Source organism: Anomalospiza imberbis, chromosome 5, assembly GCF_031753505.1.
Source record: "Anomalospiza imberbis isolate Cuckoo-Finch-1a 21T00152 chromosome 5, ASM3175350v1, whole genome shotgun sequence".
Taxonomy (NCBI): domain Eukaryota; kingdom Metazoa; phylum Chordata; class Aves; order Passeriformes; family Viduidae; genus Anomalospiza; species Anomalospiza imberbis.
The window spans coordinates 43,302,312-43,374,400 of NC_089685.1; the positions used below are offsets into that span (position 1 = coordinate 43,302,312).

Below are 72,089 nucleotides of genomic sequence, written 5' to 3' on the forward strand. Positions count from 1 at the left end.
TGCCCCCCTGAACTGTTATGCTAGCTCAGTCTTTGGGGACGGCCGAGGAGCAGAGTTTCAGAAGCCAGGAGAGAGAGGCTCAGTTTCCATGTGTTTATTTTCAGGGGAGAAGGAGGAAAAAGAGACCAAACAATGGCGGAGTGGGTTTTTATCTAGGTTCTGGGGGGTTGGGGCCATCTGGCCTCTGGCCAATAGGTTCCCTCTAGGGTTTAAGGGTCATTCTAACATTCCTATCTGTGGGGGTCTGCTGCAGGGTGATACCATTCCTTATAGAACTGCAGTAGCTACTTATCCAGTACTAGGCAAAGATGCTGAAAGAAAACTATTATCATATATTATTTTACATCACCTTTGTTCCCAGATACAGTTAAACATGATGAAGTCTTGTAATGCATGGGTTTTAGTATCATTACACAATTAATCACCAGTTGGGTGCCTTTTTACCCCTCTTACCCCTGCCTCCTAAGTGTCTGCTCACAGCAGAGGTTGGTTCCATTTTCCAGAAGCTGAGGAAGGCTGTGGTGGGAGAGCAGAGGACCTGCTGACCAGCAATATGTCATGTAATATCATGGAGGGGCACATGGGAAAGCTCTCTGTTCAGAATGAATGAGAAAGGTTATTTAGGGGAAATAACAGAAAAAAAAAAAAGATGATAACAACAAACATGCTTCAATCACTCACTACTAGAACTGTCCCTACATGTCTTACTCCTCCTCATCCTCTGTAGAGGCCCTGTAGCTTCTTTTGTTTTTGTGGAGGAATGAACAAGTGACTGATTCAATTAAATAAGTTGGATGTAATAACAGATTACAGCCATATTATACTCATATAATAGACACACAAACATAGAAAGACTGATTTAAGAGGCTATAGACTGTCTTAACTATGGCATCCCGCACCAGTTGAAAACTTTGTCATTTGGCATTAATAATAATCTTTCACCCTAGTATTTTTTTATGCAGTTCATACACAAGTAGGTGAATCTGTATATCTGTCTACATTTAAAATAGCTACAGATACATTTTTTCCCACATCACATTGAAAACATTTTACCTATTCACTTTTCTCTGCCTTTGGCAATTCCAAGTTCACAAGACAATTTATTTCTTACCTCAGACCCATTCATTCTCTTTCCAGGAAGCTGTCAAGAACCTTCCAATTTACTCTTACTACTTTTTTTTTTTTCCCTTATTTCACTGTTCTGTTGACATAGTCCTATGCTCATAAACCAGGGTGAAGTGCTGTATGCACAGCACATCCAACACCACTACAGAGCTAAAGGCAAAATGGGGGGGGTGGGCTTCCTCCAGCCCAGAAGCTGTTTTACCCTATCCCCTGCTACAAGTCAATTGCCTGCCACAAATCCTTCTCTTCACCGAATTTTGGTGTAAAGTTCAGGCCAAATCCATCCGAAAAACAGTGATTTCTAGAATAATATAAAACTAAGAAATCTACCATTTTTCTAAATTATAGGTATACTAGGAAGATGTGAGGAATAAAATGTAGAGGGCTCCTACAATTATCTAAAAATCTACTAAAGTCTTTCTGGGCTTGCCACAGCACACAGGCTGTGAGTCACAACTCCCAAGGCTTCTACTTAACAACTAAAAGGGAGAAATTATCAATAACATTTTTCTCAGTGAGTGATTAAGACTGCTTTTAACAATGCAGTCATGCATGCTATGTACTAAAAGGGATGATTCATTAGTTACTTGGAAGAGGAGCATCTTCTTTTCTCAGTTCAGAAGCCAGAGAGAAGAGCCAGTGCCCCATGAACAGGGCTGACTAGCATGTAGAAAGAGAGGAAATACTAGCTGCTTTTGTCCCTGTCTCCACATCTGCAGAGCTCTTCACTCTAGAGCAAGAAATAAACCAGGGAATTTTGTATTCAGAAGTGGCATTGTTTTACTCATGCTTTGCATGAGTTTGACACCAGAGCTGCTGGCAGCTACCGGCAACTCCCTCCTCTGCCCTGCAGTCACAGGTTCCTGCCCCCAGCCCAAAGCATGATCTTCATGGCCCACTGAGCAGGCCAAACAGACGTACCAACTGCTCTGAACACCACTTTCTGACGTTGCTTTGGCACATACATGAGAAATTAGTTCATCCTGATTTTTGTGGCAATTGCCTCTGCTGAAATAAAATGAACATTTACATGCAGAACTGGCAAAGAGGACAATGACAATAATAGATTTTTTTAAATTCAACTCTATTGTTGCTGAAATTAATTTTAAACCAACTCCTCCTTTTCCATCATCTTAAGTTTGCTAATCTTCCTTTGAAGATGAGGTCATGCATACAGTAACAAATACGTCGCTCCCAAGCCTTGTTAGGTTGGGGTAGCTCCACATTGTAAGGCATTCTTTGCAACACCCTGGTGGTGCAATACAGTAGTGTGATGACATCTGAAAGGTAATGCTGGGTTGTCTTACAGTCTTCTTCCTATGAGGAGAAATGATGTTGCCAAAGACTGTATGCAAAACATTTCCAACAAGCAGTAATTGACATTGTTGTATTTTAATCACAACAGGTGTTTAATTTATGGGCAAGTACAAAGCTTTTTTTTTTTTTTTCCCTTCTCCTGATAAGACTGATCAAAATTCTAACATAAAAGACCTAAATTTCTTTGCCCTTTTCTTGGGGTCTGAATATCAGATACAAGCATAACTTGTGTGCTTCTTACTGCAGACTTGTAATAATCATCTAGACACACTGTACTCAGAAAACTGGCAGCGATTCCAAATTGGTGTATGTGACAGACCTGTGGCACCAGCTTAGAGATGATCAGTATCTGCAATGCTAGTATACACACAGTGCCCTTGCATCCAAAACAATCACACTATTCCTAAGTACACCTGTATCCTGGATTTTATCAATCACATTGAAACTCTGCTTCACTCATCCCTGGGCTAAGTCTTTGCCTAAATGTTTCTCTTTCTGGTTTTGCTTAGCGGAGATGCAGCCTCCACATGCCAGGGCAACCCTGACTCACATGAAGAGGTTAGCAGATCTAAGGGGTGGAGAGGAAATCCCTGTCAGTACTTCCCTTCCCAAACACACTTGAACAATATCTTGCCCTGAGCGTGGCCTATCCTCAACTCTCCTGTATGCATTAGTATTTATTACCATCCTTTTGTTATCTGAAGCCTTTTTTATTTCACCTTGACAAGTGCAGAGTATACTTCCCATAGTACTGGGAATAGAAAAAGGGTTCTCTCTAAGTGCCTGTCTAGCTGAGTTCCTGATAAAAAGACCTCAGGGATTTTGGTTACATTATTCATTATGTAAGAGTGCTTAAAGCCTTGGCTGCATAAATTCCATGTAATTCAATTCCAAACATACAACTTTAAAGAAATATTTTACTCCTGAAATATAAAGTGCTTTGGGGGAAAAAAGGGGGGGTTGGTTGGGTTTTTTTTTTTTTCAATTCAAAAAGATGGTATTTTTGATCTAAAACAGGGATCATTTTTGTGGTTTTGAAGGCCAAAAACTGTCTCTTGAAAGCCAAATAATTGACTTGAAACATGGACAGAGTTCTTTTCATTAAGTAGTGGAATACATTGACCAAAAGAAGGATCTTCTATTAAAAAAAATCTCATCTTCTGTCAAAAAGTTTAAATCTCCTGAATAAATGCACAGCACATACTGGACACCAAATGACATCATCTTCACTATATATATATATATATATGTATATAACCACTGAAGAGCAATGTATTCCATATAAAAACAGAGCATTATCAATTCCATATGTGAGGTGTTATGTAACTTGAATTATTTTTTCTTTCACCATTACGCTTCAGCTTTCACCAGAAACTTCAAAGACAAATAAAAGATTAGTCATTTAACTGGTGATATATAATACTCCCATTTGTCATCTCTGGCAAGGTTCTGCTTTTAAACTTAAGTTAAAGCAATTAATTTGTGTCCTAGGAGACATAAGAACCTAAACTTCATTGCAGCAGATCTCTGATAATGCTGAACATAGAGCAAGGTCAGACCTTGGGAAGGAAAACTGAGCACAGTGTTGAATGACTGCTACGATTATTTTTTTTCTGTAACTCCTGAAATCTTGTATGCTGCTTTTCTGACACTTTCTTGGAAATAGCTGCTTCATTTTAGCTAAAACATTTCCTGCCTTCTCCCCTCAGCAACCCACAAAAAACAGCCAGAGGCATTTATTTAGCATTGAAAACATCTGAACAACATATTCACATTTCAGAAAGTATGGGAGAATTGAAAAAAGTATAATTTAGTGGAAAGAGCTGGGTCATTTTTTCCTAGGAGCTATTACCCGTGCTCTGCATAATGGAAATGTTGCTATTTTTTTTTATCAGTAACTCATTGCCTTGTCACACTGCCACTCTCTATAATGGTTAATATATAACTCACCAATGTGTCAGTTTTTCCCTAAAGTGTTACTTCAGGCAGTGCAGGGGAATTCCCTTTGATATCTGTGCCAGACCTAAGGTACACTGGCAGCTGTAGTTATACAAAAGGGGGACTTCAGCTGCAAGGACAGCTTGGGAACGTCTGTCTCCCATCCCTGCCTTGCCTCCAGCTGCTTCTTCACACTCATCCTTCTCTGCAACTGTTTTTGGGTTTGTGCTGTAAATCAGGTCACTGAGCTGATCCAAATTACAAATAGGCTTTTTGTTTACAGAGTTGTTCTTAATAGAGGTTGTTTTCTTACCAGAATGATTCCAGAAATTGCAGTGCTGGTGCAACTGAGGAGGCAAAGTCCTGGGACAGAGAGGAGAGAAAAGCAGTTGGGATAGAAGACACTGGGGAGGAAGCATGCTTGCGTTCAAGGAACTGCTGGCTCAGATGGTGTCTCTTCCATTAATAAGGGTAAAATGCAGTCAGGAGGCTTTTTTCATAAACCATTAACAAACAGCAAGTTCATACAAAAGGATCATGCACTTGTTCTAAAAAAAGACTAAAATTAAACAGTAAAACAGCTCCATATGTGACTTTTGCAGGAAAAGTAGCTATATACATAGGTGTTAGAGAATGTGTGTGGGCATATGTACACTCACATGCACGTACATACACACACAAATGCATACTCACACACATGTACACACACAAAAAATCTCTAAATTTCAAAGAAATGCAAAATACATCTCACTTGTTTTTGACAGTCTTCAAAAGCATGCAGCTCTGATCCCCTGGATGGCTGGTTCGCGAAAGCAACAACCAGGGAAGCCTATAGAGGGAGCAGGCAGTCTTCTTTTCCTCAGCAAGAGGAGTTTACAACCTTAAGTGATGACCCCGAGAGAAAGGAAAGAGAGAGGAGGAAAATGTCTTAAGAAGCAGAGCCCTAAGCAAGGGCCAGAGCAGTTGCCCTGCAAACATGAGGAGCAGCACCAGAGCTGCCTCTTAGGGCATGGGCAAGAGAGCTGCAGGTTCATACCGTCTTCCTTCTCCCTCTTGTGTTCACACTTTGTGCCCTACAGGGAGTCAGGAATTTCATAGTGTTTCCCCGGTCTCTCTGTCTCAGCATTTCAAAAGCTTCTCTGCACATTGCAGGATGGAGATTTGCTTGCCTGGAAGTTGAGCAGAATTTCATCTTCCAACACCTAGAGCCAAAGTAATAGAGCAGTAATAGAAGAAATGGAAAGATGCAATTAGAAAAGCCTGGCATTTCCTGTTGAACAAAAAGAAAAACTGAAAAAAGGCTAACCATGTCAAGGACAACATAAGAGAAGCAGTATTAAGCAGAGCCAATTGAGAAGACAGAATATACAGAAATGTCATAGTTAGTTATTGTCAGTAGAGGCTATGTGACTAAACTGAACATTACATGTATTTGAATTCACATGTGCACGCACAAAAACGTTTAAGTCTTTAAGCCATGATACCAAAGGACTAGCAGCTAAAAACACCTGTTCAGGGCTTGACCGAGCAGTACATTCATTCTTAAATTTAAAATAACAATCAGAAATAAAAAAAAAACAGACCACAATATATGGCAAACACACATGCATTATTTACCATGTTGCACCTGTAAGTTTTTCTTGTAGAAAGACTGGCCACCAGAGTGTATCAGATAACTTATATTTTGGTAAAAGCCAAAGGACGGGTATAAAGTATGCAATATTTATACATAAAAAATTGTACTAAGAGCTTTCGCTCCCATGCACTTAGGTCTAATAATACTTTAGTGTGTTTCTCCTGGGGAACAAGAGCAGGTATGAGCACTGCAACATAAATAGTTAAGCACAATCCTGCAGCAGTAAAAGAGAAAAGGAGAACACTATGCCCTTCAATTCCAAGGCAATGCAGCATGAGAAATAAAATAAAATAAAAGGATACCATTAATTTTCCTCATAATATGGTTCATAGTTTGACTTTTAATACAGGTTCACTGCTCACTGCTGCTTTCTTTTTTGCTTTTTTTCCCCCCCATCATTAGAGAAAGGCCATTTGAGGAATATACTCTGCACAGTGGTGTGATTCAGCAACTTTCTGGAAAACAAAAACATGGCTCTCTTTTTGGTGTACTAATGAAACACAACCGGTACTAATTTTCATTGAATTGAGCCTAACTGAAAGCAGGCAATGTACCATGTTAGCTAAAGCTCAGTGGTCTTAGATCATAATACTATTTTTCATGGGTTTTTACTCATTATGTGCTGAACATAACCTGCTGCTAAAACAGGCCAATGATAACAAATATATTACTGTGCAAGCTGTTGTGTTACCAAGAATTGCTCAGCAAAGACATTTGCCTTTTTGTCTAAATTCTAGATAGCTTCTGTCCATACCAGCATGTGAGACCATTGTTTCTGAACATCTCCTAAGGGCATGTCCACAGACAGGCTGTCCAGCAGTTCCACAAAGGCAGAGTGCCCTGTCACAAGCTTGCCATGTCAACATTTTTTCCATGAGGACACTAAATGCTACTCGGACACACAATATAATTTTACATATTTGGTATTCTTTACCAGCAGTGCTCCAAGTCTGGGAAAATGAATCAAGATCAAAAGGAGGGAGAAAATCCCCCAGTCACACACAGAGTAGTCAATAGAATTTAGGAAGCCTTATACTTCATGGGTGTGTTTCCATTAAAAATATTTTAATAAAGACATCATTGCCTATCTAGTCTGATAGAGAAGTCCTGTCTCCAGGCAGGCATGATGTGATAGCCAGCCATGGCAAGCAGCAAGTGCCTGAGCTGGGGTGTGCTGCATGTCCTAACTTAGGGCACATGCTGCCTTTTCTCCAAGCAACATGTGGAGTGACAGGCAGCATGTGTCCCAAGTACCACCAGGATCATTCCTGCCTCAAGCCACAGAAGAGCTGCCATGGAGCTCTGCAGCCCACTGTGAGTGCAACTGGTGAGAAGCAGGTCCCACACCCTCAGTGAACCCACCTGAAGATGAAAAGTGCTGCATGAGTGCCCACTCTTATTGTTCCTGGCAGAGCTGCATGGGGACATTGGCACCCAGGACCTGTGGGCTTGGCTAACTACCAACCAGCACAGAGCCTCTACTCTTAGAAAAACCAAGCAATATTCCCCAAACATATTGTCATTTGCAAAAGAAAGAGTCATTTTGAAAATGAAGTCCTCCAGTGACTAAGTGGCCAGGGTGTTGCTGGCATTAAAGAGCTGGCAGAATTTCTACCATAAATATTTCTATCAGGCTATTGTATATCAGCTGTAAAAACTTGCTCTGTGTTGATATTTGGAAAACAAGACCTAGCAAGATAATCCTTTTATAAACACATTATCCTCTTTGAGTAATCTACAGGTATGTAAATCAAGAAATCTGCAAGTGTAGGCCACACTGACACCTTTGCTGATTCTTCTTTGCTGATGCTATGGCCATCAGGGAAAGTGAGCACTGGCCATTCCAAAGTTCTTGGTCTGGGACTTTCCTTTTTCCTCCAGATGCCCTCAATGGTTCAAATAAAAATGCTGTGGAGACATAAGGTAGAGCAGACAAGCTGCTGTCAGCAAGGAAGCGTGGAGAAGAGCTCACCCAGGAGAAAAATCCATCTCCTGAGAAGGCACATACAGTAAGATATGGATCACCTTTGCACACAGGTGAAGAACAGCTACTGTTGGAAAGTTCCTGAATCCTGCCTAGCCATACATGTCTCCTTCCAGATCTGGAGTAAGCCAACTTTTCCAGATAAGTGAAAGAAAAATTGCACTTATTTCTATCTCAAAGGAAATTTCTGCTATTGCTTCCAAATTAAACCAGCCTCTTGGTCATAAAGCCGTAACACTGCACTGGCCACACAGTTCTCTTGTTTTAAAAGGTTTCCTGTGGATTCTTGCACATCTGACATACACTTTGGTGGAAAACATGTCAAATAGCCCTTCTGAATGGAGATTTCCAGATGTGCACAGAATATGCCCAGGAGAAATAAGTGGTTACATGCACCAGGAATGGAAAACTCAATACCCAACAAACAGTAGTAATTTTTCATGTATTAATGATAAAGTATTCAGGATTTATAGTTAGAAATACTCTTTTCATTGATTTCATTATTAGAAGTCTGTTATATCTAAGCATTTTTAAATGCGGAATCTCATTTCCAAATACCCTTAGGGAACAACAGCCACAAGAACAAAATTGGAAACATTAGTGAAGACAAAACTAGAATAACTAAACTCAACGCTATACAAGGGAAATGCAGTGTTAAAATATATGAGGTAAAATTGTTTTCTAACTATCCCAATGTTAAACATAATTTTGTCCATGGAATGAACAAGGGCAGAAATTTGTGACATGCTCTGACAGTATTAAACATGACTGTGGTTTATGCATGTTATGTGCTAGATCAGTGTATTTTCTCAGTATAGTTAAGGCCAAAGAAGTTTAATAAGATATTTTTAATTAATTTATAATTTAAAAGTCTTTTAAAAAATGCTTTTACCCCTCCCTTCCTTTGGGACCATGATTCCAGGAAGTCCTGAGAAAACAGATTTTATTTTTCAGTACTGCTTACACAGGAAACCTGGAGGGATATCTCAAGTGAGAGATTCTTCATTAAGTATGGAAAAGCCACTGCTATCACACCTATCACATTGGTGGCAAAAGCAGCAGGAGGTGACAGATATCTACCAATCTGTACTGGGGCAACACCTCAGATACTTTGTAGTACCTGTAGTTTTCTGAGGTTGGTAGGACAAGTGTTTCAGAGCACACATACTACCATGGCCTGGGTTAGAGACAGGCTTCCCTTATCACTCCTGAACAAGTCTTCATGAAAGAGACATTCTCACATCACCTGTGCATAGTGCATGCACATGTGCCGGCTGGACAATGACAGTTCCTTATCACAATGTTGTTGAAAAGTGCATTCCCTTTCTTTTTTTTCAGGAGCAAAAATAGAAACCACATATTTCCAAAACCAGAACTGTGTCATAATAGTCAACACAGGACAAGAGGGAAAGGGGGTTGTTGTGGTCTGCAATATCTGCTCAGATTAGTAACCCTCCCGTCCTCCCCCTCTTCCAGCCCCAAACATGTGGCTGTCATAAACTAAGGCAACATTGTCAAATACATTCACCAAGTATTCTGATAAAAAGAATCATTCAAATAAAAAAAAATATGGTGATGAAAATACTCTGTTTAGAGCATTGCTTCATATTGTTGAATAGCTCATTTGCTATTCCTGGGTATTAGAGTTGAGCTCAATGCTTTTGTAGTAGATATTTTTAAATAAAGGTTAAAGAACATGTTTGTCCTATGTTACATACTTGAAATGTCTGTGAGATAAACAAGCACCCACTTCTTAGGGCACTGCCTAAGGTAGGATAGGTAGGTCTTGAAACAAGCAGACAGGCCAAATACATATGGGTTTCACAGATCATTCTCCAGCAAAAATCTGCACTTATGAGCTGACTCCTTATCTCCATTTCAATCAAATGAGCTTATTGTTAAAGTTTTACAAAGCAACCCAGCAGCAAGGTGAAAGATGAAGAGATTATTGAATAATAGATAAGAATATTTTTAGTCAGCTCAGATGTATTCATGTATCTGAAAAAGCACCAGGAAAAAAGCCCTCAGAAAGGTGCTGGCTGAATTCCAGCAAAAGCAACCTGACTGTCAGGGTCCTGCAAAGGCTGGGGTCTTCCCGTGAGAGATGACAAAACAGAGCAGCTGGGGAGGCTCCAGGAAAGCCAAGAGAGTCCCAGCCTCAGGCACTGGGTAACTCTGTGGGCTTGGGGACATAGGCCTATGGTGGTCCTAGCCTGGGGCACTCACAACTGAGCAGAGCTTCGGGCAGCTGGAGAGTGCCTCTGCTGAAGCATCACTGGGGCAGACACCAACAGCCCCAGGGGGCTGACATGGGATCCTGTGCTGTAGGCAGTGTGGGGGAAGCCCCAAAGGGCTAGGCAAGGGTAGTCAGAAATGGGGGTGACCTCAGAGCCCTGATATAGTTATGCAGAGATGCAACATTAGTACTAAAAAAGTTGTTCATATTTCTGGTCCTGCAATTGATTAAATTTTGCTTCTTTTTCACTCATAGCTTTACAAGCCAACAATCCTGCCTTTAAATTTGCAGCAGCTGGAACTGTAAACATATTCCAAGGTCATTCTTCCCATCAGGTTTCCTACAACATATTTAAATGCAGGGGCAACAAAGCATTTATAATGATCTGGAAAGCACCTTCCCTGTGCACAAAAGAAGAAAACCACCAAATTGTTTTATTTCAGACCTGTTCTACTTCTTACCCTGCATCTATTACCCAGTGAGAACCATTGTTCCATTATTATGGTCTGAAGAGACAAAGAGTTTTAAAAAGAACTTTTCACTTTGTGAGCCAGCCCTCTCCCTGTTGTCTTTCCCTTTTAATGAAGATCACAGTGTAGTTGACATCTTTGATCCTGAGAGCCTCTGAAGAAGTGAAGGTATAATGATGTTATTCACTTAAAAGCTAGGGAGATACTGACTGATACGATATTTAGAACATCATTCATTAAAAAACATTTCTGAAAGGAACTGGTTCATGTGTCCCTGGAAACACTAACACAAGATGTGCCAGGCTAAATCAGACTTGGTATTTAGTCTGGAATCAAAGTACTTGAACATAGTCCATCCTCCCACAACACTGACTACAGAGCACAAACCCTTTCTTACTTTGTGTACAACTATGAGACTATGCAGTAGTGGGCTAGAGAGTCTCTTAAGAGGCAGGTATAAACAGGGAATACTTATCTCAGTGGTATTTAAGAAGCATAGCTCCTCACAACATAAAGGTATGACAGCCCTCAAAATACTGTACCATGTGAAAAGAACCAAACTTTTGTCTTTTGGACTAGGGACAGTCAAAAACCTGCAGCACCATGGAGCACATTGCTGCTTACTCTACCTTGATTTTTTGACAGAACATTCTTTATAAACTCCTTGCTCCCTTAAGTAGACTGCTGTAGGCACCTGAGTTAACATGTTCAAAATTATCTTGGATGTGTCTAAATTATACATTGGGTCCTATAGAGAAAGAACAGATACAAAGTGGGAGTTAAAGCTACAGCATTGGCACAGCATTTTGAACCTCTGTCCAGAAAGGCATTTCAGCACACATGGAGCTGTAAGGCTCTGAATAGGCTTGGCAACTGCTTTAGCTTAATAATGGTGAAGCATGTTGTGAGCTCCCTTCTGGATTGGAAATTGTCTCTGAAGGGTTTTATAAAATGCAGTAGAGCCTCAGGAAGCAGGAAACAACATTTATTCAATTTCTCTCCTCTCAACCTGAATGCATTGGAACTAGGATATTTTGGCATAAAACTCAGACATATTTAAGCAAATGTCAGAGGCCATCAAAGGCTCAGCAAAGTCAGTTTTGGTGGGTATGGGCATGTACAGAGAGAGTCCTTTCTCAAAGCCTCACAGGCCCAAGTGACAGAAGTCAGGATGAACACCAGCAACATGGAACAAGGAGCCATGTCATCTTTCTGTGAGGACTTGGACAAGCTATTGTACCACTGCAGAGTGCAGGGCTCAGAAGAGTGCTGCAAGCAGCACAGCTTCTTAAGAAAATAGCAGTAAATAAATCTGTGTGCAATGCTCCCCTGGTGACAAACCAGTTCAAAAGAAACCCACAATAAGCACCTTCAGGAGAAGAACACCATGCAAGAGCCCATCTGTGCACACTCACAAACACACAGACACCAGCATATTTATCCAAAATAATCTCACTTAGCATCTCACTTCAGATCTTGTGGATCACATGGAGGCACAGGGTCATCTACATACAGATCACTGCTTTTGCAGCCCTTTGGATCCACCATTTGCATCTTCTGCTTCCCAGCTCCCTCAACGTGAAGTTTCAGACAAAAACTTTTCATACTGAAAAGTCTCCCTGCCTGCAGACTGCAACTTTTGGAAATGGCTGTGTCAGCTGATATTCACCCCCTGTAATGACACCATTTGATATTTGAAGCTGTGCTTTCATTTCTGAAGAATAATGCACATGCCTCAACTCCCTTCTCAGATGTGTCATCCCACTGGTATTCCTTTCTTCTTTAAGCTACAGTTTGGTTTTCTTTTAAGTGAACATGATTACCAATAAAGCATTCCCCACTTTCTCCCACTCCCACAATTTCTCCCAGATCATCTGTTGTACTGTGCCATCATAAATATTTGTGTGGCTGTATGGTTAACCAGATCAAGGAACTTATCCAGATGAAAAACAGCCCCTGGGAAAAAATGTGCAATTTTTGCAATATAGTTCCCCACAAAGTCATACAAATGCTTATGCTGCAGTTGTAAGAAGGTTTCCATAAGAATAGGGATGACTGACTGAGAAAAGGGAAGAGGAACAATCTGGTTTTTAAGCAGTTTTTCTGGCCTTAATGTGGTGCCATGGATTGGCATTTGCTTTCACCAGCATTTGTCCACAGAAAGCACATAAAAATTCCTGCTTTGGGGAGTAAACATACAGAGCTATTGAAAATTCCTTCTGAATGCCCAGGGAAAAGTTCTTTGCACAGGAATATCTAACTCTTGTCAGCCTGGGTGCCCAAGTCCATAAAGTCCAAAACAGTGTTCTTCCATTTGAAGAAGAGCTTTCTCCCACCAGTGACAAGTAAAAGGAAGTAAAAGGATCCTTTGGAGTCAACTGTTAGCACTTCAGAGGCAAACAGCCTATTTCTTTTGCTTACTCAGGATTTAAGTACTGGTGAGACAGAACGCTGCCTTGTTACCTATTCCACAGCCCTGTGGTGTAAATGGGAGAGAAAAATACGGAAGCATTACCATTGGATTGCATTTTATCAAATAGCCTTTTGAAAATAGCTCACCTCCCCATTTAAGTTAGTTTTTAACAAACTAAGCCTAAAACTAGAGACAGAAAGTCCTGACAGCAATTTCCCCAGTTTCACTTCTCTTTTGCCTTGTTTTCTTTCTTCACAATAAAGTGACAGTTCCACTGCTGATATTTCTCAGGACCTGTGTGATAATCTTTTGTGAGACACTTGAAAATTGCAGTTAGATGCAAGCTTGCTGGTGAATAAAGCTGCACAGAAGGCAAAAATATTGCCTCCTCCACCTAAAATAAAAGAGAGTCAAGCATTACTGTTTTCTCCCCACTAGTCTGTGGTATGAGATAGCTGGGATACAAAACCAGCTGATGCCATGAGTGGGAGGACTGACTACAAAGAGAACTCTTATTGTTTCCAGTAACTGTACAATTAACTTAATTTGTGGCTATCTTTTCACCAGGGTCTTAACATATTGAGACTAAGGATAGTGTCTAAGTTACCATTACAATTTCCCGGAGAGATTACAAATCAGTGATCCTCCCTGAAATTGTATACCATTGCTTACCCTTCACCAACCCAAAACACAGGGGCTGTGTGTTACCATAGGCTAGGGGACTTCCTCCACACAGTATCTGTGCCACGGCAAGCCTAGGGACAGAACTCTGACACAAACTCTGGGCATATTTAGCATGAGGCAGTAAAGATCAGGGGAAAATGTGCAGAAAGGTAACAGAACAGGACTGATCCTGATCATATCTACTATTTGGGTAACTCTGCTAATTTTGATGAAAGCTAAGAAGGACTCAGCTATAGAACTGCGAGGTGAGCATTTTTAGACATTAAAGGCGTTTGAACTCTAGGGAGCCCAGAGAATGTAAAATCTACTGCAGGGAAGAGATTGCTTAAGGAAGTTAAGAGGCCTGTTTTTAACACATCCTTAGGAAAGCTGGCAAGAATAATTATCTTTGAGTTTTTCCACTGTCAGTTCTCTACACATCATTCTGTCTCTACTTCTGGTTCTATTCATGTAGCTTTTGGAGCTGTGATGGCCTGAGAATATGACCAAAGCAATATTTGTAAGGGCTGGTCTTATTTTTATAAAGTTAAAGGGACAAGAACCAGACAGATTTTCAGGCACATAAAATCATCTCCATGTTGCTGAAAGTCAATGTGCTTGGAAGTGTGTCAGAGCTTTTTCTAGCTATACCTGTCTAGGAAATATGACATTCCCCTTCAACACCCAGTAAAGCCTCCTCTAATCCCATCTCCATCCTGACAGCACTCCCAGCCTTGTCTGGATGCACTGAGTTTTCATACCCTCATTTCCACCTATCTTCCCATTCTTCTCACCCTGCCCCACTACCTCTTCAAGGCCTCATTGAGCCAATCCTCTGGATTCCCTACTCTTATTACACTGAAGCACCTTTGACAGGCCCCTGTCAGGCAGGAGCAAATCCACAAAACTTAGTCTTCTGCAAGACAAAGCCACCAGAGAGGTTCATATCCAGCCAGAGCCACTTTCTCTGCCAGGCACTGCCTGATAACTGGATGATGGTGCTGTGCTGCTGACTACACTGCTGCAGCCATCAGGAGTATAAATAACCCTCAGAAATGGAGTTCCCTTCAGCTTTGATCATTTCAGTAATGGGGTTCAATCTACTTCCTGGCACACAGTTGCAGGGACAAAGCCAGTAGGATGAAGTAGGGATGGGAATGAAAGGCTGAGTATAAGGTGAAGGAGGAAAGTGGTGAGGTGAGGTAGAGAAATACTTAGGGTGCCTCTGCCTTGTAGAGAACACCAGGGGGTTGGAAAGGAGCATTCACAGTACCAAGGAAGCAGCCCGTGTACAACAGGCACTATTTTTTCCTGCAGTTCATAATAACACAGTATTTTGTGAGCTTTGTCCACAGCTGCTGTGCAGAAAATACAGGAGCATTTTGCAATACTTTTAATGGTGTTGTGTCATAATGTTCTTCAGTTCTGCATGAAGTTAAAAGGCACAAGAACAGATTAGGACCCAGTTGAGTGAGGGGAAAAAAAAAGGCAAAGGGAAGAAAATTGCCAAATACTTTCCTCAATGGGCCATCAAGAACTGAAGGGGCAGCCCTCTGCAGACTTGCACAGGTTGGCAGCACAGCGAGGACCCATCTGATACTGTGCTTCTGCAACTGAAGACTCAAGAAAGTCTCTTGAAATAAGGGGGAGGTGAGGGTGGGGGCAGGAGAAGGAAGAACTTCTAGCAATTCACTGCAGAGCACTGAATCTCCCCATAGTCAAGTTTGGCTAAGGGAAAAGAGTGGTGAAGTGTAGGAATACCTCAGATAGGATGAAAGGAGAAAAATAATATCCCAGGTTTCTGTCTAGCATGGACTGTATAGACATTTGAGCTGCTGATGAATCAACATGAATCAGCCCTGTTATACTCCATACCACAACCATGATGTAAATTGAGGTGATGGAGCAGCTGACTCAGAGGCACCTTGCACATCCTGGGTGAGGCACAGAGCTGGGGACAGCAAGCTATCAGCAATACCCAAATAAACTCATAAAGCCTGGGCAACAGGCCTAAGGCATTTTGCCCTCTCTAGTTCAAATAACCGGTATATGTCATGGCAACACGTAATCTGCAATTGCTCCCTGCCTTCCTTTAAAAGAGCAAGTTCTCCTTCAGGATTGCTTTGTCTCACCAGTGACATCACTGAGAAGTGGAGGTGCTGTGACTACAGCCTGGCTCACCCCACTCAGAGGAGAAAGGGGCTGGTCAGTACATAGGATCTTCTCCCACCATGGACATCTGGAAGCAGAGCCACATGAGGCAGCAAACCACACAGTAAAATAATACAAAACGCATTATATTTACACTTTAGCATCAGGTGTCCTGTTTTTACTTTCATGCATACTAAAAAGAATTTTATGCAGTTATTTTAATTGATATTGCGCGGGCTGCTGAAAAAGCACAGTACCTCGCTTTGAGCCCTGGACAAAGTGCTCCTTTTTTGGCCTTGGATCAATTTGTGCAGTATGTTGTGGTCTTTTTGGATATCATCTCATTGGAAAATAGTAGGGGCTGACAGAGTTGGAATACCAGGGGGACACACCAGATGGATGGGAACCATGGACTTCAGCACTTTCTTTGATATCTGCATTACTGCAGAGTGGGGCTGCCTTCTCTTTTGCTCCCTCTGCATTTTGCACGAGGTCACACACCTGGGAAAGGAAAAGGGCTCTCAGCAACAGCTTCATGGCAAGGAAGAAGGAAACAGGTATATGTTCAACATCTCTAGACAGCCTACTACCACTACACTGCGGCCCTGATCCTGAGAGTTGATACTTTTTTCAAGTTGATACTTTTTTCAAGCTTTCAAGGGTAGTCCCATACCACAGAAGGCACTGCCTGCTTTGTCACTGGCTATGGTAAGAACAGGCATGAGTATCACAGAGAATTTGACAGTGGCGCAGGTACAGGGTTACCTGCTGTTTGTACCTAGGCATCACCCTTTTCGGCTTTCACAACATTTGCAACTAACAAATTGTAACAAATCAAAATAGAACAGCCTACATAGTGCTGTGTTTGCAATTCTTACTAATGATAAGGCAGAAAAGAATAAAGAAAAGTTCCAATAGTGTTCTTCTTAATAAATAAAAATTGTGTGGATGTGATCTGTTTTTTACTATGTTGAGCATACCAAACATTCAGAGGGCCTCTATCTGTTGAACAGTTTTGATCTTGGCTTTGTATTTGTGCTGAATGAAATGCATGCAAATGCCTGACAGAGTCAAAGGATGCCTAAAAGAGGATTTAAGTTTGAATCATAGAACCACAAAATACTTAAGGTTGGAAAGGACCTCTGGAGCTCACCTCATCCAACACCCTGCTCCAAGTAGATCCACTGCCAACACCGTATCTGGTCACTTGATCAACTTTGCCTTTGCTTTCACAGCACTTTCCTAGGACTGAGGCTTTGGCAGCAACGATGCTTTTGCCAGCTGAAGCCATTCCTACTCCACCTCCAAACCTGGTTCTCACAGTGTCCTCCCAGCACAAATATTTGTGTAGTCCCCTAAGGAAGTGAATCAGCTGAAATATAATCTGTACCGCCAATATCATAATAATTTTTATCTCCAGAACAGTTCCCAGTCCAGCATATTCTGTAGTCATACTCACAACCATGGTGGAGGAAGAGCCAGACAAGGACAAACAGCCAAGATGATGAAGGGAAAGGAGGAGGAAAGAGCAATGAAAATGCCAGCCTGAGCCAGAGCTGCAGATTAATGAATTCTGTGTTAATACCAACCCTCGGATAAGCAAGATTCAATTCCTGTTCAAGTCCCTTCACCACTAAAATTTCCTTTTCAGGGGTGGGGCAGGGTGATTAAGTATCGCTTATTGAATATTTTCACACACCTGAACTTATTGGGAAAACTCTATCAGATATATAGGAACCAGGTAAGTCTGTATATGTGTCAGAAAGAAGAAATGAGAAGAAAGTTGACCTGAACAGAAGAATGAAAGAAATAACATTTTCCAACAGGAATAGCCAGACTGGCTGAGCTACAGAATCTGGGATGTCTCCACCCAATATTTTGTGGAAAGGCATTTGCTTCAGAATTAGATCAAGCCCAAACAAAGCTGGAATGAACTAACCTACCTTCACTCCAGCTTTCCCATCTTCACAGTATTTCCATATTTGCCAAAAGGATTCAAAACATTATTTAAAATAACTGACAAGAAGATCAATCACTTTTCAAAACAATCTGAGGAAATTCCAGACAAGGACTAGATGGCTGAAAATTAAGGCAATTGAGCCTCATTAGTGCTACTGTCAACATAAAAAAAATTAAAATACCTGAATAATTCCATCTAGCAACAGGCATTTAATGCAGATACCTGAGTCAGAAACCAGATCACACTAGTCTCTCTGTGTAATCCATGAAGAATAGCAAGCACCTCCTGAAGATAATTCACTGCAACATCTAACCTACCATTTCTGTATAAGCTCATTGGAGGTCAAAACTGCCCTCCAAGCAATACTCCAACACTCATGCTCATCACCAACCAGTGAGAGGCTTGATGCATTGTCCTGTCACTTTTTATTTCAACCTCTCATTTCTACTGGTCAGAGTTCAAAATGCAATTTGAAAGCCAAATACAGACTGAACTAAAACTTCAGACACCAAAAAATAACTTACTAAAATCAATCCAAAACTGAAGCTTGAAATAATCTTTTAAACAACATAATGACATTGGTTTGTCCAGAATAAAAAATAATACTCCTACCCAGAGTATAATATTCCTATATAGATTCAGCAGAAGCTGAAGTCTCCAACTACTCCTGACTTTCATTAATTACATCATTAAATGTATCCTTATAAACACTTCCAGTGCAACCAAAAGTGGAAGTAGCAATAAGCTCCTGGGTCCTAACTGTCAAAAATCCTAACTCATTTCCCCACATGTACACAGAACAGAAGGTACCAAAAAGCCACCTTAAGAGCAAGGAGTGGCTTTAACTAGAACCCTGTGCCAAACCTTTAGCCTCTGTCTACAGTTCTATCACTGATTACAGGTTCAAACTGATGGGTGACTTGAGGAGCCACAGCCCACAGATCAAAGATATCCAAGTTCACAACAGATGCAATGCACATATTGTATTCACCCTGACATAAACCAAACTGTACTGACAATACCTCTCACAATTAATATCAAGTGCAGAGCTACATTCCTTTTTAAATAGAATACACTATTAAAAATCAAGATATTCCCTTCCTAAAGTGTTAAGAATAACTTAACTTTCCAGGATCGATTCTAAGGACAAGACCTGTATAATCAAGGAAAGGGAAAATATCCTAATTCCAGTTCCTGCTAAATCCCATCCCACAAATTACTGCCTTATTCAGAAAGCCAAACTCACCCTGCTAATTATAAATTATTCTCCTCCAATTAGGTAATGGAAATAATAACAAATGTCTTAAGCAACTCATCACAGCTAAATAGCACAGCATGTATTATGGATACCAAGTATTCCATACCACAAAAATACTCCCAAAATAAGAACAAGGAAAGTGCAGTCTGTCTGCATGAACTCCACAAGTGGAAGAGGCTACTGACCAAATGTAGATAATTAAAAATTATTTGGGACTAATCTGAAATGCAGTTAATATATCATCATTCAGAAGCATTCTACTCCAGTGTGTTAATTCATTTTAAAGATGTTATATGGGCTGTTTTTTTTGCCTTTGTACCATGCTACTACAAGATTTTACAAGTGGGTAGTTAAAGTGAGCTCTGCAAGACCAGCGAGTGGAATATTTCTGACTACTCTAAATGCATGCAAAGGGGAAGACCAGACTGAAAGCTGATTACACTGTTTTTAAACATGTCCCTGAGTGTCATGTACAGCCTGCACAGTGATTTTTAAGTGCCACATGATTATTATGTAGAAGCAAGCTAATCTTTGGTGTATATTAGCTTGAAGCTTTCAAACAGCATAATATCTTTTCATGTTACTAGTCCTGAATATAAAGAAAAAATTAATAAAAACTCCAATTAGGAAGCACCCCTGGATATGAATATGCTCAACAGGGTTTTGCAATTTGATATCCAAGAGCTAGTATATTTATGTTAGAAATTAGAACATTCTGGCAGCTAGCTAGTGAGGTTACAGCAGGGCAGCGACACATGAAGGCAATCTTCATTCTGCCCCCTGGCTAGCAGATTATTTGTAATAGTTCATGGATGAAAGGACAGGAGAAAGATACCAAAACTCTGCCTTTGCAGTGCAGTATTAAAATACTCTTGTGTGCTCATAAGCAGAACTACAGTTACCATATAAGAGCGGGAATTAAGAGGGAGGATGAAAGATTAGTTCTCCCTTCTGATAAGGGGAAATGGCCAGTGATTCAGACACTCACCTGACTTCAATTTCTTGCCAGGTCAAGAGACCCACTGATTGTGCCTTCTCTTGTAAAATGGCAATAGCAGAACATTGCGGGCAGGGCAGAAGGAAGCCTGGAGACAGAGAGGTGTTGAGATGATATGAGTACAGCCAGAGGTGTAACAGAGAGGATTTGTTTGCTTAAAGCAATGGCGGGTTGCTTTATGATGCAATGGTCCTGCTCCACTACTTTCTCCCCCTTCTTTGTCTGCTTCCCCTTTCCCACAAACGCACAGCTTCAGCTCCTCTCTTGTGTAACTTATGATGCTCTATCTGTACAATAAAGCCAATTCAACTTACTAAGCAGTAAAAAACCCTATGCTTTGCTTTTGTTTTGGAATTATTTTATTATTTAGTGCTGCCAAGTTGAATCAGGTTAGATCTAGATAGTTAGATCTAGAGACAGTGAAGAGGACAGCTGGAACTATGCAGCCTGAAGAGGGAGGAACAGAGCATGGGAAAGCAGCAGGATCTTCCCTCTTCAATAATTCACTAGACTGGGATCTATAGCATGCAACTGCCCCTGACTGATGGACACCTCAGGTGCACAGGGACAGAGAAAAGGAGCAGCTGTTCTTTGCTAGGAGAGGAGATCAAAGCCTCATCCAGCACAGGCACCAGAGCTCCAAGAGACACCAAGAGATTGACAAGGAGCTCACAAACATGTAATAGAGCTGGAGCTTGATATAATTATTTTTTTAAAGAAGACTGAAACAGTAGCAGACCAAAAATATAGGCAGGGAAGTTTACTGCCAGCTAAGAAGAATACCTTCTTTCCCTAACCAGAGAAGTTATTAAGTCTTGGTTTCAATTGACTGCACAGTGCTACCCCTCCCCCCCGCCCAGATTTGATATTGTTATTCAGTTTGTTTGCAAACAATATCATCTTCCTAACCTATTTTGCTTTCATTACATGCTTCAAGCACAGCCTGTGCATTTAAATAAGGGTGTGCAAAGTGGCCATCTTCAGCAGGAGAAAGCTTTCGATTTGTGCAGTAGAACTTAGTAACGACATTATTGGTTGACTAGATGCCTTTGCATCCAGTGGGGCCCAGGAGAACATCCAGTGCCACATTAAGAATTGTCGTTAGCTTTGGAATTTTGTTCCAGAAAATTATAAACACTGTGTTAGCAGAGTAAGAGCACATACTGCTCTTACATCTTACCCCTGGGAAAGATAAGGCTGTCTCCCTTTGATGCACAGAGACTTTCTAAATATGAAGCACACCATGTACCTTGCTGGGGGACTCAGGAATATTTTCCTGATTACCACTGAATCCATCTGTAAGAGGGCAGTGATATATACCTACAATGCATCCATCATTCTCCTGAGTCCTAGATGAGACCTGGGTGAATACAGTTAAAAGCATGTCCCGAAACATGTAGAAGCAGCAAGGACCATCATAAGGCTGTTGGCACCACCCCTGCTCACCTTCCACTTGCTAACCTGCATGACTAAGCCTTCATTTAATGCAGGATCCCTTGGGAACTACTGTCAACACACATTTGGAGCACAGCCTGTACCCATGACTCTGGCTCTGTGCCCAAGTGTCCTAATTCCTCTGCTGCCAGGTCCCTATGGACTGACATAAATTACATTATTAATGCCTAGCTGTAGCTATTGGAAGCTGTGAACCAGGTTTATTAAGCAGATAAGTGCACCACCTTGAAGAAGAATACATATTTTACCTTTCACAGTACTTTCCCTGCAGTATTTATCCCTGTAGTGGTGAATTACACTGCATGAAGAAGGCAATCAGATCATAAAACCTGTATATATTCCTACACAGTGTGATTAACAGAGAAAGGAAATTGCTATTGCTCACACCTGCTATATACATTTTTCCAGATGCTCAGAAAGAATGGTGGTTACATGTTTTCTCACTTTCAAAAGATAAAGAAGAATATCATCTGTCAAGCTTCAAGAGCAGATCAGCCAGCCTCAGGAGAATTTCAAAATAGCAGTATTCAAAGGGCAGAGAGCACACCTAGCAATATGTGCTGCAAAGCTCCCAGTACACTAGAAGTGCAATAAATAAATGAACATAACAATAAGGCTGACTTGCATGTAAATAACAATTCACCTTGATGTTTAAATTTAGTAAGCAATTTTTCCCACTGTACATGAGTTTTGATGCATCTGTGATCAGGCCAAATCATGAAGTGTTGTTCTGATGATCTTAATATCATGGTGCAAGGAAAGGCACATAAAAACCAGGTAAGGAGAATTTAGGGAACTGAAACAAATAAAAATATACTCCTGGGAAATTAAAACAGCACAAAGTAAGTGTCCTCATGACAGTTCATACAAGACTCAAGTTACTCTATTACCTGTTTAAAAATTATGTAGAAAGGATAACTGGCATCACCCAGTTTTAGGCACTTCATAAGCAAGTAATTCTCACCATATCCAGCAGAGAGGGAGAAGTTCCTTCACTGGCTGATCAGGACTCTCTTAACTCAGGTGGTTTTGGTTGCCTTGTCCATGATCTCACTCTCTGCTACCTACAGAAAAAGTTTAGGCAGCCTGGTTGGCTGATGTTGTGGCTGAGGCCACAGGATTCATCAGCTGGGCTGCCTCAGACACCATGAATGCTTGTCCTAAGCATCTAATGCAGTCAGAAAAAAATTCTTTTCTTCCTTATCTAATACTGCATTAATCTGACAGTATTTATTCATACATTATTTCTCAAACAAAAGGTTCTGAAATTAATTCAGCTGGTTTCATTTGGGTTTTTTTTTTGTTTGTGTGGTTTCTAAAGATCAATGTAATTTAAACATACCCAGTGCAAAAAACAGTCTAGTAATACAAAAAGCAGAATGATATAAATCCATAAAAGGTAGTTACATTTTCCCCTGTGGGAAAATGTAGACACAGTAGCCTACAGGATCCTAGGTGGTCACTGCTTCCCATCAGGCAGCTTATGAAACTTCACACACTTTCTAGAAAAAAGACAAAATCTGAGATCTATTTTTTTTTTTTTTAATAGTTAGATAATTTCCAGACATGTGTTTAACTCATTGTTTTCCAGAAACTTTTCATTTGGTTATAGCTCTTCTTACTGATATTCCATTTTCTGCCTTCTTCCAAAGGTTTGGTTGTTTTACTAGCACATTGAAAAACCCTGATGGAGGTAGGACAAGGTAGTCTCACAGTGTTGAAAGCTGGCTGGTCTGGAGTGTCCTCGGCTGCCTGCTTCACTGGGGCTGAGCATACAGCCCTAACCCATGTCTCCTAGACCATCACAAACGTCACTATGTAAAACCTAAATGCTCATTCCTCTAATCTTTGGAAATATATGGAAATAAATGCATAGAATAGTGTTCAGGTTTGTAGCTTAAACTATACACACAGTTAGAGAAACAAAATATGCTGCCACCAATTAAATGCAGCCAAAGGGGAAAGAGAAGGAAACTGGAGAGGTCAAGAGGACCAGAGTGGACAGCACATTGCACAGAAGCAGTAAGAATACAATGTCCTTCCTTCCCCTCATGCTTTAGGGGAGCTGGGTTAGGTTACTTTTACTTACACAGACTCACTTTCTAGAGTTCTGTACTCCTGCTCATTGGTGGGAATACCAAACTCCAGCAAAACAAAACAGATGCTTAGGTAATGGCCTAAGCAGGTACACATGAAGGTTAAGGGTTTCTATGCTCTTTAGAACAAGGACAGATGGCAACACAAGGCTGACCAGAAATACAAGCCCTTCTGAGCACTACTCAGTTTCACTCATTTATAGTTCAATTCTGCCCAAACCAGCTATATTTTCTGGATGTCACCTTCTGCTGGATATCACCTAAACCTGTACAGCATTATCCCTTTTACTCTTCATGTCCATTCCCTTATCAGTCACACACTCCTCACTTACTCGTAACAATGTGGTTTGGAAAAAAGCATTTCTTCTTATTTGGTATTTTTCCAACTCTGTGCCATTTCTATTCCACTAATACTTGCTCCAAGAAAAAATATTCAGCAGAACATACAGTGTGTATCGAGCAGAAGCTGCTGTGTAGTGTTCTCTGTGAAAGAGAAAACAGCAGCTAAAGACAGAACTGCAGCTCAGACCATTATTCCTGAACTCTGGTAATTAAACAGGAGTTTTCATCACCAGCTTATCATCATTATTGCAAGGAACACTAATTTATTTTTTAGTTTTTCAACCAATACCAGTTTGATGGTCTGGTTTTGCATATAAATGTATGCAATGTAGATGTGTTCCATGGTTTTAATCCATTCCCTAGGACATTCTTCTTTCTCCTCCAAGGCATCCTGGTTTTTTGTCTTTTTCACACTATATCAATTAGGAATGCTTTTTCTTAATTCTGTATTTTCTATATTGCACCTAGATTGAAAGAAAAAAAAAAAAAAAAAAAAAAAAAAAAGCCCTGTAAGCATGAAAACCCAAACTGGCACCAAACTGAAGTAAAAAGCTTTTAAAATGCTTCTAAATTTTCTTTCAAGACAGAAGCAAGATTACAATGTTTTTCTTGGCATGCCATGTTCCCTTTGAAATACTGAGACTATTCTTGATATGTTCTTGTTTTCCTTGTATTTTATTTTAACAAGATGTGTCCGTTGGGAATGCATCATGAGTCCTTTTTCATAGGTTGGCTCTGTCATCTGTGGCATCTCTCCGGTGCCAAGTATGCAATGTATATTTTTGTTAAATGTTATTTAAGTGAGGTTGAGAAATTTTCACAGACCTACGCAAGTCTCACAGACTTTGACACCAGATGTGATATCTAGTGGTAACCCCAGAAAAAAAGAAAAAAGTGTTTTTTGCAGGAAAGCCAGGTAAACAAGTGTTAGAGCTGTTGAAATAACATTAAAACCTTCTTGAAACAGACTCACTGAATTCAATACAGTTCTCAGTTACGAGTTGTTCAGAAATGTCACAAGTCCCAACACCCTATTCTAACAGAATGCTGCAAAAAGCAGTTTCAAAAACTTGACTGACAGGAGATAAAGGAATGTGGACACATAGATGGAAGGAGAAAAATGTGTTGATAAAGATGAGTGCACTTGATCAGAAAACAGTGACAATGTGACTTTAAAAATGCAACTTAAAAAAATCTGTCCCCTAAATTCCACAGTATCATGATTTTTAAGCCAGTATCAGGATCCTTTGAAGGGCCAAACTGTTAACCTTACAGTGACTGGACTGCCTGTACTGATCACATATCACAGATGGTGAGCAGTCCATGCAATCCATTGGTCAAATACAACCGTAATGACTGCTTCTAGGCTTTCTAAAGCTTAAATGTGTTCATGGATACTGGACAAGAGAAAAAGAGCTATGTAGGCTGTTTGGAACAAATCGTTACATTGGTCCTCACAGATCCTTTCAGTTGTGGATACAGTTTAGAGGCTAAAATTTTTCTAATGTCTAAAAAAAATTCAAAATAAAATTAGTCTGCACTAACAGAAAATTAAAACCTTGTCAGGGATACTTCGGGACATTTAGTGAATATGACAAGCAAACCATTCATCCAGCTTGCTGGCAGCTTATGTTCAAATCCATTCTTGATACTCTTCTATTTTTCCACAGTACAGTACTTGAGGATCTCCTGAACAAAAAAGACCTGAAAAAACAACAAAAAAAATTACTTCTGGAATGGTTATGATCTCCACTTGTAGTTCCAAACAATTCAGTTTCTCTTTTCTTTTCTCATTGCTTGATGCAAACATAGCACTGAGTACAGTAATGCAAAACTTTATTCTCAGTTTCCCTTTGATACAGCTTTCTGGACATCCACAGCATATGTAAATCATGTGAGTTTTCTTGCTTGTCAGTTCCAAGTTCAGACTGTCTTGGAACTTTGAAATATTTATTAGAGAATTGTATCATCCTATTGCATCCCTCCCAAGATTAGTCTTCATTTCCCCTTTTTCCCCAAATAAACAAAAAATTAATAGTTATTGTTGCTATTCATGAAGAGGATGAATTCCAGGGTTATGTGATATGGTAGGTAAACAGAAAAGCTATCCTTCTTGTGAAAGCCATACATGCATTATGCTAAACTTGGTGTCGAGAAAGCAAACTTCACAAGTTCTTGGCAACCTAGATCCATCACTGTTTGCAGATAGAATGAGATGACTGGTGGTGGTAGGAAGGCTGAGAAGAAGAGGGGGTTTTAAATTTTTAATTACACTTGGCAATTCGTTGCAGAAATTAAGTCTAATAGGTACAGCTGCTTCATGGCTGTGAAGATGTTTCACATGGCCAGCACTGCCCTTGACAGCAGGTGGGGTTTTGGATAAACAGCATCAGGAAGCAGCTAGCAAAAGACAAAAGAAACACTCTTGGAAAAACTATGTTGGAATTTGATCAACATGTTTTCCAGGCAGCTCAGCGCCTAAGAGAAACACAGATTATTTCAGTTCAAAAGCATTTTTTCCAACTGGGGAAAAATCCCAGAGATAAAAAACTACACAGCAGTAATGCTTGGTCAAAAGGGTTTGAGCTACTCTAATATTTGTGTGATACGTATCAGCCACTGCTTCAGCTTTAGCATCTGAAGACTCAGTGTTAGACTTCAGCCTGAAAAAGAATGAAACAAAGGAAATGAGGGATATCCCACAGAAATACTGCTTCCAATGTGGGCTCCTGCTGGGAGCACTCTAACCTGGGTCCTGCCACCCCTCTCTCACCATTGTATGTTTCAGAGAGACAGCAATGTAAGTGTGCAAAGGCAAGATTCAGCTGCTGTGAGAACCACTCCTGGATGGGTAGAGGTCTAAGACCTGTTTTCAATCTGCAGGGCTGCTTTCAGTGTATCCTTGTTCCTAAGGGATTCAGATGTTTGGGACCCCAGATATTCATTTGAAAGGCTGCCTGCAGAGAGAGGATGAGGAAAAACAGACAGTAGCTTCATTGTGCAGGTGCAGCATGATTATCCACCTCCAAAGAAAAGCTCTGCAGAAAACAGGGCTTTCTCAGACCAGTTTCAGATTTCTGGATGAGTTTCCACTGGAATTATCTTCAGCACAAAGTGCACTATCTTCTACCCTGAATGTGAGTCACACACACACACATATAGAACCACGTACAGATAATACACCTATTTTAAAAGAGGTCAAAAATAAGGAGAGCACAAAAGTCCTCTTTAGAATTAATAGGAGAGAGAAAACCATATCTAGCAGATGACAATTCCACCAGTTAACGCACTTCTGGAAGACATTCAACCCTGTGATGTGCAGCATATAAGAACCAAAACAAAACTTACATAACATTGCATTACATTGACATAGTTTTCTAGGTAGAGGCACTGACTGGAATGATATAAACATATCCATGGAAAAATAATATCTCATCCACATGTACAAGATTTACCAAATAAGAAGAAGTATCACAGCACTTGGCAATTATCATAACATGTACTTCATAATATGCAGCTATGAAAAACAATATCCAGTGTTTCCTAATAGGAAATAGCTAATATGGGAGAAAGTGAGTTTTATTCAATTGTCTCCTGCCTTGCAAGGAAACAATTTTATCCCATGGATACTAGACAACACACCCCTCAAAAGTCTAGGCTTGGTAGCACTCCATATTTTGATTTTGATGCAACACCAGGACATATTTCACGTTGTCCTAATCCTTACTTTGCTCCATGTAAAGCTCTTTCGGAAGCATTTAAATCTCAACATCCAAAATAGAAACTTTAATTAACATCTCAGCTATGAAGACTATTTTTAAAAGAGTTATGGTGCAGCTCTTATCCTGCTAAGCAAAAATTCAAAACATTCGAACTGCATGTTAAACATTACAAAACAAAGTGAGGATCACCAGCATCCTCATTTGTAAGCATGTGTAAGTATTTTTGTTCTTGATAAATAAGAACTAAGCAAAACCTTGCCATGAGATGTGTCAGCAAACTTGTGTAGTTTCACAACACCTTGGAAAAAGACATAAATAAACCCAGCCTTTGCTGAGAATTTAGAAGCATTGCTTCCATTAGATTTCAGGGTCTGTATAATTTTTTAAAAGGCTTCTGAATCAGATCTTAATGACTTCAACATAAATCCTTGATAAGGAGTTGAGCATTCTTCTCTTCTTGTCATATTTTTCCTCATGTGGTGAAACAAAAGACATGAAATTATTCCAGAAACCTTGATCCAAACAGATAAAAGGAAGGAACTGAAGGAGTGCCTGATATTACAATACACTCAATGTAAAATAATTTTTATTTCTCTAGCCTTTGATTGCTCCTATTCAATCCAGATACTTATGCTTCTTCTGGCCCTCTTGCTACACAGCAATCTGCTCAAAGAATTTTCTCAAGCTGTGTCTATACTGTGGGAACCAGCAGTGTTTTGTAAATTTCAGGTGTAGGCATATCTGGCATGTCTTATCTTGACCTGGGGTGTATCAAGAGCCTGAGCCACTTGTTGCCATCCAGCTTACAAGGAAGGAAGGAAAGGTGTACAAATTGCTTTCTCTTCATTTTTCATCCTGCAATAAGAAGAGAATGTAGGCAGGCACAGTGGGAGGGCATTACAATGTGGTCCAGTAGATGCTCCCTTTTAGACCTTGTAAGAAACTGTACAAGGAAATAATAAAATTAATCCTTAATAGTGGTGGTTATCCATGATTTTGCACATCTTCAAAGCTCTAATCACTCTACAAATTTACAGGCAAAAACATAACTAAATTTCTGTCCACACGACCTTTTTATGAGGGTACATAGGGATAGGACAAGGGGGAATGGCTTTAAACTGAAAGAGGGTATGTTTAGACTGCATAGTAAGAAGAAATTCTTTACTGTGAGGGTGGTGAGGCAGTGGAACAGGTTGCACAGTGAAGTTGTAGATGCTCATCCCAGGAAGTGTTCAAGGCCAGGTTGGATGGGGCTCTGAGAACCCCAGTCTAAAGGAAGGTATCCCTGCCTACAGTAGTGGGGTTGGAACTAGATGATCTGTCCCTTCCAACACATCTTTACAAGCAGTAGAATTATTCCTAAATTGCAAAATTACTTAAAAGAAAAATCAAAAGAGACTCACAAATCCAGTTACCTGAAATGAGATAACAGAAATCACAACTTCTACACTTGCAACATCAAGCTGAGCAACTATAGGAAACAATGGCATGATGGTGGCTTTGAGAAAACAGCTTTAGTGTCCAGAGTAGCAACAAGATTGCACCAGGAGGAATCATGAGGAACACAGACATATTGATTTTGGAAATCATTGAGACTTATCACAGCAAAATATTATTCAGAACTGCATGATTATAAATGAAGTTTTCATAAGTATTTAGAAAATTTCATTCTAGCTAATTCTTAAAATTGGTTAGATCCAAAGATACTTTCCTTATTTCAAGACATGAAAGATGAAGTGGTAAGTGTGCCACCAAGCACCTTTGTCAAATCAGGAGCACAGTCCAGAGAAAAGGAGTGTGTGCGCTTCACTTACCAAGAAATGTCTTGATGCATCTTAAGCTGTAAAGGAAAAAAATGCTAAGTTCCTTATATATGTCTGAAGTAGGAAAAAAAAATCAGAACTCCCTAAACATACTAGACAATCTGTCCAAAGTTCTGCAAAAGTCAAATATTTTAGGAATAGAAGGCCCTTCACTTCAAAATGGCACTTAATTTATTTCAGTGAAGCCACTACAACTTACTGTGGAAGTAAAAGCACACAAAACATTTACAGTTGGAGATGAGTGAGATGCCTGAGATTAAAAGTTCCCAGGAAAGTCCAAGAAGGGCTGGCAAAGCCAGCTCCTCAAAATTGCTAATGTAATGCTAGCAGCACTTCTATTATTACATAATGGATTTCACAGGTATTCAGCCATTATTTTTTCAGGAAGAATTGGAACTATTTACTGTCTTATGAAAATTCCAGATGTGGAAGAACATTAATTAAACAACATTTTTCAGCTCTATAATTCTGATTTCAGTCATGACTAATTACCCAGCTATATCAGTTGAAAGCCAACTGTTATCTTACAGAAAGTTATTGAAACCATTTAAAAAAATATCTCTATTTCCTCAGCCAATCCAAATATCAGATTTGTTTTTTTCCAGAATCACAGAAGTTGATTTAAATTATTTTCCTGGAACTGAAAATCAATGCTATGTGCAAGCAGGGTATTAAACATGGTTTAATGTCAGGGCAATAATTATACCACAATTAGAAAAAGGCTCTTGTAACACTGCAGTCAAGCCAATTGCATATTGTCCCTTTCCAAGATCTCCACTGTTGAGAACCTTTTCAGATTTGTAAGACATTCCCGTTTGACATATTTCAAAAACAGTACAATGCATAGCTCTTCACTATGATTAAATTTATCCTTTTTTAATGAAGAGAGACATAAAAACTTCTGCTCTAAATTGTGTGTTTTCTCTAGTTATAAGCATAACTCCATCATTTTTGAGGCAGCTAAAGACTCCCAAAGGCCACCATTGCCCTTTAACCTGGGTGGATTCTCTTCCCACATAGTCCTCCCTAATTTCTTTTCTTGTTCTGCTCTGAATATGAACATTTTTTAAATAACTAATAACTTTTACAGAGTTTATATTCAAGAGAAACTTGGTGATTTTCTGCCATGAAAAAACATTAACTACAAAATTCAATATAGCTTCTGAAAGGAATGTAACTGTCATTACAATATATCACTGTATTTTCCCTTTTCCCTTCCACTCCCTTTCCCTTTCCTTTCCCCTAATCACACTGTTGCTTTACAACTGTGATGAACTGTAAAACTCTTTTAAGAGTGACTGTCACACAGCACATTCACACAAATTTCTGTCATGCTACCTACTCCATCCAGATGCAATGCAATCTATTTTTCCTACATCTGGAAATGGATTGAGATTAGGTCAGTTGGTTAGAGTTTAGTGCTAATAATGCCATGGCTGTGGGTTTACTTAAGAGTTGGACTTGAAGATCCCTGTGCATAGCTTCCAACACAGAATATTCTGTGACATTAAAGTGAATTAACAACCGTAAATGACAGTTGATGCAAAACTATGTCGGTCTTTATTGTTCATGCTATCAGTCTGATAATACTGCTCTGATTACAGGACTATACTAAAACCACTGAAGTTATATTAAATTACTACCTGTTGCCACATCCTAAAACTTGCATAACTAGGGTTTATGAACTGCTACATGCGGCATCTTTGAGTTCTGAAGCCTCTTCTCACCAAAAACCTGCAGAACCTTCTCATGGATTTCATACACAGAAAGTAGAGGCAGATGGGATGAGCTGGGCAAATATACTTGGCGGGATTCATGAACTAATAGATCCAGAGATACAAAAATGTAAATTAGTCTTCTTTTTTTATATTAGAGCCATAGATTTCAGTTCAATACTTCATGGATAGACTCACTCCAGTTCTTCATGGATAGACTTCCTCCACCTGCCCTATATTTAGGGAAAATACTTATTATCATTCAAAAAATAACAACTGATCTTCCTTGTCATGATTTCAAAGATAGATAGCAGCTTCTCTGAAGAGAACAGAACCACCAAGCATGTTTGTTGGTGGGTTTTATTAATCTCAAATCATAGTCATTACTTATCCCTATACTGGTTTTTATTCACACACTGACTCTGCTTCTTGCTTACTGTAAATCTTTGGTCCTACTTTTGTCTGTGCACTTACTGATTCTGCTGGCTCTGACACTTTGGCACTCTGTCCTGCTCCACCTTCTCCCCTGAGTTTCCTTCCTCTCCTCCCTCTAATGATTGGTTTCCCTAAATTCCATTCATTATAGAGGTCAGGAACAGACAGCATCCCAGCCACATGGAAAAGTGCTTCCTTTACTTCCCATTTTAGGATAATCGCTGTTCCAGATGTTTACAAGCCTTACCTGGTTGTGAATTGCTAGTGTGCATTTGCTCTAAAATAGGCAACAGAATATAAGAGTATTAAATTGCAAAACACTGAGAGAAACAGCAGAAATTGCCATGTTGGTTGTTACAGCTGCTTGCCGCACCTATAATTAGCATTGTCTCACAATTCCCATTTAATGGTGGGTTTTTTTAGTTCTGAATACTTCACCAGATCTCCATCTCTGTAGCTTAAATTTTCCATCTGGACATGTGCTTTGAGGTAGTATCAGTCATATGGAGCAACAATGTGTAAAAATTAATCCAAATAAAAGTTTGCTTTGCTTACATTTTGCTCATGTTAAAGAACGAATGTTAATTTTTTCTATGGGAGCTTTTATATCCCCATATTTGGAGACAGAAGTTTGAAGCTTAGCAGGCAATAGCCTGGTGTAAGATAACTTTTTCTCACATACATGGGAGGAGAGGAGACATGGAGGAGGGCAGCCTGGGGCAGGAATCTTAAGGATTGAGTTGTGGAGCAGTAAAAAGGTCAGTGAAGAGGAAAAAGCTGTCTACACAAGGCAGAGGGATCAAAGCTCTCTAAGATGGGGTCCCCTTCAGAGGAGGCATCTCACAACTCTGCTGTAGCAAACATGACACAGGCAAACAAACTCCCGACACCCTGGGGAGGGCACACAGGAAGGGTGGGTCCATGTTCAGTTAACCTAAAAGCTTCAGATGGCTCACACAGGATATCCATATAATTGCCATCTTGGTGCAGCTGCTTCTTAGTGTTTATACTGTGAAACATTTTCTATTCCTCTTAAGCCATGTGAAGTGGCACACAACAAACCTGTCACAGAAAAAAATCTGAGACTGTAGAAAAGAACAAGGAAATCATGCAGTTGTTTGCATCACCCTATCTTCATTTCCCCTGCAATACAGTATCTTTTCCTTACAATACAGTTTTTTGGGAACTTTCAGTATGTATACTGCAGGAATACATACCACTGGTTTGCAAAGACCCTGTACCTCATTCGATGCACACCAGATCTTGCACAGAGACGCCTTCCAGAGAGCCCTATTGGCTCTTCAGGCTTTCTGCTTTTTCTCCAGAAGTTGTAAAGCATGTGGTAAAGTAGATTTATATCTTTCAGAACAGAAAGGATCATTCCACAGCTGAATACTTCCAAGAGTAAATGGATTCTATACTTGTCTCTGCCACAGACTTCCACAAAAGGTGCTTCATGGACCTGCATTCTTTCAGAGATATGTACAGCTGCTTAGTACATGTAAAGAGTGAAGTGCCTGTGCTTAATAAATCCCTTGACTATGTTTGTTTTTCAGCCTGCCTGCTGTCTTGTCCCCAAATACCTCAACTGGAAGCCTGAACCTCCGCTACTCAGAACACAGGCCAACCAGAAGACTCAGAAGTGGAGATGGCTGAACTGACATGTCCTGACTGCCAAAATGTGGAAAGAAGTCAGTGTCTGCAAATCCTTCAGCCCCACATCTAGAAAGAGCAGCCACACTGAGATCCAGATACTTCTCCAGAAGAAAGCATTTAATTACTTGTTCCTTCTGGTAAACTTGGACAGCCACTGCATGTGAGGCCTCCTGTAGCTAAACCACACTGTCTCTTCTTTGTCAGGGCCCTAGGTGCACCAAGATTCCTTACCGGTGTTGATGAAACTCACCTGGGGCCTCTGCCACCACCATTCCCAGGGTCTAGGACTCCATTTCAACTCAGTCCAGAGTCATAAGTCCCTGAGCTAGAGATGCCACAGGAGTGCCAGCCTCTAGCCCTGCCTCTTGCCTGGACTTCAGATCCACACTTCAGTCTTGTCTCCAACCCTGTCTCTGGCCTCATCTCCTTGTGTTCCCAGATGGATACCCTGGATGAATTCTGGATCTGGGTCATCATTCCTCCAGTCTGGAGCTGCTGATGGAGCTTGTTACCAGCACCTAGCTATGCCCATCATGTTTGGGTCTCATTGGAAAGCACCCCATTGGTTAGGGCACAGCCTGAAGTGGGGTGACTGTCAGCCCTGATGTCCCTGTCACACAAAGGAGAAGGCTGCTATGGAGTAATAGACGGCCTACACTTGGGTTCACTTATAACACACTCAGTCTCCAGCTAAGTAATTGGTCAAGCTGTGACAAGAAATCATTCTTCAGAACACCAGGTAAGACAATCACTGCCCAAGTCCTGTCTCTCCTGGACACAGGGTATATGCCCAATTAAATTCCTGTTTTCTTGTTCTTCCATTTTATAACTACTGTTCACTTACAGGAGTCACTGCTGACTCTAAATCTGTGAGAGCCAATGTTCCTCATTCATCTCCCACACACCTCCCCTTTTTGAAGAGTACAAAGTATCATTAAAGCACCTTTTACAAAATGCTTTGGCAGTGCATCAGATCTCTCCAACCCCATGCACCTTTTCCTTTCAGAAATTATATTTGAGTCAGACACTAACATCTATAAAAAGCACTCTCTTTAGTGCCATCCGTCAATGAGACTTCAGCCAGGCTATAAAATAAGGGCACTGACAATTACATGCTAAAACACAATGTACATCAGTTTGAGCATCTACAAAAAACATTCCCCGTGATATAACCAGGGCAGAAATCCTATATGATTCCTCAGCCTCTTTTGCGTCAGCCTCCTATCAGAGTTGGCATTCAGTGTTGGCTTTCCACCTTTTTCCATCCGTCAGCTTTGACAAAGAATTTTATCTGCCTCTGCCAGTTTTAACACCAGAGTCAAGATGCTGAGTGGCCACAACGAGTGCAAACCCTGTGATGTAGTTTGAAGTAAACAGAGACAATGTTTTCCTGGGAAAAATGTATCCAAAGCAGATGTAAGCCCCCTGAACCTAAAGCACGAGTCTACAATAGAACTGGTGATAGGAAAAAGGCCTGATAATTAGGATGGAGGATGCTCACCCCAGCTCTGCTACTAACATGCTGTATGACCTTGAGCTATTTCTCTCTCTGGTGACCTCTGTCCTTTTGATCACCTTGGCCATTCCAGTTAGAAAGTTAATGCTTTCCCCAGATACCTCATTTGACTAATACTATTGCCATTCCCAGCACATTTTCGGTGGTGCAATCACCTTCAGTGAGATGGCACATTCCTGCATGGTGAGTCCACACCAGGCAAATATGCATAGCTTGCTGGTGATGGTGATGGTAGGCTCTTGGAAAGTGAGGTATGCATTCTTGGCAGCAGCGGTTTCTGACTCAGTGCTGGCCAATGGCCACATGCAGGAGGAGGTGTGGGGGTGTCTGACAACTGCCAAAATATCTGCTTCCCATCCTCTCGAAGATAAAGACAGCAGGCTGGATTTTTTTGTGTGTACCACTTCGACACAGCTGCAGCACTGCTAGAAGGCTCCAGCTGGGGACACCTGCTGTGGCTGACTAAGCCAATACAAGCCTGAAAACCAGGCCACTGTTGTGGAGAAAGACCAATCCATCCCTGCAACACCTTACTGGACTTGTGAGACAAGGGCAAACTCACCTGGCACTAGACCAGGAATGAAGGCATTCCTGGCCCTGCAGGGTAATGTCCCATGTTCAGCTGTGAAACGCTGAAAAAGACAATTATCAGGGAGATGCAGCAAGTGTGGGGGGAGCAGGGGAAGGCCCAAGGGTAGCCTCCAGTAACCTCAGAAACAGAGCAGTGTGAGGAGAGGAGATACTGAAATGGCTGCTAGGGAAAGCAGGCAGTAAAGCAACAGAACTAACCAACACATTTGACTAATGATCTTGATTGCCGAATACATTTCCAAAAAGCCCATGGGGAGCTCTTAGAAATAACATTTGAACTGAAGATGGTGCCTATTTCCATGTCTCTTCTGACTGCACAGAATGTTTCATTTTATTTGTATTCTTAATACTGAGTGAGCAAATAAGGAGTCATGAAGCAGAACAACTAAAAACTGCCTCTGCAGAGACATTTATTACCCATACCATTTTCTGCACTAGTTTCATGAGAAGCCATCACTGGGAAAAGAGACAAATTATGAGGTTGGCACTTTCAGGTCCCAAGACCTTTCCTCTGTGAAACTAATAATGTTAGTGAGAGGATATATACAGTGACATGTCTCTGGCCATCATTACATCAGGTTCAGGGCACAGAGAAGGGATGAAGATAAGTAAAGAAAGAAGTTCTAATCTGGGATTTTAAGCTATATGGCATAAAACTAACTATTAAAAACAAAATGGGCAAGTAATTATAGTACACTCTTCCAATGTATTATTTTGCTTTATCTCAAAATTTCTCTTTCCTAAAGTAGATACTTTAGATATTTGAAGATTTGTAGCTTCTCTTATCTCCTGTTTTGATTAGAGCCTTTAATAATAGCATTAAAATAAATATTCGAAAAGAGAAGACAAACTGGGAATTTAACCACTAATCCCAAAATAGAAAAGGAAAAATGTTAGTCTTGTTTCCTGACATGAAGGGTCCCAGGAGGAAAGACAGCAGGCTGAAAAAAAGAGAAAAGCCTCTTCCTTCTGTGACATTTTTCAGATTTTTTCCATTTTTTTCAGACCAAAATATTGTCAAAATCAAATCCTTCTCTCCAACACTTTTGCATTAAAATAGCATTTTCTAGAGGAACACTTCTGTCAAAATGTCATGACCAACTCTATTCAGCAACTTCTGTTGCCGTGGAGATCTTATCAAGGTTACAAATGCAGCATTAGAAACAATATTTTCTTAGCCAAGCTCTTCCTTGCTTATCCAGCAAAGGAGTTTCTCAAATCCTTGCTCCCAAGAGCATTCACCTGCAAGGAGGGAGGGGTAGGACAGCCTGAAGTGGAGGTTGCAACACTTCTCAGGAACGTTGAGTCATTTGAGATATACCTAGCCTACTTGAAACAGTTATTCCTGGCTTTATTTTTATAATTTATCTTCCGTCCTAGATAAACATATCTGGGAATCTCTAGGCTCTGAGTAAATGTTTGTTAATGTTTTCCTCTAAAGGTAACAAGCCAAACTCTCCATGCCTACATCTATCTTTTAAGCTATGCCTCCTTCCTTTTCCTTTGGAAAGAAAAAAAAATTGATCCTGTCTTTTTATGGTTTCAGTTTATATTGCCTCTATCTCTGTCTATTTTTAGAAATCAGGGAATGGTAGGCAGCAGATAGCTGTTGATATCAGGCAGTGCTGAGTGAGAACCAGGGTCCAAGGACAGTAATTAAACTGTATTTGTTAGTAGTGCTTCCAGTTTGAACTTTCGAAGTACAGATCACACCCATCCAGACATGGGTAATTTAAGTTTCTCAGACAATGACATGGTTTTGTCTGTGTTTGTATGCATGGATGTAACACACCTCTTTGTTCAAGTAACAGTCACTGGCTACATCACCCCATACCTGATAAAACCAATGAACTAGGGTGCTTAAACCAGTATCCTTTATATCCCTTAGGGGAGTTACTCTGGGACATGTCTGTAATATAAGACAGACACACATTCTGCTTTCATTCATTAAGAAGAGGGCTGCCTTTTTGAATACAGACATCCCCCGCTCTGTATCTTTACTGACAGTGTAGTTTTCATGAAGCTCCCTGATTACCAGCTCCAAAACTAGATCCTCTCCACCTATCAGAGAAATGTCCTCACTATTCCCTACCCTAAATGCACCCAGCCCCACTTTTTCTGGTATACAAACCTTCAACAATATGGTAAACTCTCCTCTAAAGCTACAGGAAACAGACACAGAAGTGCCACGGCCATGGGACATTATGCACTCATCCAGTATAAATTCACTCTGCTGGTTCAAATGCAATAATTTTTTTTTTAAATTAATTTTGACCTGGCAGATTTTATATCAGATCAAGTACTGCCCATCTTTGCATAGTGTGACTAAACACACAAAGCCAATATCCACAGCAGAATGCATTCAACAGGAATGGGATCATGTGCCCATCCATCCCCTGGCTCAGGTTTGTTACCCTGTGTGATCCACGAAGGGATATGTTGGGCAGGAACAGTCATGGTTCCAAGGCTGGGAGGAATTCACAATCCATACAGAGGTGAAAGATTCTCCCCTGGATTGTGGGATTTTGATTGGGTCTGTGGAAACTCCTGTTTAAGCCAGAACCACCTTTGGTCTGCTCTCCCCATAAGGATAGAAGAAGGGCCCACGCCCCGGAAATGCAGGCTAGCTGGTTGTACCTTGAGAGTTTGGCACCAATCCTCTGAAGTAGGGCAGTTTCCTCATCCTAATGAGAGGTGGACTGGACCACTCCTCAGTGACAGTATCTGAACTGTTCAGAACAGAATATTTACAATGATTAACAGAGTCTGTCATTCCACTCACAAAGCTATTGATTATAGGTTTATCACTCCTCAAAGATGTCTTTAGGTTGGAGAATTTTAAGCCACTTGTGGTTTTGCAACTTTCTCAACCTTTGACCATGCTATGCTTAAGCAATTCAATAAAAATTACTGTATCAGCAACACCTGAAGATAGGAAGTAGGAAATAACCAGTGTACTTTCAATACCTTAGTGGTCAATAGTAGAATAAAAAACTTTAATTGGCACACAGTGAGAACCTAGAATGCTCTCGAAGTAGCCTTATTGAAAAAGATGGTTAAAGAGTAATTGCAGAGGATGTCTTATGTAAGCCCAAGGAGGCAGCAAGAAGCAAGGGCTCTTCTCTCACTAGGGAAGATGGAAAATTCAAGACCATAGTTTCACAGTAACCAATTTTCAGCAAAAATGTCCCATCCTAGAGTTCCATCTTCATCTCCCATTGAAGGCCAAGCAGGTCGTTCACAACTTCATGGTGAAACACCACACTTGCACTACCACTCTTGAAACCCTACTGTGAACTCCACAAAAAAGCCCATCAGAGTTAAAAACAAAGCAAAAGTTAATTTTCACAATGGATTAGTTCCTTAATGTGGCTCATGACTTCTGTACTAGCTGACTGAGGGGCTAGCTCCTTGCAGTGCAGGGGAAGGAAAGAGTACATGGAGGCAAGGAGAAGGAAGCAGAAACCCTGTTATCTATCACTGCCACAAAATGTCTCATACTGTGGAACCACAGCCTAAAGTCCCAGTTTCTAGGAAGTCTAGCCTCTTGAAAAGAAGTCTAACCAACATCCAAGAACATAAAATCAGGCCATCTTGTGCTGATGGGTTTGAATGTGGCACCCTGATACACCACTGCACACGGCTGTATATGACTGTCTGGTAAAGAATCCTTTGATTTACAATGATTTTGGCAATTGTCTTTTGACTAAGACTCTTCCTTTGTAAAACAAAAAAAAAAATCAAAACCTCTCTCTTCTATGTTACAAATACTTACAATGACATGGGAAACGCCAAGGAAAATGCTATGAGAAATTAGCAGATACTTCAGAGGAGTTCGGACACAAGGGAAAAGTGGACTATAAAAATCCCTACCTAACGGATTTGTTGTTTCAAGAAGCAACAATAACAAAAACTCATAAAACAACTAGTTGTTTTAGGAAACCAGCAAAGTGATTGACATGTTCTTCAATCTCATCTAGGAAATTCATTTTCTATCACCTAAATCTAAGAAAAACAAATAGCTAAAATGTATATATAACTCTTCCTTAAGTCACCAAACTACTGGGCAGTAGTTTATCATCATTCAATGTAGTTGCCTAAAGCTTTCAATTCAGCTGTATGACCACTAGAGAAAAGCATTGTGAACTGTAACTGCTGATTCAACAGATGATAACCTCTGATGTGGGATTTCTATCCCCAAAGTAGGTCATGTTACTAAGGCCAAGGAAAAGAGAAGATTTTTACGAGCAGATCTCTGCCACATCTTTATTGAAGAAATAAATACAACCTTCAGTTTTATGTATCTGTACTCAAAAAGGGAGCCAATAAAATTCAGGAAATCAGTCTTCAGTGTTTCCCAATAAAAGCTATCTGCTTGCTCAGATCTGTTTGTCAGGTTTTGTAGGCCAGTTAAAAATAATCTGTGAGATTAAAGTGTAAAAGAGAGAGCTTGACCTTTTACATGTCCTGTGCATTAAACTCTTTGAACATTCCTTCTTGACCTCCATTCTGGAGTAGCCTCATTAGTATAGTTTACAAGTCTTTAATTCATCTTGTCAATATTATCAGAAGTTCTCTTCTTTACTTTGCCACCTACTACCTGTTCAGAGAAGGGACAAACCTGTCACAGTTACAATAAACCAGTTCGGGGATGTGAGTTGCATTCATACCTATGCTGACAATTGCTCTGCTGTCCTGCAAGCTCTCCTATCACTTGTCCTTACCCTGCTTCTGAGATTTGGAAATTCTTGTGTTCACACAAGAATTCAGACCCTTCAGATGGGGGACTGTGTCATGTGGGCAGCCTAGTGTAAAAGGTATGAACAGTCTTTGAACTGAGGATGAGGAAGAGCCTCCCTAACAGGGAGTTGTCCCCAATCATCCACAGCCTATCCATGCTCTAACTTTTGGGCAACACTGGTCACCTACCCCATTACTAAAGGGCACACTTAAGCAGCTAAAAAGAGGATAGATTTTCATTTAGCCTAGGCATACTCCCACAGCCTAGGATAAACCAAGAAAAATAAGTGGGGTTCAGACCTGCTGTGTAATTCAGCATTTCATGTGTGATGTTTTAGGTAGCTGCAGACTGCTTTTTATTTTAATGAGACACCTGCTTTTCCATGGGTTGCCATGGAGCTACAGGGTCTAACAGCAGGTTGTGAATTCCACCTGGGGAGCCAGGATCCTGCAAGGTAAAAGCCACTTTGACAATGCTCAAATTCCTGGCAGCTTTAACCATTGGTAAAGCTGCCAGGAATACCAGTGACAGAAATAAATAACTTTTACTTTCATCAGGCAGAGCTGGAGTAATTAAATCCATAACTTTTTTTGCTGATAATTGTGTCAGGTAGTTTTCTGCTAACAACTACTCACTGTGCTCCCTCTGGGCCAGATTTGTCATTTGTCTCCCCTTGATACCAATGCATGTGCAAGTCATACTCTTCAGGGTCATAAACTTCTTAATGATTAAGTTAACAGCATGAAATTCCAACTTGTAGGACTGACAAAACTGGACTTTGGAAAACTACTGTCTTCTTATTTTCCATGAGGAAAAAAGTTGCTATAGACATCAAGCCATGTGGAGCGGCTTTCTGTTTCTGTTTGTTAATATTTTTATCCAGTGTTCTGATTTTTGGACAAAATAAGTAATTAGAGACAAAAAACCATCATTCAAAGCAAGCTCTGAAGTATTTTGGTTAAGAATATGAATTTTTCCTATGTCTTACCTTCCACAACACTGCTAGATGAAAATAAAATCAGGCTATACAGTCTAAAACTATATAATCTTGCAGAAATAAACTATTATGTTGTTGCACATTTCAAAAAATAGAGAAAACATTTTAAGATGTAACTCTAGAAATGCATGAGAAAAATATTTGTGTTTTATCAATGCTCAAAAAGTAAAAAAAAAAAAAAATTCCTTTCATTCCAGAAGAAGACCCAGCAATAAGAAGACCAAGCATGCTTACAATACAAGCCTGTGTCAAGCTCTACACCTGCATATGATAAAGACAACCACATGAAAGGATAAGGGCATCAACTAGCTGATGATAGAGACTTAAGCCTTCTAAATCACATGGCAAAGATAAATTAGAACTATCTGCCACCTACATCAGATGGTGAAGGAGGCAGGAACACAATGCTCTGGATACCAATTAGTGGCATAATGGAGCCAATATGTCATGTTCTAGTGTGTCAAATTCCAGCAGTGCCAGTGAGATCAGAGCAGAAGTCACAGCAAGGTCACTGCGATCTGTCAGCAGGACAGCTTCAGCCAAGTACTGCATCCTAATCCCCATCTGCTGAGAATCTAGTGGAGGAGAGATGCCTGCAGTTAAAATATGCCTACAATATCCTCCATGGGCATCGGGCTGGAAGCAGAGTAGTGCTATACAAGATCATAAATGCAGCTGACTTGAACTTAAACAAACAGTTTTTGTTTTGATGCATGAATGTGTTGAAGTCTGTCTGCTCACAGAAACACCAAGGACATCAGCAGTGTGTCAGGGACACATTACAGTACAAACACCTTCAAATCATGTGCCTCTTCCCCCACTTCCAGATTGGAAGAATGACCTCTGTATGGAAGGTTGGCTTTGCCTGTACTCATCCCTTTGGTAGCTCACCATGAAGAGTCAGTAAGTTCACAGTATAGTAACTACACAAATGATTTATTCTCCCAGCACCAATTGTCAGGTGGAGCAATAATGTACCAGGACAGCGCACATGTACTGTGCAGTGCATGAGGCACCAAGCAAAAACTCTTGTCTTAGCTTTTTCTTCAATGCCAGAGGTAATTAATCAAAGTAATCCACACGTGGCAGCCTACACTTCTACAGTATGGTCACACCCCCAAATATTAACCCATGTCTGTCATGCTTCACACCTGCCCATACTGAACATAGCTCCAGCAAGCCATACAGCTGCCAGAGAAAAAATGGTAAGGAATACAATTTTTCAAATACACTCAGAGCGGCTGCAAAGTAGGATAAAATCATATGCTTGGGATGTGGCATGGGGCACTGGGGTTGCTGCTTTGTATATAGAAACAAAACTCATATGCATGATACAAAAACAAATGGTCTCCTTTTTTTCCTCATGTGCACTGGAAACCCTTGAGGTTAAAAAAGTAGCTGACTAACTTGGTCAAAGTATGTGCAAGTATAATAGAGAGAAGGATCCACGCCTAGGGATTAGAAAGCACATTAGTCCCATCTTTGTTCTTTTTGAGGTTCACCAGCTCCTGTTGTTTACTCATTCTGCCATTAATCTTCTGCCTGCTGGGAATTATTCTTAGAGGGACTTATCCTCAGGGAAGCAATTTGGAGTTAAAATTAACTTCTCATTATTCAAAACAGTTGTTGGAGTAGAGGAGGTGGGGAGGTCAATTAGTAGAAGACATAGTAGCAGTGGCTATGCAGTGCCCTTCTCAGACTTCTGCAAGCTTCCATTCAGGTAAGGTTTCACTTTGCAGCTGGCCAGATCTAAGAGCCAGATCTTGCTGCTACAAGGAGTGGGCTGCCTCCTCCACCATTCCTTTCTATGCATTCCTGTTCCATCTCTTGCATGGCTTCACAGCTTGAGCTGCTCTGGCTCACTAAATCCTCAGAAGAATATTTACTTGCTTGTGTTGAATGAGTCAGTTTGTGTGTACACTGAGATGAACTGGCCTACCAAGGGCAAGAGGACTGCCAAGAAAGAAAAGGGGAGAATTGTGCAGTTGATGACAGGAGGAAGAGTAGGAAGAGGGGAAGAGAGGGAGAAACTAAAGAGACTGGCTTTTACATGGGATAGTGACCTTTAAATCTACTGTACTATGATATCTGACCCTTACATACTAAAATCAAAGAAAAATAAAAGCAATTTAAAATGTGTGAGGTTCCATTTGTAACAACGAAATCTTTCTCTACCTTGAACTGAAGGAGCTAAGTGGCAGGCCAGAGACTGCAAACTACAGAGGGACACAAGAGATACTCTTCTTACAGCAGAATCACAGTCTGGATGTCTAAACAAGTGAAAATTTGTCTTGTTCCTCTCCAGAAAGAAATTAAATCATCTAGGCAACAGCCTGATATGTGAGGACATACAGGCTGTGCAAATAGATAGGTGATTTGAACAGGTAGGGAAGCATGCAGGCACGTGGAAATTTAGATTTGATCAAGAGGTGGACACAGTGATTTAAGTCTGTATATAAATGCTTCCTATTTGAAAAGGCCAACTAATTCACCTGCTGTGAAATGCTACATTTCCTCTTTTTTTTTTTTTTTCCATTTGCAAGTTATTTTGAAGTGTATGAAGCAAATAGGGACCCCAGAAATTACTTCAGAGAAGTAGCATATACAATCCCAGCAAGAGCCACTCTACCAACTGAGAGCTGTCACTGTGGTCACATGGAAAATCTACCCAACAATAAAATTCTACTTGCCTTCTTTGCCACCTCATAACTGAGCCAAACAGTCTGAGCAATGTGATCAGGATGAAGGAAGAAGAAAATGGAAGAACCACTGGCAAATGAGCAATAGTTGAGTTTCCAAATAGAACACTGAAGGTGAACCTTCAAGATCATACAGTCATCAAGTATCCTGAGCTGGAAGGGATCTACAAGGATCACTGAAGTCCAGCTCCCAGCCCTGCACAGGATATACCCAAGAGTCACACCAGGTGCCTGAGAGTGTTGTCTACTTTGTGAACTCAGGTTGGTGCTTTGACCACTTCCCTGGGGAGCCTTTTCCAGTGTCCAGTCCAGCCACCCTCTGGGTGAAGAGCCTTGTTCTAATATCCAAACTAAACCTCCCTGACTCAGCTTTATGCTGCTTCCTCAAGTCCTGTCACTGGTCATGAAACTGATGAGATCAGTGTCTGCCCCTCCACTTCCCTTTGTGAGGAAGTTGTGTGATGAGGTCTCCTATTCTCCAGGCTGAACAGACCAAGTGACCTCAGCTGCTCCTCTCACAGCTTCCCCTCAAGGCCCTTCACCATCTTTGTAGCTCTCCTTTGAACACTCTCCAATAGTTTATATTGTGGCACCCAAAACTGCCCCCAGCACTTGAGGTGAGGCCACCCCATTGCAGAGCAGAGGGGACAATCCCCTCCCTTGCCCAGTTGATGATGCTGTGCCTGATTCCCCCAGCACACCCCAGGTTGTCTGGTGCCTCCTAGCTGCCAGAGCACTGCTGGCTCATATTCAACTTGCCATTGACCAGGAGCCCCAGGTCCCTTTCTGCAGGTCTGCTCACCAGCCTCTCATTCCCCAGTCTGTCCAGACATCCAGGGATGCCCTATCCCAGGTGCAGAATCTGGCAAACACCTTAGGTTTGAAACTGTCCTTTGAAATAGGAATAAACATAACTGCCTCCATCTTTTTGTCTTGAGAGATCGAGTCCTAATCTGTGCTGCTCATAGTCTTTGTGTGATATACATCTTGTATATGAAAGCTGAGGTTTTTTCCAAGGCAGGGGAAGGCTACTTACCTCCCACTGTCTTTCTCTGTGCTCCTTTGCTGGCTGCCTGAGGGGACTGGTCTTTGAAGACGTCATGTTCAAAATGGATACCTTTACCTTTGCCCCATGTACCCAAGGGAGACCAGAGAATTCCATTTCATCACTGGATTTTTTACCATTGCATTGCCAGTCACTACCTGCTCAGCTTCTTTAAGATAAAGAGGCTTCTACACTCATCTGCAGAATGCCCAATCCTCTGGTCAAACAGCAGTAGCTTGATGTACAGTGTTCCTCCATTACTAAAGAGCAGGTTTTGCTCTCTTCTGTTCAGACTGACACCAGGCATTTGATGTGCTCCTGCAGTCAAGCAATTTGAATGAAGATTTTTGGATTTCTGAGGCCCCATTGCTCTGCTGCTTAAAATGTAGAGATAAATTAAAATTAGGAGACTGTAGGCAGGTTGGGATACTAGACACCAAGGTTTTATGTCTCCTTTTCCAGGCCAATAATGTCAAGAGTGAGTCAGCACAGGTAAGTAGTGTATGGGAATGAGTGCCCAAAGGCTTAAGGGCAGGTGTTAAAAGACTCATTACTGCTTTGTGTGAGTACATGCCTTCAGTGATGACACCTGGCACTAACAGCTGATAAAAAGCCACCAAGGCAGCTCATGACAGCTCTTTCATGTGTGGCTCTTACAGCTGCTTCAAATTCAACACTACATCCCACGTGGAAGTGGAAAACCCAGGTTAAATACAGAATTAGCAGGTAATGAAGATAGGATCTGATGGAGTAATCTCTCCCAATAGCTGAGTCTTCCCTCGTCAGCAAAGCTGAGCAGTAATATTCCTGTCACAGTGCAGACTAATTGAAAAGTGAGGTGATCAGTTGTTAATTTCATAGCCTCTCTTGTGGCCATAAAAGTGCATCTTTGTCATAATCCATTCATAAAACATTTCTCATTGTGCCAGCATAGACAACTTCTTATGCCATTGTACCTCCTTGTGGAATTAAAATCAGCAGCACAGAAAGTCTGTGTAAATGAGCATGAAGAAAACATCAATAGCAGGGATAAGCCATACTGTCACAAACACTTACCACCATTAATAACTCCCACCAGAGGAAAAATGTAATTTATAACTCTGCTTCAGTCTCAGTTATAAAGGCTGACAAATGAAGGAAGACTTCCTTCATTTTTGTTGGAATCTTGCTCTTGATGAAATTTTGAATTCACTTACTGATCGCTTGACAGGCTTTTCTTTAGACCTACTCAGCATTCATTTACTACTTGAAGACTATCTGATACTGACAGAAACAAAGATTTTGGTAAATAATTTAAAACTAAGACTAAATTCTCTAAAATAAGCGCACACAGTGTTCCATTGCTCATCATGGTCGGCATTTATTTGATGGGAAAAAAATGCCAATATAGTAGGAATTTATTTCAATATAAAATGCCTACTCTAACATTATATTAATACAAGTCTATTTTTGAGAGGTTAGGCAAATAGAACAAGCAAAGCCTTCTCAAAATAATGATGACTTCAGAGTGTGACACCAACTCTGTGCAGCTCAAAGCAGTATATGGTTACACCAGACATCTATTTTTCTGGGATAGGTCTCATGATAGGCAAGAGTGTGTTACATGATGGAGTCACACTGAATGGTGTCAGCAGAATGGAAGCTGATTTTGGCTTCTTCACTGTTACAGGAAACTGCTCAGCTGACCAGAATTCTGTAGTATGTGAAAACCAATCCCCCACAGAGGATGTTCAAAGAAAAATCACTTGGTGGTTAACAAGTATAAGTACATTGATAAGGGCACTAATTTGTATCGCATTGGACATTAAATTACACCCCAGTAAACATTCCCCATTACTCCCAGCATTCACATTCTGTCATTCTAACCAGCTGCCTCAATAGGTAAGCAAGGTAATGCCAAGACAGAGACTAGAAATATGCTTAAAGATAGAGAAGTTTAAATCAAAGTCTGGGGACCAGGAAGTCTCAGCCCTAATTCCTCTTCTACCACTGCAAGGCAAATGGTCATATGGCAAGTCATTACAGTGCCAACATCAATACCACCATGGTTCATGCAAAGCAAAGGTGGCTCATCCTCCTAGAAAAAACAATACCAGTTGCATTACCTGCTATAGAGAAGCACTTACTGAGTGCTGAATTAGGGCACTATTCTTTTATCTGATCTTTATTCCAGTCTATTTCTTCCATAATCTAACAGTATGTCCATTACTAGCAATGAGAATTTCACACATGTAAAAAGCCAAATATTACAGCATAGACCTCACTTCCCAAATCATAGTTTTTTTCTGTTTTTTTCCTGAGTTTTTTTTCCTCCGCCCTCTAAGAGAATCCACTCATTCTAGTGCAAGGTTGAAATAAAACAGATCATATGCTCCAGTGAATGAAATAAAGTTTAAAAATAGAAAAAAATAGACTCATATATGACTAAGTAGAGAGAGTCAAGAGAAATACAGCAGCTACAGAAAAAAATTAAAAGGGTAAAAAGACATACCCAGTGATTGAAAATGTGAGTTATGAAACAACATATGAATGAATGATTGGCTTTCACACTGGAAAAATAGAAATCATTTCAAGAGACAGATTTCCAGCCAATTGTTAAAAAAAAAAAAAAAAAACAGAGTGTTTATAACAATAACTGCCCTTCTCATATGAACAACTGCACGTTTGCTGATCCCTTTCTCTAGTGCCAATGCCAACCTAAACAACTCCCTCCTTCTTCCTGTCAGCATCAGTCTGGTCCTGCTCCCTTCTTCATAAAGGCAGACATTTAGGAGCTCCCAGAGTAAACAGTTTTCAACTGGTTTCAAACCCCAATCCCCATCTAAACCCCGTTTTTTTCAGCTGCACAAGCAGCAGCAAAAAGACTTAGGAATTACAATAACTTGTCTGAAAGATAGGGCTGGTGCCCAGAGGTTACTTAGGACATCTTGAACACACTTTCCATCACTTGCCTTAATTCATCATTCAACAAATGTTTAAGGATCAGCTGGCTCTGCCTCAGAGAGGTAGTCCCTCATCTCATGGGTACACTCTCTCTTCCACCCCATGTCTCCATTTCCTCTTGGCAGACACAGATGTGTTTTGCAGCTTTACAATAAACAGGACTGAGGAACTTACACAGATGAAAAATCGATTTTGCCTTTGTTTTGCTCAAGTCTGTTCTCAAGGGATGCTCTTCCACCCTTTTCACCCCACATGTAGACACTTGAGAGCGTGAGCCAGTGCCTGGGGACAGGGACAACACTCACTCTGTTCAAGACTGGCTTAACTCATGTATGTGTTCATGGAGTTACAGTGCGGCAGACCCTAAAGCTGTCCTCTTTAGCTGTACACAGGCAGTCACTTGTTTGTTGTAAGTGTATACACAATAAGAATATTATTGAAGTAGCAACTCGCAAATAAATAAATTGCCTCTCATGTTCCTTCCAGTTACTTCTACTTTGGGTGATTTCTTAATGCAATTGCCCAGTCTGACAATAGACCTGTCAAACCTTATTGCTTAGAGTTACTTGTAATCAACATGATTCTTGTCAGCAGAGACAATCAGAAAATTCCAGCTCAAGACAGTTTTTAAAACATACATGAATGGACACAGTTTGCATGAAGCTATAGATGTTCCACCACTCTTGCCTATTACTTAATGCTCTAATCTTTCTTTATAAGAACTGCTAAACGCAAAAGCAAGGAAAAAGTTTCCTAATATGCTGATAGAGAAGACAATTTGAGACCTCTTCAATCAATATGGCATGTCACAGTACATGAGAATTAGAAAGTGCAAAGAGAATGCATTGCGGGAAAACAACAAAATTCTTCAAGGCTGACAGAGAAGTCAATCCAAAAGCAAAGAAGAAAGACAGTAAAGGCATTCAGTCATCTACCAGCCTAGGTAATGGGAATTTGAAAAATATGAGGGAGACAAGTTCCCATGATCTTATGAAAGAAACAATTCACAACGTGTTAGGTAAATGGGACAAACAGCACAGCCAGTGCGAGGCGGAAACTGGTCAAAACACATAGGACTGGCAAAGATCCTGCTGTCTGACCTAAGTCTGGTCCTGAGCATGAAGTTTCACACTCAGCTACTGTGACAAGCCATGCACTGCGTCCTCCAAAGGTGGCATCAGCTCCTCCCTCCATGCCTACTCCTGCCTTCCTGTCACCTGTAGCACTCATCCAGTCAGGGGCTAACTCAGAACCACTGGATGACCCACATGAAAACTCATCAATATATTGCAGGCAGGACCATTATTTTGAGCTGCAGCATGGTCTTAAGCTTGCTGGGAAACCATACCTGAATCTATGGCAGATGTCTGAACACCAAAAATAGCCTACAATATATATACAGAATTGCAACTTTTCTACTGCATGGAAATTATTTGGGATTTTAAGAAAGGCTGACTGCTTCTTTCTATAAATATATCTAATAAGGGAAGGCTCCCCCTGTCCTAAATCCTGTAGATCTGAAACACTGGCAAAACACTGGCATAACGCTGGACATCTACCAAATGATTAATCAGTCAGAAGCCCTACTGGGTTAAATACATGGGCAACATGATGGTGATTGCAGATTTCAGAATGCAGATACTTTGGAAATGGATGCTGGGTAGAAAAACAAAAATTGCTCAAGTTCTCTCAGAACATTCAGAATATCCTTTTAAAAAGACATCATTTTCAAAAGAAAAATCCCAAACCCAACCAAAGGGAAAAAAAAAAAAAAAAAACAACCCTACTAACTTTGAACATACTATTGTAACTATTTGGCTGCTAAGTCTGGGACTCCTCAGTGTTCATAAGGAGAAATAGCAGTAAACAGAGCGCCAGAGTGTAAGTCCTACAGGGTTCTGTAATTCACCTACTGTCTCAGAATTTTTAACCAGAATAAGAACTGTTAAGACCACTGAATGAGGGCCAGCAGGCTAAAGCAGAGACATATGCCTCTACCTCCTGGAACCTGAGGAAAAGAAAGTATCAGAGGGTAGCTCCCAACAGGAAGATTTTCCTCACCCTGCTCCTGGCAAGGGTTATCAGTCCCCCTCTGCTGCCTCATTCTTTATTTTAGGAATAAAGATGATTACTACTGATCAGCTGTGCAAAATTTCATCAGTTTTGCAATCTCTCCAACAGAAAGCCATCAAATGTGTTCTAGAGCAAGCTGGGAACTTGCACCTGAAGAGACACCTTATGTGTACAGCTACAGTACTTTCCTACATTAACACACCCTCATATTGTTCCACTAGCTCAGGGACTGACACACTACAAATAACTTCATAGCATCACTAGAAATAATATAAACCTATGGTGACCTAGCTAGGACTGTGTTCAAAAGCCAGGAAGAATGATACAAGCAAAGGCTCATGCCTCTCCCTCTTTGAAATTACTTTCAATATATTTGAAGACTATTACATTTCCCCACAGTCTTTTCTTCTCCAAGCTAAAGAAACCTTCTCTCATCAGCCTTCATCACAGGTTGTGCTTTAAAGACTTCTGATAGTTTTTGTTGCATTCAAGTTAACTGTAGTTCTAAAAATTAGTCTTACTCCAAGGAAATGTTGCCACTGATCTATCACTGCTGCACCAATACAGCGACAGCCTTAAGCAACCTCTAATTTTACTGTCAAACAAGCTTTGCAGAAATCAAAACTATTCTGTGAAACAGATCTTGCTGGGTTTTTAAGAGCAACCCCATGATGCTACACTGCTGTATTATCTAATCAAGGCCTTCTGGCAAAGGCTTTTCAGTGGAAAAGAAAGAGACAAGAATCTAAATGCTCTAAAAGTACAGCAAATGAAAGTGTTTGAAATATCTTTTAACTCATGAAAAATAAAGTCACAAAGAGCTAACTGTGAATCTATCAGCATGACACTGTAGAGGTGTTTAAAAAGAAAATAAATAAAAGGAAATAAGGAGGCAGAGTATTTGTGCTGAGGTAGGAACTGAAACAGCTTATCATCATAAAGAGACTTTATTTACAATGGACAGTTTTCCACAATGACATTTACTGCTGCCACTAAGCTAAAAGAGAGATCAACATATTCACTCAAGGAGAGAAACAGTAGATACTTCTCCTGTTGCTGAGGAAAATGTGTTGACACTGACATTTCATGGCTTAATCTGTACTGCAGGTTATATTGAATTCAATTAATAGGTTTTGTATTGAGGTTAGTTATTCCTCACATAGCTACCTGACATCAGACATACTGACCATCTACTACTTCTACAAACTGAAATTAAAACAAACAAAAAAAAACACGAAGCAGGAAAAATAAAATTCTGTCAGCTGTTATGAACTACATCTTTATTCAAAATCTTCCAAGATGCCTCTGAAGGGAATTTATGGTTACTTAGAGTCTTTTCTTGTTACATCCTGTAATCCAGACACACTCATTAAAGATCTAACTTCCTTTCAGTTTCTTAGGAAACAACCAGTATTCTCTTCTTAGAAACTTTGAAGCTCAAAGTATCGAATTGCAGGAGAGATCTGGATTTTAAAGCACCACCAGCCTTGAAGGCAGGCTAGGTCATGAAGAAGAATTTTATTTACCCAATTATTCAACTGGGATCCTAATTTTTTTCATAAAACAAAAATATAGCTTTCTTTGAAGAAATCCTTATATTTTGTTCATTCTAGCAGAAAACCTGCTTCTATCAACACTTCTATTTTCAATAGATAGCCTGACAAACAGAAAAACAAGCCCACAGGAAATATTTCTTTCTTAAGATGGTTAGAAGGCAAAATTGCCTGCGGCTGTAGGAGATACCTTGGAAGAGGACACAGTCATTGCTTTAATAAGGCTTTTTGATACTGTGTCACACAACATGTTCATAATCAAACATGTGACTATTGTCAAGGTACAGATACTGTATGCTGACCACAAAACAAGTTGGAAAACTATTCAAAGAGTAACTTTTACTAGGTTCCTCTAAGTAATTTCATACACTAAGAGTTCCTGTTAGGTGCATGGATACTTCTGTTTCCTTTACTCTCATGGCTGCTAATGTGGCAAAAACACCTTTCAAATGAAAAAAAGCTGAGCAGTGTTGCAAGCACTGCTCTGGCAATAAAGAGACTTCAAAATGGCCTTGAAAAACACATGATGCAATTCAGAAATGGTAAGTTCAACATACTGTACTCAGGGAGAGCTAGTTGCACAAATACATAGTGGGCAAAAATTCTGAAAAACAAAAGCTGGGAGTATAGGAAACCACAAATTGAACATGAAGTAATCCATTGCCATGATATAGAGAAAGGCAGAACTGCTTGAAATTCATTCTCAACAGTGTGGATAACTTTAGGCAGCCACTATTTTTCTTAAAACTGCATGTTTAGTCATGCTTCTAGATAGACCCATAATAGTTCTGGTAATTTAAAAGAACAATAACTGAAATCCACTCATTCCCCAAAAAAGTTAAATTACAAACATAGAGTGTCATTTCATGGTTAGTATGAACAAAATTGCATCTGCCAGTTTGTGCATTAAACACTTTTCTCCCTTTTCAGTTTGTCTGAAAAGCCAGCGCATTATATTGAGAAATTCAGAGCATGGGATCCTCACAGTGCAAATGCCAAACCCTTCCAGGAATATGAGACCAGCATTTGTGTAACAGTAGTATGAACAGATGTAGTAGATGCAACTAGTGTTAAGTACATGTCCTTGTGAAGTCACTGAAGATCAGCTGTTTAAAAATTACATATGAATGCCTCATTTAATGGACTACAAATAAGAGTACAGCCAGGTTACCTGCACAGATATTTTTTCTTAGTCAAACACAGAGCTGTCTAAAAACATTCAAGTAAAATAAATTCAGGAGGTTTTTTATGTCAAGTACAAAAGATGAAAAATAATGGTTCTCTGGTACCATATAATCATTAAGGCTGAAAAAGACATCTGAAATCACCAAGTCCAACCATGACTCATATCTTACACCTGGAAGAAACTGTACTTCAAGGATGATAATTTTATTTGTCATATCTTAAGTCTACATTTTCCACAGAGATTAGGCTGACATAGGAAAAGAAATTCACACATGAAATTTGTGCAGTTGGATATATTAGTCTCAGAAATGTTCACTTTAAAAAGGAAAAATGTCATTTAAATCAACTTAAATACTCTTACCTTATCTGATGAGCAATGAATGGAATCAAATTTGAGACAATCTTCCATCTTCTTATTCCATTTATTGTAAGCAACTAAAATGCATCTTCTATTCTTTTCCCTTTCTGTAATTTCAAACTCTAATTGCATCTTTAAACTCTTATTCAAATGTAATTCTGATGTTTGACAATTTCCTTTATCTGCCTCATTCTTCAGTTCCAATTATGATTATAGAACCAAGAGAACACAAGCCTACAGATTGAAATGTCCTTCAGTGTCAAAAGTCTATTAGGCCTTCAGTTCTGCCTAATGTGAAAAAAAAAAGAAAAAAAAAAAAAAACAGGATAAGAGAAACCAATGGAGAATATGGCCATTTAGCATGATGTCACCACAAAATTCAGAAACTGCACCTAAGCAGATTCATCAATATCATCCCACAGCTCCTCTGCTGCTTCATCACCTGTAGCTGGATTCCACTGCTAAAAGCAAATGCAGGAATCTTGAATTTCTTGGATATCACTTCATTGTTCATTTAAGGGGACTGTGAAAAAGGCCCCAGGGTTCTTCAGGGGAACAAGTGAAACATAACTGTTAAAAGCATAAACCAGGATTCTGTCACAGCATATATCACAGTTGAGGCATCCATGATACACAGAGCATCACCATATAATTTCAGAAGGCTTCAACCCATACACAGCCGCACCACACCAGAAGGCTACAAGCATCTGCTCTTTCTTGTTCTTCAACTCAACCTTTTATACCCTAATCGTACATGCATTGCACCTGTGTGCCTACTGCTCCCTTTCATGATTGGTCAGTGCACCTTGGCGCTACAGGTCACATTGCTTTCAATACTGCTCACCTGCTTTACACAGCTGTAGCCCATTAGGGATGAGGCTCAGCCACAGCCCCACTCCCAATTAACACAAACTGTATACCTACAGGATTCTTTTCCCTTTAGTCAACATTAAGCAAGACTGAATGCTCTGAGTAAAGGACAGCAAGATCCTGTCTTTAGTCCATCAGACGCAGAGTGTATAAAACAAGCGGTGCAGGGCAGAGTGGTAACATGGGTTTCCTGTCTAGCAACAGCACTGTTCCACACAATGTCAGCTTCTCCATCTTAGATCCCTCTCTGTTCTGCCAGCCAGGATATTTGAGGAACCAAGCAATGAACTTGACCAGAGAGCTGATCTCTCTACACAGCAGCTCAGCAAAATAAATGGTTCTTTTCAGGTGGATCCATTCTGAGTCTTGTTAAGTGTGCAAGTGCCCAAACAGATCTGACAGCACAATGGAAGAAGCCCAGAATGGACATGAATAGGAAGCCAGGAGCACCGGATTAAGTTGACAGAAAGTTGACACTTAAGAAATACAGAGAATGACACTTAAAATACCACAAGGATAAGAAACCCTGACATAACCACACAAGTACAGGTACTCCAACACTGATCCCAATCATACAACATCTCAGAGCCGACACTGAGGCCAGCTCAGGAAGTCCCTGTTCCTTCAGCAGCTGTTTGCCTGTTCATTAAGCATGCTGATCAAACCCTTTCTATGTTGAACTGAATATTGGTTCAACAAAATCAACTGGAGTGAAAACAGTGCCTGAAAGAAAAGGAAGACAAAAAGGTATGCAAGACTTCAAGGAAAACTCAGTGTAAAATTGATTCCTATAAACCTTATCTCAAAACAACTAAAGTAGTTTCAATTGTGTGGTGCAATCTGTGCACTGGGACATGTTCTAAATGAAAAGTTCCCAGATATGATGTGGCTGAAGTTCTTTCTTATTATTTTGCATCCACATAAGAGAAACTAAGGAGCACAGCCAAGAAAAATAACACGGCTACAATGTACCGTTTCATCATGCCCAGGGAAAGAAAAACAAGCATTAGTACATACATTTCCCAACACCCAGACATCAAAACAAGTATTTTTCTTTTTCAATTCTGTTTATTTGGACAGGCTTAGGAGGCTGCCCATTTCATAAAACAGGAAAGCAACTTTAGAGGAGTTATCCCCAGTTACCCCAGCATACTGTATATGGTTTAGAGCAGATGACATGCACCATTCCATTAACAACTCACCACCCTTCAGGACCAGCCCATGTGAGAACAATTGTTCTGACTAACACCAGAAAGAGATCATATGAGCAAGGGGGAAAGAAAGCAAAAGTAAATGAACTCCACACCCAGGTTTGTAAAAAAGCACAAAGGGAAGTTATGTTCAGAACTTTTTTCTGAAAGTCAATGAGATTTCGACATCTGAATTTTCCATTATGTAAAATCATTCTTTTGTAGAATCTAAATTACAACATGAGTTGACACCCACGCTGACTTTCTGAAGGACACTATGGTGGTCTCATAGCTCAGACATCACATTACGATTGTATACCTGGAGAACTGAAAACTGATTGAGTGCTCATGAGACAGCACTGAGAATTGTACATGAGAATTATGTAGTTACAATAAGGAGAAAACTGAATTTTCAGAAGAAATTAATCCACAAGAAGCTTCTGCTAAATACATGATATTACCAACCACTTGAATTCTGTCCTAACATACTAGAAAATTTTATTGTACAAACCTTTTTTGTGAGAAATTACTAACTCTTTTTTCTTACATCTAATTTCTGTGAACTAGAAGAGAGCTTCTTTAATACCTACCAGATAATATTCTCAGTGCATTAAAGAAGCTTCTTAGATGCTATTTCTTAACTATTCACAAAGGGTGTAGACATAGCACAAAATGCCTCATAAAGAAACAAGAATACATTCCAAAAAACTGCGTATAAGACCCTATTGACTGTGATTTCTAACCAGTATTTCAGAGTGTTTAAATATGTGCCTAAAAACTGTACTGAAGCTTCAGCAAAATCAAGTGCATGACACTTGTATGCAGACTTACTAACTACCAGATAACGTAATCTGAGATTGATAGATATTATCAAGATAGGTATTACAATTGCAGCACTTGATTGCAAACAGTAGCACAGACACTATATGTAAGTTCCATTCCAGAAATTAAAATTTAGATTAAACTTTTTGAAATTAAGAAGAAATAGTGTACAAGAAATCTCAGCACAATGATTGTATTTTTCAACATTTCAGCTGACTGAAATACATTTTCTGTCTAGGGATACAGCATGTTAATGCATTTCCAGTCGGTTTGATTTACATGATAAATTATTTGAAATATTATTCTCTAAGTCTTATTTCTCCTAGATTCCAATATAATTGTTTTGGATAGTGTCTCTTTTCTGCTAAGAAAAGATTTCTTGTATTACACTTAGCTGCAGAAGACCTTTTTATTCAAGAGGCTCACCATATATTGAAAAAAAAGCTGTAGCCTGCAAGTGACTAAAAAGCATCCTGTAAAATCCTGTGCACAAGGATATAATTCCTATAAGATTTGCAACCACGCTAATCTTATATCAACCTTTGCAGGTTGTGTGAGTAGTCCAAGTAACTCAGTTTTGGTAAATATGACAGGTTGAAGCAATGACAGAAAACACATACACCTTAGATTTAAACAGTCCAAACCTCCTCACTGGAGTTACCAGCACTGGAAAACAGCTGTACAAGCTAAAAGGCAAGCAGAAAACCTGAAATGAGAAATTCATGTTTAATTTTAGTTTTGGTACACAATTCACTGCTTAACCTTTAGCACTGAGCCTCTCTATGCCTCAGCTTTCCTACACAGAAAAACAGGGATTTGCACAATTTTTCATGGTGTATCAAATTTGATCTGCTCCCAAGCTTCTGCTAATAATAGCTCTGTGTGAAATGGAAAGTAGCTGGTTTTAAGAGCTGAGTGCAAGTAAAGAGCATCTGTCAGCTACATAAAAAGAAATTTAAAACATTTTAGGCAAGGAAAGCATGACCTAGTACTCTGCTCAACAGTAATTTTCTTCCTGTCTGTATGTGAAGCTGCAACATCACTTCTGATCCATACTCAGATTTCAGAGGAAGATTTCATTCTTACTGGCTGAAAACTTGAAAAGGAAACAAGAAAACAGAGGCTACATCCACTGACCTAAGTTTGTTTTTTTTCAACCCCTTTCATGTTAGCATGAACTTCCAGGGTTCTTCAAGTAAGTCATTAATATCCCCTATCCCTCTCACCCTGTCTGGCTACCTCAGCTTTGCAAGTCTTGCCCATCCTTGATGAGACAACATACACTGCAGTGTGGGAGAAGAGAAAGGAGAGAATACTTAGGGACATGACAGTGGGAGAGATGCACAGCATCGCTGCTGGAGAAGCCAAAGGGGCTGGGGGAGCTCCCAGAGCCACTGGCTGTAGGAGAGGGACTGCAGGACACTGACAGCAGTGGGGGGAAAAGGCAGTCTGTGGCACAGGAGACTGGCAAATGGGATGGGGTGCATGGAAAATAAGAAACACACAGAAGCCCTGACTTGGAGATGCATATCAAAGGACTTTTCCCCTGCAACTCCAACATAGCAAATACAGCCCACAAGCAGATAATGCTCCAATTGGCAACCTGCACTGATTCATGGAGCAGGAAAAACCTGGCAGCACTGGCTGAAATGGAGATACGAGATGCAACAGCAAAGGGGTGTGAGGAGGGAGGGTTCTGAAGGAGTCCCTGTCAGCACGTAAGTTTGTTGGGTTCCATACAGCCTGTCCTGTCCTGCCCAGCTTGCCCAGGGCCTGTATTCTGGTTTCTTACATATTAACATTACTCTCCATCTAGTGTTGATTTGCCCTTGTTAGCCTCCTTCTGCACCCCTTCAGCTGCCAGCACTTAATAATGAAGATCTGATGTTCTGTATCCAACTGGCACCTCACTGCCAGGGACACAGGGCTGCCAGCACCAACCCCATGCCCACCTGAGAGGTGTCTCCAAGCACCCACCATCACTGGTGGGTTGCACAACTGCTGTGCTACATTCACCTTATGCATATTAGTGGTACAAGTGTACTGCAGTTTTGGGCATGCAAATTTGTTTTGCTCAGACTTCAGGATGCTCCGGTATCACTACTTTTTGTATGTTTTTGACATGGTTTGCAGCAGGTCTGCTCTTGATTTTCTTACTGATAGTCACAGCTGAAAGGTCTTATTTGGAGTGATAAAGCTGAGGGTTTTTTCTGTTAATTTTTAAACTTCCCTCTATTCCCCCTTGCACTCCCCTCATATCAATAAACGTCTGCCTTCCTTCCTGAAGGCCACCCATGCTAGTGTATTCCAGCAAGATCCTGTTCCAGGTCACAGCACACAGCCCAAGCTATGCACTTGCTTCACCTCTACCCAAATGGATTTAAAGAATTAAACCTCCAGACAATCTGGAAAATCTAAGTTGAACATTTACTGTTATTAACCCCACAAAAGATTACACTGGGTTGATATGCATAAGTAGTTACAGCATTTGGAAGCAGACTTCATCAAATGCATATGCCACCCAAGCAAGATATTTCCTACAGTTCAAAGTCAGCACCCACCACTTAAACTGTTGTCCTTCCCCCTCATTATCACTCTCCCCTCACACATGTATTACTTGGCTTTGTCTTTCTCCCAAGAGAAATAAATGGGTTTGATTCTCACCACTATCAGTGACCCTTAGCTCACTGCATTCACAGTGCCCAGATAATTCAAGGACAAACCTGCAGGAACTTTCTGAAACTGTTTTGAGAAGCAATCAAATAATAATTTTTTAAAAAGGCTAGAAACACGAATCAAGCCAAATCCAATAAATACTGCAGAAGACCCAGTTCAGTAGCATCAGTGAGCAACAGGCTGAGGAAGACTGACACATCATAAAAAGATCATCACCTTTTTATCAGTAAAAATCTAGTGCAGATCAAGGAAGATCTTAGCTGTTAAGCACTCTTCTTCATCATGCACACAAGCCCTATTAATACAGAGAAGATATGAGATTACCAGAAGTTGAAAAGAAGTCACAATACTAATACCTCATTCCCTGCTGACTCAGCCAGGACAACAATGACCCAGAAAAAGATTTGGATATCAGGACTCACTTCCACAGCCACTGCCTTGCAAGAGCACTCACAATTTTTCTGTCCTTCATCTCTTTCTCCTCCATGGTGAGTGGATCCTTCCACCATCAGCTTAACTGACACTTGCTGCTCCATTCTTCTTGAGATTATTTTGATGCAGTAGTCACTGCTGTTTCAATTCATCTCCCCCCTCAACCTCTCCCTGAGTCTCAGCAGCAGTGTCCTACACTGTTATTTGCATTCAAGAATTATGCAAAGACAGAGGATGAACAAGGGCCCAGTTGGTATACAGAATGGGAAAAAAGTTTTGGCCCCCCAAAAGCAACTGAACTGCCTATTCTGAACGTGACTTGGGGCATTGTGGATAATGGCACAGCTCCTCCACTGCTCTCCTGGACAACTCCAATAAAGGAAGTCATGCAGACTTACATTGTATATGTAACAGCCAGGCCAAAAGAGGTGAGATGCAGACAGTGGCCACACCTTCCTTGCCTGTTTACCTGTTCCCTGACACCTTTTTCTCCCTGACACTACCTAAGCATAGAGGCTGTTTTCACTGTCAGCAATTCCATTGCAGTTAGCAGTGCCGTCTATATCAGATTGCTGTGTTCCTCTTTCCCTTTGAGCTCTCATAGTTACAGCTCTTGTTCTGCTTCCTGGGGGACATCTTTTCTAAGTCTCATCTGCACGTCCCATCCTGCTGTTATGCTCCTGCTTCTCCACTTTTCTGATTTTATTGACAAACAGTAACTCTTGAGCTACAATGCTTTGTAGTCATTGCAAGATCCTAGTATTTCAGAGCAGAGTTAGAAGTGGAAAGGAGTGTATAAGGGAGCCATTTCTACTATTTGTAAAGAAGGGAAGATAGGATGAATGAAGATAAAAGCCAGTGAGAGGAAAGGTGCAGGAACAGCCTAGTCCGCTCAGCCAGTACCAACCAGTTCCATCTGGTAACTGGAACAAATTACGTAGTGCATTGCGTTGCTTTACTCTCCTGTCAACACAATCAAGCAAACTTAGCCACCTGGTGAGGTGAAGCTGGTGTGTTTTCAAACTATCTGCTTCTACAAATGCTTGGCATTCTTGATAAAGTTGTATCCTCTTTCAGTTACTGGAGAGATGATGTTAATGTCTATAGCATTTGGGAAAGGCTTTATGTTCATCAACTGTACATAGCAGTGCAACACTGCAAGTGCAAAGAACTTGAAAAATATTTTTATTCCTCTTCCTAAGGTGCTAAAAAATGAAGGATTTCCTCCTAACAGAATAGAAGATCCATCTGTTTCTAATCTCATTGTTCTGGGTATTTCTTCCTGGCCCAAAGACACAGAGGGAAAGTCTGTGATATTTTCCAGAGGGTGGAAATTAATTTGTCAGTGTTACAGCCAGTTCCACTGTTTTCCTCTAAATGACTCCACAGCTCAGGACTTGTCAATTCAGCCTTCACTGTAGTCATTAGCTGTAGGGTATCCCACTTCTACAGACAAAGTTGAAGAACTATCTGTACTAGAGAAGAGGTTATTATTGATAAAGTTCAACTTGCTACCTCTTTGCCATACTTGCACACTACTTTAAATGAGCAAAAATACAAATAAATCACTTATTATCCCATCTTCTGTGAAAGTTCAGACAAATTATCAGGTTTCTCTGCAACTTAATGTCAGTGTTATGACTGATAGCCATCACACTGTAGAGTTAAGGAGAAGCATTCTTACAAGACACAGCCTGCCTGTCAGGACACACTGAAGCAGACTGCTCTATTTCTACAGAATTTCTTGTACTTGTTTCTCAACAAGGGAGATTTGAGCACCAACCTTGTAGGGTCAGCCCTTCACCCACAGATTCAGCTGATACAAGGATTCCTTGCCATTACAATGGCAGTTTCCTGAAGCCATACCTATCAAGCCCTTAAAATTGACCTTTTAGCAAAGAACAACATGATGTTTAATCATTAATGCTAGTGCTTCCACTAACAGATACCCAGAAGCAATCTTCTGCATCAGTTCTGTGACATTATGGAACACAACTGATTTTCTGGTGTGCCAGAAATAAGCTTTATATTTATGGTTTTTAAATAAAAGTCATTATAAAAATCAAAATCCTCCCACTAATGTTTTCAACAGGTATTTCACCTGAAGTAATTTTGTCTGTGAGTTAAACTCAGAGGAGTGTTTAAGGTGAAGTAATTTCCAGCTCCTGGGAATATTACATCACCTTTGTCTGTCTAAAAAAGTTTGGGCTCTGAACAAAGTTAATGCTCCTGTTTAAAAGGTTCCTACCCTCAACTCTCTATTTCCCATCTGAGGATTCCATTCCTTCCTGCCTGGTTAGATGTCCATGTTCTGTGTTCATGTTTATCTAAATAATCCTGTTTAACTCATAGCCCCTTTTGCATCCATACAGTACTCTAAGGATTTGTGCTAACCTAGACAGTCCTCACAGAAAGAGAGGTCTAAAGGAAAAGTCACATGTGCAGTTAGGCATGTGGCTGTTTTCAGAAGAATCAATGAAAAACACCTTCACCACATCAACATACAGATCATACTTACAGGACAATTCCCAAGACAAGAAAAGCTGAGTATATCTAACGTCTTTCAGCAACCAGATGAGGGGCACCTCAACTGTCTCATACAATTTTCAGTCATCTAGTCTTTTTTCTTGCCTTGTTCTGCTTTTCAATGAACTAATTTGTCTTACTAAAGAGGCAGAAAACTAATCTAAAGAATAGAATGGAAAATCAGATTTTTCTCTGTTGCTTCAGTGAGCTGAATCAGCATACAGGCAGCTAAGTCACATAAGGGAAGAAGCAGAGTCATGCAGCCAGGAGCAGGAGACTGAAAATCAGCATGCCAGCAGATCCCCACCCCAAGGCTTTTCATTCCAGTAACTAATAATGGACAACCTAAGAAAACACTTGGCCTTTTGGCCTTTCCACCCAAGCAGAATTTGAAGTCCAGAGAGGCATGCTTTGCAATAAAATAAAAAGGGAATTGTGTATACAAAGTTTCTTGATATTTTTATTTCATGTTAACCCATCCAATCATTCCTAGGGCTAATCACATTTAAGCAGGCAGTTCTATGATTTCAAATACTTTATCCTTATTATAGTTAGTGTCACAATAGACAGAGTCCCAGAGCTCAGCCATCTTCAGCCTCAGAATGGACCCCCGGTCTGGGGGAAGGGATATCAGTCTGAAGCTTTGCCAGAACTTCCAATCAATCAAGCACTCTGCTAGTTCCTAGCCAATGCCTGACTCCGGGTGTTACTCAGTTTCCCAGGTGAATCTGTCCACTGATAGGGTTTCATGCTGAAGGGTACTAAATAAGTATGTCTTTTCCAGTTTCTGATACATTATTTTCCATCATGATTCAGATCAAATCAGGAGAGTCCAGCACCTACACATCAGTACAAACTCTATATGCTTTTTAGGTTTTGATATACTTGTAGCATTTTTGCACAAGAACAAAGTGACATTTGGGATTTAGATCAGTAAAAAGCAGGCTTCTTATGTATCCAAGTGGAATCCAGGGTAAAAGAAGGAGATAAGGGGACTAGGGAAGTAATAGATATAATTTGGTTTTCCTGCTCATGGCTGGTCCACCTTTCAGGAAAATCTGAACATATCCATTGCTGGCCTGCCTTCCTTCCTCAGAAGACACAAGGCAAAAACAGGCATTCCCTTTCCAGTTTCTTGTTTACAAAACAAATTGAATGTGTTACTCCTTTGAAACATCTGTTTGCACTTCTAACATGAGAAAAAATGTTGAGACTACGTGTTTGATAACAAGTCATGACCTTTGCTTTGGCATTTGGACTTCGGTTAAACCCAGCTTGTTAAGTTTTCAAAACATAGTAACTTTTGAATCTTCAATTAAATAAAGTCCACTTATATTAAAATGAAATGATTTCTATATTTCTATGGTTTAGAGATATCCACAGAGGTCATTAAAAAAGTCTCATTACCTTGCTTTATTTCTTTTTCCTTTTTAATTACACTAATGGATGAAATTCTAGCTAGTGAGTCAGAGTGGTTTTAGTGCAGGGGTGGTGAGCTCATGAGCTGAATACAGCACACCAAGCAGTTCATCCAGGCCACAGCTCAGTCTTAACACCATCTCACACAGTGTCCCCGAAGCAGAGGCAGCAAGCCACAAATCAGGAGATCACTTGGACAGCCTGAATAAACCATTTCTTCTAAAGGTGTCACAGACTTTCCATTGTGTGCCTTCACTTCATCTGCAGCCTAAAGAAGAACCACACCACAAGAAAAGTGCACAGTGGGACTCTGGAGGCACATCCTCCAAGACAGCTGTGCAACCTCTGGCCATAGGACACGCTGTGCAGTGGTCACAGGACAGAGCAAACCTGCGTGGCCACATAACAGGACACACACGCAGCCTTCAGCCATGACTCAGTCCACACGTACCTGCACATGTGGCAGCTAGGTGACAGGGCTGGTAGATTTTGAGAATGTGACATATATACATGGTCCATTTCCGACAGGGGAAGGGACACACCTTTCTTTATCACACAGTTATCAGAAGCCAAGTCTGCTCAGACTGCTCAGGCTGAAAGCACAGACGCAGCTGCCTCAGAGCAATTCTAGTTATGGCAAATACACTGCTGCTCCTACAAACACAAATTTTTTTCTTTCTCTTCTTAGCAGATATTGTCTTTTACAGGGGAGGGTGGTCTGTAACTCCAAGATAACAAGACAGTCTATCTTATTACATATTAATGAGGATCAGTACAAGGTTTCCTTTTATTTTCAACCATTTGACTGATAGTGAATATTCTTCACATAGGCAGAATACTCATGAGACACCCTAAGTCTCTGTTCATTCCTACAAGCTGTTTATAAAATTACAATAGAATAAAACTGCCAGTGAAGAAGAAAATACCAAAATAATTTCTAAAGAAATAAGTATCATTGTCCTTCACTGAGTACTTGTTTATTTGCTTACCTGCTTTTCTGAAGTGTAATCATTGTTCATGGTCTTTCTTAAGGGAAAAGTATTTCTCAAACCATGAAAAGACACAGGAACAGAAGGATCACAGCAGTGGCAGGAAGAGCAGGGAAGCAGCAACCAGACTTGTTAAGGATTCAGATGTTTGCCTTTTACAAATGTAAAGTGACATCTGGCATAAAAATACATCAAAAGGGTAAATTTCCACCCAAAAGTTCAATGATTGGGAAACAATTACAGAGTAAGCACCTTCTTGGCAAAAGATCAAATTTCTTCCAGCACAGACTTCACTGGAAGACAACAGAGGTAATTCTACATTTAGTATTGCTTTATTAAAGCACTTCTGGCTATAAGTTGGCTATCACATTGCTATGATGAAAAGCTATGCCTTGGGAATATGCTTTAATCAATATGCTTCATGCTTGCTGTATCCAAACACTGTTCTGAAATGCAGTACCTGCAAGCAGGTGAGGTAAAAGTGAAGGTCAGTGACTTTCCTTTAGGACCAAATATTGTTTTGATACCTGGATTAGGTTTCTCCACACAAAAGCAATGTGCTGCTATTAACATTAAACACTTATCCTCTTGATGCAAACCAATAATTTTCAACATGAGGGTTACAAATTCTAAGAGGTTTATCAACCATTTCTGGAGAGTCTGAGGAAGGTAGCACAGAAACACCAACCAGAAAAACCACTCAGGAAAAAAAGACAGTGTGTTCATAAATCTATTCTCCCCTTGTTCTCCCTGTTGAGGTTTCTATATTCCACCCTCACTCTTACTCCTCTCCTGGGACCTCTTGATCCTGTGGTTCAGTTCCCCATTTCTGATCTACCCCTTTAAAATAATTCCCTTTTACATTTGAATCCCTCCCCTCTCCTTTAAAAATACAAAACTTTTACCAATTAACTACTGAAAATAAAATTTCTCTACCCTCCTAACCTGAGCAGACAGAGTTGTCCATTCTAATATAACAATTCAGCACCTCTTTACTTTAAATGTGTTGTACATTTAAAAACAAAGACTGACATTCATCTACATAACTGTAATTTCTTAATGACTTTCCCTCAGGTGTTCCCCTCCTAAAGTACAATTGTAGGTACTGAAGTGACTCTATGCATGCAGTGACTCAGGCATGCATACCTGATTACTCTACTTGTCTGCTTCCAGAGTGTTCAGGGGTTATTTCATAGCTTGATTGACATTCATAAAATGTAGCATTTAGTGGAATGGCAGAGATGAATCAGATGGAGGGGAGAAAAATTATTTCTAGTCTTCTGTCTACACTAACAGGCCAACTGCCACAACTCTGAGCACAGGACTCACAGTTCCTGACAGCAGCCAGGCTGTACCTAACCTCCACAAGAACAGGCTAGGAGAGATGGCAAATCCTCCGACTGCATCAAGTTACAAAGTCAACAACAGCTGTCTTGCCACAGGCAGGAGCATCTTGCCCACTGAGTGAGACTTTGGAATGTGCTAAGGAAAAGTAGGCTTTCTTTAGGTGCTGAGAGAACAGTCATCCCTATTGATACACCAACCCAGCCACATGGGCCACATCAGGTCAAAAGAGTCACAGATACCAACAGCATGTGGACAATCCAGATTCCCAGAGGAATGTGGGAACAAATACATAAACATGCCTACTGTATCAGCACTTGTCCACTCTTATAAAAACCAGCTTGGAATGGTCCTATAATAATATTGTTTAATTTTGTATGGTGCAGGTTGAATTTGCTGGATAGGAAGCAGAGGCAGTAGTCATTAGGCTAGGTAAATTGAACATATTTAACATAAGAATAACAGTTAGAAATATAGAAAACTCTGGTCTCGGGTAAAGACATTTTTCTGAGTATATTTACATTTAAAAATGAACTTGCAAAATAAAAGCAGAGACTCGTGTAATTATTTTTTTATTCCAATCCTTCTGTAGCAGTAGCAGCAAAGGACACATTATAGGACATGGCCTGGTATTCACAAAGATCTGAAGCCAAACTTTAAGCCTGTTTCTCTAAGTATCTGCCAATCTGCAAAAGCACCTGAGTTTATGACATGATGTTGAGTTTAGGATTATCTGTACACTGAGTTAAGTTCTTAAAATACATTATTACATAACAGTTTTTGGGACTCTTGCCTTACTCAGTTTACTACATGACTTTGTGACAAAATCCAGACAAAGTAGTGATGAAGAGTATGCTTTCTGGACACTCTTACCCCCCCCCCCCCCCCCCACCATATCATTTGTTGCAAAAATTGGCAAGTGATAAAAGGCAAACTTGAAGAAAATGGAAGGTGTCACAATGAAAGTAAATGAATGTGGCTTTTTGCTATGGAGTTCTTCTGCAGTGCCAGCCAGGCCATTTAAATCACATTTTTCACTATTTTTTAGCAACTGCATGTTCCTCATCTTCCCATATGTGGCTTGAGATTGTGGGTTGTAATTTGAAGCAGAGCTAAAGAGTCAGCTTGTAGTTGATTTATGTGGATGTTTTACTTTGAGTATCAGCAGTACTAAACACTGAGTACTCTGAAATATCATCTCCTGGGCACAACAGTCATAAATTAGTGCCGATAGCAAAGAGAGGATACAAAAGCCCCATCATGTCATGAGAGTTTTATGGAATAAATTCAGTATGGACGCACAAGAAAAGAAAGTGCATTAGGAAATCATTCTCTCTGATTTCAAAGCAGACTTTTGTCTAAGTAACTTTGAGACATTTGATTTTACAGTCTTTGTGTATAATTTCCTAGAGTCTCCTCAAATCAAACCCTGAACAGAACAGAACTAAATCCCTACAACTCCTGCCTGCCTGTCACAAGTATCTACCACCATCCACGAGCCAAGGCTCCTGGACCCAAAAGCAAAGGCCTCTGAGCCACATCAGCTGCCTTCCTGCCAGTAAACCAGCAGAAGAGGTTGCAAGACATTTGCTTTTTTGGGTGACATTTACTACCATTAGTGGCTGATAGAAAAGATCATTCAGGGATAGCAGAAAGAAGAATGTGTTCTGACAGGTAAAACTCCCACCCACTCTTTTTGGATTTTGTTGACAATGCCCAGCACTTCCTATCTGTCCTATGCATGCATAAGGCTGTCTGTAATAGCAGCTCCTCTTTCTTCAGCAAGCTTCTTATACCAATCCCACTGTCCTTGCTAAGCCACTCTCAGCTCTCTTCCTTTGCCTTCCCTCCAAAGTCACTGCTCTCCCAACAACTCCCAGGTGGAATATCCTCCCAATTTCTCGCTCATGTGTGTACAAGTTACTTCATTCCTGCTCTGTCTTCAATGACCCTGCCCAATCTCTCTTTCTCTCAGGGTTATTCTCAAGCAGCTTCCATCCTTGACTTCGACATGTGAACTCTCTTCTACATGCCTCTGGCCACCTGTCCTCCTTTTTGCTTGCTGAAGTCCCAGCTTATAATCATCTCAGTCATTTTTCTCTCCAGACTCAGCTTGCCTCTTTCCCTCTTCTTGCACCATCTCCATCACTCCCTCCTCTCTGTCATCAAGCTGCCTCCCATTCCTTCTCTCATTTTCCCCAGTTTCTAGGCCACACAACATAGACAACTTTCAAGAGTATTTTTAAGGAATAAAGCAACATATTCTTCCTGTAGCTTTCCTTTCAGAAATGACTCAGTCACTTGGCTGCTATTTGTCAAAGTTTTCCACCTCAGGTTTTCCATCAGCAATGGAAAAGTGCAGCCAAAATTATTAAAGTTTCTCAAAGTTATGAGCAACTGATACACAAAGCCATACTAGGATATGCTGTGGAGACTTAACAACACACAGTGCTATCTGCCTCTGCTGGAATTTACTTATATACAGGTTTAGCGCTTTCATTTAGATTATTGGCTTGAATAAATTAGCTCCATTAGCTTTAACTTTGCTTCAGTAAAATATACTAACCCTGGTTAAATAGGAAGGGTGGTCAGCTCCAACTTTAACAGACACTGCTAAAAATGCTTACTAAAAATTCCACGCTTATGCACATAGTAGCTATGAGCCACCTCCAAACAAGGAACAGAGCTTACTTGCCAATGTCATACTGCTGCTCTGCTATCAAATCCTAGTTAAAAAGTACATTTAGTCATTTGACTCTAGCACGTCTAAAAGTTACGTGATCTGACATTTCCAAAATGTGTCTTGTGTTTGCATTTTGTCTATATGTAATTTCTTTTTATCTTACCAATGAACCTTAGAATAATTGTTAGTAGCTTTAGGCACCCTGATCTATACAAGAAAAGAAAAGTATGTCTACAGACATGAAATTCCCAAGCTTTCATTAAATGAAGTCCATACATGCAGTGCAAAGATCTTTATAGAATGCATAATGATAATGTTTTAAGTACTTCCTTCCAAAATCTTTGCAGAAAACTAAACAGACACATACACTCCCACACAGTGTCCTAAAAAACATGAACATTCTGCTTGTAGACTATGTTCTTTCTTGAAAAAAATATACATTACAGACAATTTAATAGTTTTCTTATATTTCTCAGTAGTTTTGGTAGACAAAATCTTTAAATTAAAAGGAAAAAAAAAGCAACATAGACAAAACCAAACAGTTGTGACTGTTTTAGTTTACTCCTGAAGACTAAAAGACTAAAATAAACTTTGTGCGTAGCTCACTACATCAGCTAAGAGGAAAAAACATCTCATCTTTCACTTAGTTTTTACTTGCTTGTCTTCAAGAAAGCTTAGAAGTTACTGGTGCTGCTTTCTTTCATTTCAGATTTCCACAGACAAGACAGAAACAGTGCAAGTGAAATGCCAGGAACAGTGAACTCATTTTATAAATAAAAGTGTGAGCATGTACAATATATAAAATACATGAGTTCAGATTTGGTCAGATAATATTCTTACACCTGTTCATTCAGGCTTTGGACCAAAGCACTTGCAGAGCCTGTGAATGATATTTGAACAGAGCTGGGTAAAAATAGATTTGCTCTTGTAACATTATCAAAAGGATCTGACCTAAGAGATGACGACATCTGATGGGGTAAATCATCTGAATTGGATGTTTCCTCATGTTTTAGGATTGGTTAGTATTATTCAGTATGCATAAAATAGCTGACCTCTACTACAGGACATACAGTATTCATGGTCCATAGCTTACTTCTTCAGTTTTATATCAAGTTCATTCCATAGTCCTATTTTTATTATACACCAAAACATTCATTGCAATAGTTTCATTTGCAAAGTAATCCATAAGTACAAAATAAGTTACTTTACAAAATTAGTGCAGACAGCAGCCTCTAAGCTGTTTCCTCTTTTCTGAATGTCTTATATATCTTATGCATGCAGCCATTTGTGCAGTTAGGAATAGTATTCTTTCCATTATAGCAGCTTTTGCTTCCTTTGATTAAAAAGAATTGGTACAGTATTCACGGCATTTTAGCTCTTTACATCTCCTTTGTGACCAAGGCTGCTGTCTGTGAGCCCACTTGGCTTTGCCTGCACCGCTGAGGACTGTGCCCTCTCTGCAGAAACATCCACCAGTGAGTGACTCTGCCCAGCACCTTGCTGACATGGTCATTCAGTCCAGCAATAGATCAAACCCACTCTGCAGAGTGCCCAAGGAAGATCAGCACTGGAAACAATTTAAAAGTGTGCCATAGAGGATAAGAGCTGTGCATGTCTGTATCAAGCAGGGAGGCAGGCAAAGAGCCTGTGTGCACTTATGCCCAAATGACATTTAAAGCATAGGTTGCCCTGCTGAGCCACTTATAATTCATGTTTGAGCCACTTTTGTAGGCACTGGTGACTACAAATACTATTGTATACAAATACTATACAATACTATTATCTAATACTATCTATACAAATACTACTACAATACTATTGTATTGACACACAGTAATAAGGCATTTGTGGCAACATGCCTCCTTTACTCAAAACCCATAACGTTTTTTGTTGACTCAGAGTTTACATTTTGTTTCAGCTCACTGCATGTGAGACTTGGAAACCTTGGCTGAAACCTCCAGTTTTGTCTATACACAGAGCACAGTATCAGTTTAAATTGAACAGTTTGCCAAGCCAGTAAAAGATCTGGTGGGCCATGGATGACTCAAGAATGACTTCTTTGCATTTGAATCACTCTAGATTTCAATCAGCACAGTCTTTGCCAACCCCAGGGCTTCAGTTCTGAGGCAGTGAGATAGGGCATATTGCAGAAGAAAGCATTTGTAAATACAAATCAGTGTTGGGGGGTTCTCCAGTTTCATGACACATTTTCTAATGTCATCATTTTTGAAGTCTGTACTGTCAGTGTTTTCCATTTGTTTCTGCAGGAAAGATGGTTTTCTGCTAAATTCTAAAATTTTGGCTATTTTTAAGTTGGGTAATGAAATAAGGTATTGTTACAATGCTAAATGTTAACAGCTGTTCTAACTTATTTCCCTGCAGCTGGGACTAAAATTAAGCAGTTAATGACTGTACCCATAGCTTAGAAATACCTTTACAGAAATACATGCTCCCTCCTGAACCCCTATCACAACACCCTAATTTACTGGCTAGCATAGTAGCCAACACTCCAGCCTATGAGATTGCAGCACAATATGGAGTTGCTAGTAGTCAAAAGAAGTAGAAAAATATTAATCTCTCTTCAGAGAAAGCATTAGAAATTCCCTGGAAAAACCCAAGGAGGAAAAAGTTACCTAAGAAGCAAAAAAATACCAGGTTTGCCAGAGCCATGTAGTTAAAATACAGTATCTCTTCCAACATGGTGAGGATCACTTCTGTCAACTTCTTACTAAAAATATTGATGTTAAATGAAATTTTGCCTTTTTGTGTGTACTGTCAGACAGGAGTGCTGCAAATATATACCCAGGAGAATACATCTGACAGAAGTAACTCAGCTCTGTATCCAGAACAGATACACCTCCAGGCCTTTTCAAAATCCTTTTCCATTTTCACTTCTGTAAAATGAAGATAGATCTGTCTTCTTTGTCTTACATGGCTACAGAGATTAAGCAGATGTCAGAGTACTTCACCTTCTACCAGTGTAACACAGCAAACAGGCTCTTTTCCTGGGGGTAGAAAAACTCATAGAAGGCCCTGGGGCAAAACAAGATGGAGCACTTAGAAAAACCTTTCACCCAGCACGTATTACTGGAAGCTTAGCCAGCAAGGGAAGGAAGGTAATTACATATTCTCAGGTGCCTCCACTGTGGAGTTAAAGTGTCATGTGCTGTCCTACCCCTACAATGAAAAGCAGGGGTACAATTAATTTTCCTTCTATAAGATTAATAACCCCTGCCAGAGATCAGAGAGATCCCAAAGGTTTACTTGATATAGATTAAGCATATATATATATATATATACACACACATACATCTGTATATATATATGTGAAAAATATATTATTCAAAAATATTAGGATAATGAAAACTCCTATCCTATGAAGTCAAGAAACAGGAGAGGAAAAATCTCTTGCATTGCTTTTGTATTTGCCAGGCTGGTGATGACAGTCATCTTTTAGTTGTTCAGCTCATAGCAAGACAGCACTCTGTACAGAAGCACATTCTCCTTGCAGATGCCTCACAATAGTTTGCAAAAGCAGGTAAATGCTAAATATAACAGCAACTTTGCAAATAGAGCAACAGAGGAATGGAGTAGTTAAGGAACTAAATTCATTTTTTTTTTCTGTAAGTCACTGGTAGACAAGCACAAAACTAAGTTTCCCCAAATTCACTTCCAGCCTAAGGTTAAACCAGCCAGCTGCAGGCATTTTCCATGGTATGCATGAGTATGCATGTAAGTTTGTGGAAGTTAGATGATTTGCATATAGCCACTGAGCTACTTAGTAGCAGGACTTAAAAAAGGACATATTTGCAATTCCATACCCTAACAGGCCAGGACTGGTCAACAGATCAAGTGTCTACCATGTTGGAGTCTGCTTGTCTTTTCACAGAAATGTTAGGGAAAGGTTTAGCAGAAACAGTTAGGTATTTGTCCTTTGGCACGTAAAAAATAAAGAAATGTCTTTCTTTTCCTTCATATAAACTGAGGCTTGAAGATTTTTTTATTTGTATTGCAGTCACAATAAGTTACATACACAAACTAAATG

General features: G+C 40.2%; 3 long non-coding RNA genes across 7 annotated transcripts; 1 reads left to right on the forward strand and 2 right to left on the reverse strand.

The window, feature by feature from the left end:
- Positions 1 to 2,941: 2,941 nt before the first annotated feature.
- Positions 2,942 to 13,054, reverse strand: LOC137474088 (uncharacterized). Of its 3 annotated transcripts, none has more exons than XR_010999136.1 (3): positions 12,906 to 13,054; positions 10,698 to 10,860; positions 2,942 to 5,582 (listed from the first exon to the last, which is right to left on the reverse strand). It is a non-coding gene; the product is annotated as an uncharacterized lncRNA (long non-coding RNA). The 3 variants fall into 3 exon arrangements; XR_010999135.1 differs by lacking the exon at positions 12,906 to 13,054 and adding an exon at positions 11,336 to 12,019; XR_010999137.1 differs by lacking the exons at positions 2,942 to 5,582; positions 12,906 to 13,054 and adding exons at positions 6,409 to 6,471; positions 11,336 to 12,019.
- A 307-nt stretch (positions 13,055 to 13,361) lies between these two features.
- On the reverse strand, positions 13,362 to 28,699 carry LOC137474090 (uncharacterized). 3 transcript variants are annotated; one of them, XR_010999139.1, is made up of 5 exons: positions 26,314 to 28,698; positions 25,600 to 25,745; positions 22,568 to 22,771; positions 20,140 to 20,236; positions 13,362 to 13,513 (listed from the first exon to the last, which is right to left on the reverse strand). It is a non-coding gene; the product is annotated as an uncharacterized lncRNA (long non-coding RNA). The 3 variants fall into 3 exon arrangements; XR_010999140.1 differs by lacking the exon at positions 13,362 to 13,513 and adding an exon at positions 16,944 to 17,721 and having other exon boundaries at positions 26,314 to 28,699; XR_010999138.1 differs by lacking the exon at positions 13,362 to 13,513 and adding an exon at positions 19,598 to 19,740.
- A 448-nt stretch (positions 28,700 to 29,147) lies between these two features.
- On the forward strand, positions 29,148 to 34,296 carry LOC137475003 (uncharacterized). Its single transcript, XR_010999623.1, has 3 exons — positions 29,148 to 29,502; positions 33,103 to 33,185; positions 33,293 to 34,296. It is a non-coding gene; the product is annotated as an uncharacterized lncRNA (long non-coding RNA).
- The last annotated feature ends 37,793 nt before the right edge of the window (positions 34,297 to 72,089 follow it).